Source organism: Balaenoptera ricei, unplaced genomic scaffold (genome assembly GCF_028023285.1).
Source record: "Balaenoptera ricei isolate mBalRic1 unplaced genomic scaffold, mBalRic1.hap2 scaffold_548, whole genome shotgun sequence".
In the NCBI taxonomy this organism is placed as follows: domain Eukaryota; kingdom Metazoa; phylum Chordata; class Mammalia; order Artiodactyla; family Balaenopteridae; genus Balaenoptera; species Balaenoptera ricei.
Genome location: NW_026777733.1, coordinates 1 through 72,089, shown reverse-complemented (window position 1 = coordinate 72,089; position 72,089 = coordinate 1). Strand labels below are relative to the sequence as shown.

At 41.5% G+C, this 72,089-nt stretch overlaps 3 protein-coding genes across 12 annotated transcripts in view; all 3 read right to left on the bottom strand.

Annotated features, from left to right (window-relative positions):
* Nucleotides 1-9,927, bottom strand: part of LOC132358901 (leucine-rich repeat-containing protein 37A-like) — a 44,602-nt gene extending 34,675 nt beyond the window's left edge. For 3 of the 10 annotated variants that reach the window (XM_059912153.1, XM_059912156.1, XM_059912155.1), the window contains exons 1-2: nt 6,128-9,703; nt 3,668-3,739 (exon numbers count right to left, since the gene is read on the bottom strand). In XM_059912153.1, the coding sequence (XP_059768136.1) occupies nt 3,668-3,739; nt 6,128-9,444 (3,389 nt within the window). In that variant the 5' untranslated portion in view covers nt 9,445-9,703. Of the gene's footprint in view, nt 1-3,667; nt 3,740-6,127; nt 9,706-9,835 lie in introns of those variants that run through there. The other 7 variants (XM_059912157.1, XM_059912160.1, XM_059912158.1 and 4 more) reach the window with 6 other exon arrangements.
* Nucleotides 9,862-18,731, bottom strand: LOC132358903 (RAD52 motif-containing protein 1-like). Its single transcript, XM_059912164.1, is given in 8 exon segments — nt 9,862-9,963; nt 11,426-11,511; nt 13,168-13,266; nt 14,249-14,336; nt 14,338-14,403; nt 14,779-14,901; nt 18,047-18,226; nt 18,607-18,731. Coding segments are annotated over 8 exon segments (840 nt in total). The 5' UTR covers nt 18,703-18,731.
* Nucleotides 18,732-25,263: 6,532 nt separating this feature from the next.
* Nucleotides 25,264-71,426, bottom strand: LOC132358904 (leucine-rich repeat-containing protein 37A-like). Its single transcript, XM_059912165.1, is given in 17 exon segments — nt 25,264-25,484; nt 25,587-25,739; nt 25,821-25,875; nt 27,258-27,307; nt 31,706-31,810; nt 32,235-34,045; nt 36,083-36,201; nt 45,377-45,451; nt 45,998-46,069; nt 52,066-52,146; nt 52,778-52,849; nt 56,117-56,188; nt 63,556-63,627; nt 66,017-68,066; nt 68,817-69,114; nt 69,116-70,035; nt 71,294-71,426. Coding segments are annotated over 15 exon segments (5,292 nt in total). The 5' UTR covers nt 69,326-70,035; nt 71,294-71,426; the 3' UTR covers nt 25,264-25,484; nt 25,587-25,589.
* Nucleotides 71,427-72,089: the final 663 nt, after the last annotated feature.

Genomic DNA, 72,089 nt, shown 5'->3' with positions numbered 1-72,089 from the left:
GATGGGGCTGATCCTCCACTCTTTATGGCACTGTCTTCTCTGATTGGCTGATGCCCATACCAGACTGGTTAGAGTTTGAATATCATGGTAGGACAGGGGGTAACCAAACAGTATGTATTTCAAATTAATGGGGTTTCTTTCTGTGAAGTTGTTTGGATGACAGGATAGTAGAAATTTTAAAAATAACAACGGTAAATTCAGCCTAGAAGTAAAGTTTAGACTGAGAATGAGTCAGTCACCAAAAAATTACCCAAAAAGGAGCTTCAAATAAGCAATAACTCAATAACTGAAATAAAATACATTAATCTGTAGAACTCCAAATATTCATTTTGACGGAGGAAAAAAATTTTAAACTATGGGGAATCAGAGTTAAAGCCAGATCTAAAACTTTCTCACACCATGAAAATATCAAAACCAGGCATGAAGTAACATTTAAGAAAGATCCATGTCTAACTTCTGACCAGGGTTCTGGTCTACGGCAATCTTCTGAATTTCACATTCATTCTTTTTTTTTTTTTTTTTTTTTTTTTTTTTTTTTTTTTTTTTACATTCATTCTTGATTCTGTATTATTGACAATTATCCTTCTCTCCACCTCTGTAACTTCTAGGAAATTGAGAGGGCTCAGGGTTTGTTTGTTTGATTGATTTAACTATATATGTAATGCAAACAATAGGCCTTTCTGGAACTGATTTACTCTGCTTCCCCTGCTTTCTTTCTCTCCAAAGTACTTAGCAATGCTTGAAATTATACCTATCTATTTATTATACTTATATACTTATTTTTACATACTTGTAAACCCCCTGAGAACTGGAATACTGGGGCTGTTTCATTCTTGGGCCTGTAACCCTAGCATGTAAAACAGTTCCTGGCATATAGTAGATACTCAAAAAATATTTATTGAATGAATTCAGAAAGTGACAAGTTATCAACTATCAGATACTTTTACTTAAAACAAATTATCCATTTATTGTCACTCATGAGGATAAGTACAGGAAAAGAAATGTCTTTCTTCTCCCCTACATTTGTGACTCAATCTTTTGAGACAAGAATCCTTTGAGAATTTCAGAAAAGCAATGGTTCTTTTCCCTAAAAAACTGCACTTTCTTGAACACACGCAAAAGTGTGCATGCAATTTCGACTTGTGGATCATCCTTTTAGGGCAGAGGTCTGTGAATAGAGAGGACTGAATCCAGAGTGCCAAACTTGGATGGGAAATAAAATTACATCTCAGTTTTCACAAATCTCTAACTAAAATCAGCACTTCCTTCCATTGTGAATGTAGGCAACAAACCACAGTAGATCAACAGTATAGTTAATTTGGTCCCCAATAGAAATCACAGGTCATTTCATATCACGTATATGCTGCAGATACCTCGAAATATCATTTATTCTCATCACTACCCTGGAGTTATAATATTTATTAGACCTACCACTATATCTTGTTATTTAATGTGTTAAGAGAAGCATATTTATTACTGCCTCACTAATTTTAAAAATATTCTGAAAACTATTTCAATATAGTTGGTTTCCTTTGTTTTTCTATATAGTTTGACTTATTATACATTATAAAACATTATCCCAAGAACATAAGCTTCTGTAGCTTGCCAAAGAGGTATACACGGGGGAGCAGGAGGTATAAAGAAATTCTGCTTTGGGGAAACACTGACCTCAAGTTAGGAACCTCTGCTTATAAGGTAGAAACCTCAAGCTGACTTAGAAATCTTCAAACCTTACCAGACTCATGTTATAGTGTATCGCCTCCCAAACACATGCTTTTTAAAAATTAATTTTTTAATTTCAATTTATTTTAAAAAAATATGTCATATAGGGCTTCCCTGGCGGCGCAGTGGTTGAGAATCTGCCTGCTAGTGCAGGGGACACGGGTTCGAGCCCTGGTCTGGGAAGATCCCACATGCCGCAGAGCAACTGGGCCCGTGAGCCACAACTACTGAGCCTGTGCGTCTGGAGCCTGTGCTCCGCAAGAAGAGAGGCCAGGATAGTGGGAGGCCCGCGCACCGCGATGAAGAGTGGCCCCCGCTTGCCGCAACTAGAGAAAAGCCCTCGCACAGAAATGAAGACCCAACACAGCCAAAAATAAATAAATTAAAATAAATTAAAAGAAAAATCACAGTTCGAGTACTTTAAAAAAAAAAAAAAGCAAAAAAAAAAAAAAAAAGTCATATATACTCACAGCTCAAAATTCCAAAAATATGTAGCGCACAATTCAAACTTTTTCTCTTACCTCTGTCCCTCAGTCTACCACCCCCCTCCACTCCCAGAGGAAATTAAGTTATCTATTTCTTGTGCCAAATGACTTTCATTTTTCTTACAAGTTTGGGAAATAAAATCTCCAAGTTAGATACTATCACGGGAAATATAAACTACATATACTATTTACGAAATCTGTAAATTAAAACAAATTGCCTGGTTCTAGCATTTTTTTCCTTACCAATAAGATATCCGACTAAGGGGGCATCTCTTTAAGGGTGGTCATAATACCTGTTTTTAGATTGAATGTTATGTCTTTTATTATTAATTCAGAAGTCATTTATGACTTGTCTATTCAAATTGAACTAAGGATATGACCACAGACTGTCATGAAAAATTACTTTGAATGTTTTTTTCCAAAATCACTTATGGATCTAAACTGACTTTTTCTACAAATCAATAAAAAAAAATAGTAACAGAAAAATGGGCAAAGGACAGACAATTCAGAGATGAAATACAAATGTTCAGTAAACATATAAAGATATTTAAGTTCACAAGTAATACGAAAAATTCAAATTCAGATGGGACCCCTTTTATTCACCCGTCAGATTAGCAAAAAAAAAAAAAAAAAAAAAAAAAGGGAGACTATCCAGTGTTGGTAGGGTGTGGGGAAATGAATGTCATCACAGCAGGATGACTGGAGTATAAGCTGGCACAACTTTTTCGAAGGCAATTAAAATTTTATATCTAAATAGCCTTCACCCCAACAATCCCATTTCTAGATAACTATTCTATAGAAATAAATGACCAGGCTCACAAAAATGCATGTACAAGGATATTCATTGCAGCAATGCAAGTAACAAGACAACTGGACATAATCTAAACATCCTTCAATAGGGGCGTTATTAAACTGTGATACATTCATACTATGGAATACTATGCAGGAGTTTAAATGAATGGGGTAACCCTCTATGTACTGGGAAGGAAAGAAATCTAAGACATATCATGAAATGAAGGAATCAAGTTGCAGGATGTTACTTACGTAAAAAAAGGTAAGAAAAACACACAAACCTATTTTGCTATCTGTAAGTATGTATGTACTCAAACGTATGGAAAAGAGTCTGCAAGGATTAATACTAAACTCAAAGTAGTGGGTGGGGGATTAGGGCACAAGGAGGGTTTTCACTATACCTGTTATTTCATTGTTATCTATTGAGAATATAATCATGTATTACTTGTATAATGGAAAGTAAGTTTAAATTGTCTCTTACTGATTTTAAAGAGGTCCTGCCAAATTTAATTTTTAAAATAAACACAGAATTTCAATCATCAGGTTGCTTTGGGATATGGAAGGGGAAATACCTTTTCTCACAGGTATTGACCTCAAAATTCTGGACCAAGAAGGATCTTACAATGCAGTTAACTTTTTGTATTCATATTTGGGGAGAGTATACTCACAGCTTCTCAGTCCAGCGGTATGCCTTCCATATACTTTCATCAATGTAAGAAATAGAGTTTCCTTGGAAATTTCTGTGAAGAAACACAGTTCATATCCTTGAATAGGTAGGAAAAGAATGTAGAGAATAAGGAAAAGAATCATGGCCACCGTGTGGGGAATATTCAAATGCAGAAAAGACCAGCTTTCTAATTCCCACAGCTTATCAGCTTCCCGGTGTGCACAATTAATAAAAACATACTGTGAGGCCACTGGCACAAACAATGAGGCATCTCCTCAGAACCTGAACTTCCTATCTGTCCAATTTCTTGGATACATAATGCCAATTACTTTTTTTCCAAAATCACTTATGTGTCTAAAATGACTCCTACAAATCAATGAGAAAAATGGCAAACATTTATCAATATCAGCAAATGAATATAAAGAAATCCTATGCTAGGCAACACCAAAGCTTTGGCTCAGTGCCCTCAGAATCTGTCCAGGTGTTAGAAGGATACGGGCAATTAGAAATTAGAGGGACTAATACGAAAATCTCTCTTAAGCATATTGCATAGGGAAAAGCACGAGTTACTGAGCAAGGAGTAAAGTTATTACCTCATTAGGGGAACAAAATGCAAAGGAAAGAGCTCGGAAGGAAGGACACACATCAAAACAGTAACAGGAGTTACCTTATTGGTGGTAGGGAAGGTGGGGTGGAATTTTCACATTTTATCCTATATACTTCTGTGACATTTCTTTTTTTAAACAGTGAGAATGTATCCATGAATTAGACATGTTTAAGAGAAGCTGTTAAACGCCCGAGGTTCAGTTTGAACCACTCACTCAGTGGATGACTTTGAATCTTTAGCTTTAGCTTTGTCCTCTTCCCTCAGCAACAATGTAACTGTTCAGTTTATATGCACATTTTTCACGCGAGTCAGGAATAAGTCAAAACGGATACCTGTCTGCCCATCTGCCTGAGGGACATTTCCACTCAAACAGAGCCTTCTGGTTGCTTTATGCTCACCAATAAAAGATGCCTAAGACTGAACTCATCTCCCTCAAACCGACTCTGCTTGCCAACTGCTGGATTTCCACCTGTTATACCACCATCATTCTGCCCATCAACACATGTGATTTGTCTCTTTCCTGTACTACAATCCCCCAACTCTAGTCAATTACTACATCTTGTCCGTTTTTCCTCTGTAGTACTCTCAGGATTTTCTTTCTACTTCCATCACAACCACTCTAATTTGGCCCCTTCTCACTTTACTCCTAGATTTTGCTAAAGCATTCTATTTGGACTCCCTGAATCAAGCGTTCCTCTCTAGATCGCTCTACATATGAAATCTAAAATCAGCCTCTTGTTTTAATCATTTGTCTCTCTTGCTTGAAAACTTGCATGGCTCCCCATATCTCAGAGCGTAACTTCCAAACCCCCATTGCCGATAGCCAAGGTTTTTCATAATCCTATCTTTCATTGTTGCCTAACCCAATTCTTTACAGCCAGACTAATCTATTAAATTCTGATCATCCCTGCAGTCACACCTTTGCCTAGACTGTACTGTCTATTATTTTTCTGACAAATCACAGCCAATCTTTAAGTCCCAGCTAAAGATTTAGCTTATCCATGCTGCATTCCGTGACCTCCACACCCCTGTGATTACAGGTTCTGGTGAATTACAGCACCTATCTGTATTTCTCTGAATACTTAATTATATATTACCTCCCTTTTAAGGCATATCCCCTTTCTCCCCACTTGTCATTGTCATGTTCTGGAGACAATGCCATAGACTTCTGTGGCTCCCACAGTACTTAGCCCTGGGTTGGGCACAAAATGGGTGCTACATATAGAAAGCCAGGGGACAAAGATGAGTTCTAGATATAACTGAGGGATTGAATAATAATAATAGCTAACACTAAAATATATGCTAGGCACTGATAGAAGACCTTTACCTATATTAACTCATCTAAATCTCCCAATGAGATTGGAGTCATTGGGAGATTTAGGAGTCATAGGAGTCATCCTATGAGAGGATGACTACCATAATCCCCATTTTACAGATGAGGAAATGGAGTCATACAGCTAATAAATGACAGACCTGGGTTCAAACCCAGGTAGTCTGGCTCCGGAATCTCTACTCTTAACCACTTTGTTGTATTACCACCAATGAGATGGGGAGAGGGACATGTCGCTGTAAAGAGGATGGAGTAAAGAGGGGAGAAGAGTAGATGTTAAGGAATTAAAGAATGGGGTAAAAAAATGGAGAAGGAAAAAGTAAGGGCAATTAAAAGTAAAAGACTGGAGGAGAGGGAAAAATAGTAAGAAGGAGAATGAAGACAAGGAATCATTGACAAACAAAAGGTGGAAACAGAAAGTCAGTCAATGTGGGCTGGGGAGATAAGGAGGACCCAGGAAGACCTGAGAAAGGCTGCCATGTCAGGCAGGATGCAGAGAACAAATGAGGAAAGGCGATTCTTACATGATGGTGAAGGTGCCGTTGTAGGCGTTAGGCTCTGGCTCACGCACTCTGTGGAGCTTCTGCTTTGGGCTGAGACCAACACACGACAGTGTCTCATTTTTGCAGGTACAGAGCTCACATATGCTGATGTTTGTGGTGGCATTCTGTTCTGGCTGCTTCTTTTCTGGGGTATATTTTACACCAGGAAGACCAGTGGGTACCGAATACTGAGTCGAAGGAACTGTCTCAGATGGCCTTGGTTGCTGAGATATGTTAACTCCCAGGTCCCCAGGTGGAACTGTGACTTGAGTCAGGTTTGGCTGTGCAAGTGTCACCTCAGGGTGTTTTGGAGGGGGAGCTGTAGTCTGCTGCAGGGCTGTAGAATGTTCAGACTCTGTAGTAGGTTCTGGAGTTGTGGTAAGCCCCTGGTCTAAAGGTTGCACTCTGACACTGGGTGATGTTGGAGGCTCAGTGTGATCCTGATCTGGTGCTGGAACTATTGGGTTCTGATATACTGGAGGCTGAGCTACAAAAACCTCCTTAGGTGGTTCTGGAGGCTGGGTTAAGGTCCCCTGCATGGTTGGAGAAGGTTCATCCTCCTTAGTGGGTTCGGGCCTTATGGTCAGTTCAAGGTCCAAAGGTTGAATTGTGACCTCAGTCAAGGTTGGATGCTGAGCCTGAACATGCTCTGGATTTGGAAATGTCACCTCGGGGTATGTTGGTTGAGTTGGGGCTCCCTGCTGAACTGGAAAAGGTTCAACATTTTCAGTGGGGGTTGGATGCTGATCTGAAACCTCTTGCTGGACTGACAAAGGTTCCAACTGCTCAGGGGACACTGTAGACTGAGCCGAGGTTTCTTGTTGGGGTGGAGAAGTTTCAACCTCATTAGTGAACGCTGGAGTTACGATAAGTGCAAGACCCACAGGTTTAACAGTGACATCGGGCCGCTGCAGAAGCTGAGCTTGATCCTGACCTAGAGGAGAAACTGTTGTCACATGATGCTCTGGAGAGAAAACTACAGTCACATTAGAGAGCTCTGGAGACTGAGTTGGAGAGGATTCAACCTCACCAGGAGACTGTGGATGCTGAGCTCTGGCTTCCTGCTGAGGTGGAGAAGGTACAACCTCAGGAGCCTGTGGATGCTGATCTGGAGTCTCCTGCTGGGTTGTGGCAGGTGTAACTTCTTCTCCAGGATGCTCTGGATACTGAGCTGGGGTCTCCTCTTGTACTGAAGGTTTGTTATGTGGACCGGCTTCTGGAGATTGGGCTGAAGCCTCCTGTTGAACTGGCAAAGGTTCAACCTCCTCAGGTGGCTGTGAAGGCAGCGTGGGGGCCTCATGCTGGGTTGTAGAAAATTCTGCATTAGTAAGGGGCACTGAGGCCTGAGCTGAAGGCTTCTGCTGATTTGGAGAAGGTCCCACCTCTGGCGTGGGTTCTTTTGTTATGGTAAGCTCCACATCTGCAGGTTTGACAGCGACACTGGATAAGTTTGAATGCTCAGCATGATGGTGACTTGGAGGTGAAACTGTCATTTCGAGATGCTCTGGAGGTTGAGCTGGCTGTTCCTGTTGAGTTGGAGAAGGTTCCACCTCCCCTGAAGAAGGCTCTGGAGGCGGAGCTGGTTGCTCCCGCTCACGTGAAGGCTCAACCTCTCCAGGAGGCTCTGGAGGCTTAGCTAAGGTCTCTTGTTGGGTTGGAGAAGATTCTCTCTCCTCAGGATGCTCAAGAGGTGGAGCCAGGGCCTCCTGCTGAGCTGTAGGAAGTTCAGCTTCCGTAGTGGGCTCTGGAGTGATGGTAAGTTCCAAATCCAGAGGTTGAAGTGTAACACTGGGCAAGTTTGAATGAGCGTGACGCTGAACGCCAGGTAGAGATGCTACCTCATCACTCACTGGAATTTGAAGTACATACTCAGTAGGGAACCCTGGAGTCTCAGTTGGGGCCTCTTGATGGAGTAGAGAAGGTTCAACCTCCTCAGGGAGCTCTGGAGGCTGAGATGGGGCCCGCTGCTGGACTGGCGGAGGTTCAACCTCCTCAGGGCTCTCTGGAGGCTGAGATGGCGTCTCCTGCTGGACTGGAGAAGGTTCAACCTCTTTAGTGACCTGTGGAGTTATGGTAAGTGCCAGATCCAGAGGTTTAACAGTGACATGGTACAAATTTGACTGCTGAGCTTCATTTACCCCATGATGTGCTACTGGTTGAACTACAACCTCCTTAAGTGTCTCCAAAGCCTGGGCTAGGGCCTCCTGAGGACTTGAAGTTTCTAGTTCCTCAGGGGCCTCTGAAGGCTGAGATGGAGCCTCCTGCTGAAGTGGAGGTGGCTCTACCTCTTCAGCGGGCTCTGGAGGCTGAGCCCGGGCCTCTGCCTGGGGTGAAAAAGATTCAACCTCCTCAGGGGTCTGTGGATGCTGAGCAGGGGCCTCGTGCTGGGGTAAAGATTCAGCCTCCTCAGTGCGCTCTGGATGACGAGTGTGGGCCTCCTGCTGGGATGGAGAAATTTCAGCTTCCTCAGGGGGCTCTGGAGGTTCATCTGGGCTCCCCAGAAAATCTGTAGGTAGCCTCTCCTCAGGATAAAAGGCATCCATACTGGGATCTAAATAATCACCCTGCAACTGTTGTTCTAGACCCTGAACTTTTTCTTCAAATTGGCCTGTAGTTCCAACAAATTTGGCAAGCCGTTGATGCTGAACTAGATCTTTCTTCAGGTTTGGGGGTGAAACAATAAACTTCACTGGTTTTGAGCTCTTACTACCTACAGGTGGAACAAGAATTTTAAACGATTGGTGACCTTCAGCCTGATCTGGATGTACGTTTTTCCTCTTACTTTTGTGTCGAGAAGGCAGAACCAAGGCCTGATTCTGATTCCAATCCAGCACTGGAACTTCCTCTGGGAGCTTTTGATGTTGGGTTTGCTTGTTATTCCGATCCTGATGTGGAACAGCAAACTGATCTGGCCCTGTAGGCAGCTCTCCAACCGAATCCGTGTCCGGGTATGGAACCTCAGTCTCAGTCAACTCCTGATGAGGCGGGGCCAACATCTGGACTGGAGACGAGGATGTCAAGTAATTAAAGCCCCTGGCTTCTGCCAGGGGTGTAAGGGCATGGGGCAATTTGGGAGGGAGGTCTGAGGTGTATGAAGACCAAGCCTCGGTCAGCCGCGCGGGGTTGGGGGTCACCTGGACGGGGTCCCGGGCCCACTCCGGAGGCTGAACTGCCAGGAGTAAAAGCCACAGTTGTTGGCACGTGAGGAAGAGCCGTGGCAACAAAAGGGGCAGCCGGGACATAACACGCGGCGGCTCCCAGGCGCAGTGACCCAGGCCACTGAGGAGCCGGAGCCACATCCTCCTTCAGAGCCGAACCGAACCGCTATGCCAGCGCCGACGCGAGGGCTCACCGTTAGCAACCGCGCGCCCCTCCCCCGCCTAACGTCCCACCCGTTATTTATGACGTGTTTAGTTCCGCCACCACCATTATTAGGTTCGTGGGGAGATCCAATCCGCGCCACCCGAGTGGGCCTTTTTCCCAGAGTCCCCAGGGCGCAAGCCATTCTTCCCCTTGCAAAAGCAACAATTACCTCCTGCCGGGCCCTCTTCCCAAGCCCTCCCTGCCCTCCCTGGCCCCAAACAAGGAGGCAGGATTTGGGCTGCAGACCCGAGTGGCCCCAAACTCCAGCGGCCCAGGGGTGGCGGGGGGTTGGGAAGGATGCAGAGCTTCCCAAGGAAACCACAGGACCTGGCATTCCGGGAAATTCAAAAGTGCTAGTCCAGTTCTGGCAATGTGAACTCTTCCTCCTCAAAGCTCAAGTCTGAGAGGCATTCTTCCCCCCTTTGGCCACACGGCTGACAAGAAAAGTAGCTGACCTGCAAAATGAGCACCAGTTAGCGTGGCGGGAGGGGAACACACCTTACAGTTATTCTAAAATGTTGCCATTTCCTCCAAACTCTCAGTAGTCACGTCTCATTATTAATTCACCACTCTATTATTAGGGGTTACCACTGAATCAGTGATGACTCCAGAACTTCTGTAGGAGGGGTTTGGGCCAGGTGAGCAATTCATTCTGGGAAAGAGAGTCCAAAACCAAGTGAATGGCCCTTTACATGAGCATGGGAAAACTTCCCCCATCCCACCTTGTCTCAACAGAGCCATTAATCTAGAAAAAACTACAGTGTCACTTTTCAGAGGTCTACCCTGTGTGCACACACGGAGAAGACACTTAGAATGTTGAAGTCAGCATGTTAAGTAATTTCCTTGAAATACTGTTAACTAGCACCCAGTTTACTTTCTTCACAGTCCTTTTCATAATCTATTTAATTTTAGTCCTTTTTAATTGTCTGGTACACCTTTAACACCTAAACTCCAAGAGAGAAGGAGCTTCATCTTATTCCCAGTGCCTAGCACATAATGGATTCTAAATGGAAATGATTCCAAGATTGGCCTCATTTAGGAATGGATCTGTTGTTATAATCAGGTTTCCGAAATCTTTAGTATCAATACGGAATCCTTTCCTCTCACATTTCACAGGAAGTTAGACTTCTTAAAGCCCAAACATGGATATGTTTGAAGTTTCCTTGACTGACTGAAATTGAATTAAATTAATTATTTTGTACAGGAAAAACTTTCAAAACTTTTGCATTTTTCAGAACATAACCACCTTTTCTTTCTCTACTTTCTTCCCTTCAAAACAAACTTTGCAACATTGGGGTGAGTTAAATAATCAGAAATCTAGCCCCAAATTAAGCTCTCAATGACATGAAACACATTTTTTTGCTCCTTTTTAATAAAAATCCTATATGCAGTACATTAATGTTTTCTTTTAGCAATTACACTGACAACTTAATCCCTAATTCGAGGCATCCATATAATTGATTTACAGAAAGGTTCTTCTGCAAAATATTTAACACAAGGTATATATGAGATGCTGAGATCTGGGTAATATACCTTACTTGAAAGGCATGAATAGTTTCTAAACACTGTAGCATAATCACACTTAAGGCCATAGTTACTTTGTTCCCAAATCCCTGCAAATCCCCTCTATTTGAGGGGAGTTCTAAAAGGCCTGTGTCTTCTCCTGTGTCCACAACTGTAGACGTACACTGATGGCCCTCAATCCTGCTCTCCAAACTTCAAGTAAGGGGCCAGAGACAAGGCTCGGGACTTGGAGAAGTCCTAGAAATTCCCGGCCTCAAAAGCAGTTTCAGAGTTTCACATTTTCCGAAGGATGACAGAGCTGAGTAGACATGCCAAAGTCTTCCAAATCCTGCTGGTTGTTTTGAACTATGGCTATACTGGCTGTGTACCCCTTGAGTTTTTATCTCCACATACTTGAATTAAATCCTGTAGTTCCTCTTCGGTTCTAGCATCTATGACCTCTGCACAGGGTCTATATGCCACAGCTATTTTACCACTTTCTGAAATAAAGTTAACAAGGATCAATTCAGAAGTTTTCTTGTTCTAAAACTTCCTGTATACAATGGTAGCACCCAATAATTAGACATTCTTTTGATTTCTAAAAGCAGAAAATAAGAGCACTTTCCTAGAAGTTCCCTCAACTGACACTTCACTTTTTATCATAATTATTTGTGAAAAAATATATAAGAAGTGTCAACTTTGGTTCAAAAACCTTTATGATCTTAGAAATAAGAACTAAGGAGTAATGACACAGGAATTAAAAGCTGTGGAAACAAAAGTGTTCAATCACAATACAATTAAATAGGAAGGCATTAGGTGGGGGTCAAAGTGAGTTGAAACCTGGGATAGATACCACTGGACTATAATAGATACTTCATATTAGAAGCAAGGCAAGTGCCTACTCCTTGGGACCAAAATTCTACCAGATACAATGAACAAAGCTTTGGAGACACAGACGGAGAGAGAGAGCATTTGAACACTCTACTGGCAGAAACTGGCCCATGTACCTTTTGGACAATACAGCTTTCCTCAAGGCAAGCTAGAGCCACCAGGCTTTTTGGTCTAAGGAGTTCTGAGTACACATAAGCAATACCTTTGCATATTAGGGACAAACAACCCAGACATTTAGTTTGGTTCTTAAAGGTTGTTACCCAGAGTTGACAGCTGATGGAGATTCTGCCTGATGACCAGGGAAGTCAAACTTCACTGGAAGGACTGCCCAGGCTGGAAGGCCAACACCAATCCACGGACAACTCTTACAAGCAAATAAGGTCTCTGACAACTTAGCTAGGGTTTCTCAGTCTCTAAGCCTGCAGGGCTGTGAAGCAGGGGAGCAATTCTGTTCCGGGAATCTACTACTCATAAAGTTTCCTTTGGGCACAGCCTGTCACATTCTCACTGCTGTATAACTCGATAGGGAACCCAATCAACGCTATTCAGTAGCATGACCACTTTCCAGGCTCACAAAAACGTAGCCGATTATTATATAAGAATCATATTCACCCAATATATCAGAAATGAAAACTGAAATTAAACTGATTCCAAAACCATAATCTAATAAACTCTTCAACAAGAAAACAACGATAATAATAATAGTCAATATATTTTGTCTGCTTACTATGTTTCAGGCATAGTTCTAAGCTTTTGACATTCATCACCTCATTTCCTCTTACAATATCCCCCATTAGGTGATAAGCTGAATTACTAACCCTATTTGCAGATAAAGAAATTGCAGCTTAGAGATATTAAATACCTTCAAATGTCTCTGGCTAGAAAAACCTAAAATTGCAACAACAACAACAACAACAAAATCTAAGAGACAAAGTTCGGACTCAAACACAGGTGTCCAAGGCTTATAATCACTGCACTATTCTGTATGATAAGCAAGCAATTGAGGAAGAACGGCATCAAACACTTTCTGTATGAACTGAGGCAAGTCATTCTACATCTAAACACTGGGGACAAAAATAGTTGCTGTCGTTTTTCTCATAAATGCCACAAAGAACAAATTTGAGACTGCTGCTGTGAAAGCATCTGGTGAACGAAAGAATATGTAATGTTTTAGATAACCATTATTTTCACCCAATTAACTTTTCAAATAAGTTTCTTTGCTCACTGAAACTGAAGCACTTCAAGGACAGTCAAAAAGGTCTTACCTAAAACCACAATCAGCAGTTTCTGGAATGCATCTGTCATAGCCTTCTGAATAGCAAGCTTCTGGGTTACCTTCCTTTTCATAAGGAATGATAATGACCCTAAATCCAACCAAAACAGATGAATTTAAAATGCCTATCATCTGAATAACTGATTTCTAGGTTATATGTTTAAAACTAAAATTGCATCTGTGATTCTTACATCACTATCTTAGTGATTAAGGGCAGGCACAACACTGGGGTACAGCTGAATGTCTCTGTTGTAGGTATACCCTGGCATGGCACAGTTTCACTGCTCAGATCTATTCTGGAAGTTCCTAAAATACTAACTAGACGGGAAATGCAAACCAAGGACGTGGCACAAATCTCATATGACTCACAGATTTCAAATGGACAAGCTGAGGCTACACTGCTACAGACCCTGCTCTCCTGTGCGTAAAGGGCTGGATTCATACAGTGAGATAGACTTGGTGGTAGTGCAGATGATCTGGCCTCTCCTCAACCATCACCCACTCAGGTGGATGCTGGAGCCTCCTCCACTCCATTCGCTAACAGCCCTGCCTCTGACTTGAAACCCTAAGCCCAAGTGCCATGGATTCTAGGAAAAAACTCAGTATCAATCGGAATCCCCTTTCTAGGGATCTACATTTACTTCTTCCGCTCAGGCCCTTCTATAGGAGGCAAAGGACTGAACATTTACACAAGAGTTTATTTCAATCTTTAGACAATGATTTTGTTGGGATAACTGAAGGCCAGAAGACATCTGTATTTGAAGGACTATTTTAGCACAAAACAAATGATTAACCAAAAACAAAAACAAAAACTAACTGATTTTCCCTCCTCCTAAGCTTCTTGGCAGGCAGTCAGTTCTAAAATTCTAAAGTTTAAGGTGCTGTCAGGGATCGCCTAAGATAAAAACCTATATTGTCAGGCAGAAAAATTCTGCCCAGGGCTTTAGTTGCTTAGAAAAGGTGATGATGTATCTGAAAAGTTGAGTTTCAGAAAGAAAGGAAAAAAGAGCAATCCCACTCCCTCACCTCCCCCCACACACACATACTGGAACACAGACCTTCCTCCAACTTACCCAAAGGTTCCTCAGCCATGCCAACTCCGGGACTCCTGCACTCGTGGGAGGGCAACACCACCTCTGAAGCACAGAAGAACTTCAGGCTATTGCTTCTGAAGTGGTGTCACAATATCTTCATTTTCCCTTTCTTCAAGGTTAGAAAGATCCTGAAGCTGTTAGGATTTTGAATGAAAGGCTAGACTTCCAAATATTCTGTTGTTAGAAATAAAAACTAAACTCCAGCAACCCCAGGTAATAGTTGAGGTATGCTATAGCTTCAAAATCAAGTGAGACTTGCAAATGAATGACTAGATATGGACAACTCTTTTTTATTATCTACCATACAAATACTGGAGAAAATTATGGACACCACCATCCAAGTCATTGAGATTATCACTAATTCTAGGTGGCAGGCCAATGCTCAGATACTTCCGTGTGGAAGCCTCTCACATCTCCTCCCCATAGACCCGTTCTATTCTTCTCTCTAAAGTCTAGGAGTTCAATGTTGAAAGGAGTCTGGTTAGTCAAAGAAAATCTACAGAGTTTACCTTGATGATCCTTTTTGACCACCCATTGAAACCAAAGTAGTAATTTGCCAATTCTTGGCATCTGGAGCTGTTTAGGGCAAGCGTACTATGTTGAACCGCCTTATGTCTGGTGCCGAGACGAACCTGAAGACATAAAAGACCTAAAAATATCACAACCCTACATAGAGACTTACTTTGGATATACCTGAGATTTATCAATACCAATATCATAGTGTGGTTGTGAAGATTAAGTAGGACGTTCTAAGCAATGAGTTCACAGTGAGCCCTAAATAAATGTTATTTATTATTTTTAAGTCAGTACTTTTCTGCATCATTTCCAGGGCCCCTGATTAACCGGAAGGTTCCCTGACCTCTGGTGGTGAAAGTGATGATGAAAGCAAGCAAGGAAGCCCAGCAGAAGCCTGTTATGGGGCTGGGGGTAAGCAAAGGAAGTGAACTGTTTTAGTCGTCTCATCCTGTAGCTCCTGCTTGAGCATATGACCTGAAGAGGAGATAAGATGGACCTGCCACTGAATTAGGACCTTAATCTGTAGCACCCCCTCCCCAAGTTACTAACCCCTGTTAGAAGAGGGAATACGTATACCTCGATGAATGTAAATAAAGCAACCAAAAGAATTAGAGGTTCATCTGCATTAACAAGCTTCTTTGAGAGTGCAATTATTTCCAGTCTTAACTCTCTAAACAACTTACATATTACTGTGGAGTTTTTACATCACTAGTTCTTTCTTAAATGTCTATTTCCATTTTGAACAGGGTGCAGTATATAAATATAGTCATAAACATTCAAATAATACAAATAAAGTCAAAGCATTGTTAAGTCTTTATTGATGTGTTTGTGCATCTTCCTCTGTCACTAGTTTATGAGCTCCTTAAGTGCTTGAAGGAACCATATATTATTCTTCCCTTGTTACCAGAAACAAGCATACATCTTGGCACATAATAGAGGAGGGATGGTCTGTTGACTGAGAGAATGAATGAGTACATAAGAAAATGAAATTACTTTCTCCAACTGAAGCTGCCTGCTGGGAAGGAGAAATGGAGACTAATTTTTAAATGCTGAGTGTCGCAACGTTTAAAACAGGGAGGCTAGGCCCTGTATGGTGAGTCATAATGGAGCTGTCCTGGACAATTAGGAAGCTTCAGAAAGGCTCTGAGCCCCTGGGTAGTAGAGACAGTTGACATCTGGGATAACCTTGCCACAGTTCTTGCTGGCAAACATTTCCCTTCGTGCTACTGAGAAAAACTCAGATACATTAGGCCTTTCCTTCATTTTATTTGAAGATGTTATCCTCTCGTCTGTATTTATAAAAAATACAGGGGAAAATAGATAAGAAGTATATATACCTGCTAATGAATAAAAGAAGACATAATTGGAACTTCCCTGCTGGTGCAGTGGTTAAGACTCCGTGCTCCCAATGCAGGGGGCCCGGGTTCGATCCCTGGTCAGGGAACTAGGTCTCACGTGCATGCTGCAACTAAGAGTTTGCACGCCACAGTTAAGGAGCCTGCGAGCCACAACTAAAGGAGCCTGCCTGCTGCAACTGGGGAGTCCACGTGCCGCAACTGGGGAGCCCTTGAGCCGCAACTAAGGAGCCCGCCTGCTGCAACTAAGACCCGGTGCAACCAAATAAATAAATAAATAAAATTTAAAGAGAACGCATAATTAAAGTAGGTAACAATTTCGGGGGTGTGGGTAGTAAACTAAGGCTCTGCATTAAATAAAGAAATCGAATACGAATGCCCTTTCCTCTCAAGTCTATAGTGACTTGTAGAACATTTTCCTCATTACTCTATCAGCGATGGGCTTTAGGCTGTGACAATCTCAGACCCTAAGCTTATGGAATGGTCTTAATGTCCAATATAAGAAAAGAACTCATTACTCACAACTGATACCAAGTAACTGTTTCATAATCTTTCCAGGACCATCCGTAATATCTGAGGGGTTATGTGAAATGGTCGCAGGGTCCACAAATTAAAGAATGTCTGACACGAAATCATTTCAATCCCAGGGAGTACAGCCAGGATTGAAGAGGGTGTTAAACAGGGTACAGAAGTGGGAGATAGTGTACCTGGAGTCACATCTGAGGAGAGTTCTCAGATTCAATAAAGGTGAAATCAGTGAGTAAAGAAACAGGGGTGAGAATAGGCAGCAAGGTCAGTAGGAAGTAGCCAGAGCAAGAAGCCAATCAGAGAAGACACACAATTATAAAGTGAAAGGTCTGGGAAATCGAAGCCTCACTCACTTATTCAGAGGCATTGAAAAGGTCCTTGAAAAAGGAATGGTGGCTGAATGGAGGCACATAATGAAATGTTAATTCTGGGGAAGTAAAATTGGATGGCATGTTAACATGGAATAAGGTTTCTACAATGCATTAAAGAATATTTTAACCATTTTCTGGAACCTGAAGGGAGTTCTGAATAGGCAGTTTGAGAGTGATGATGATGATGAAGCCTCCTTTATGTTACATCTGACAAAAGTTTGTTAAGCTCGGGACTTCCCTGGTGGCACAGTGGTTAAGAGTCCACCTGCCAATGCAGGGGACACGGGTTCGATCCCTGGTCTGGGAAGATCCCACATGCCGCAGAGCAACTAAGCCCGTGTGCCACAACTACTGAAGCCCGCGTGCCTAGAACCCGTGCTCCGCAACAAGAGAAGCCATCGCGATGAGAAGCCCACGCACCGCAACGAAGAGCAACCCCCGCTCGCCGCAACTAGACAAAGCCGGCGCGCAGCAACAAGACCCAACGCAGCCAAAAATAAATAAATAAATTAATTAATTAGTTTAAAAAACAATTTGTCAACCTCACACATTTAAAATCCACATAAAAGTAGATATAAGGAAGACTCTTGTGAAGATTTCTTAAATTAAGGGGCAGCATAAAATGACATGGGCTTTAACATCAGTTCAGTTTGGGTTTGGCCTCTAGTTTCCACATTTACTGTCATGAACCTTAAGTAAGTCACTTAACCATCCTGAGTTCGAGTTTCTTCATCTAAAAAAAAGAAAGAAAGAACTGGAGAACTGGGGGATCAGTGGAGCAGTGCATCTGAGAGCATTCTGTACACCACAGTGCTGTACAAGCGCTGGCCATTTTTTTTCTTCCCCCCTTGGGATCTTAGTTCCCGGACCAGGGATTGAACCCGGGCCCTCAGCAGTGAAAGTGCAGAGTCCTAACCACTGGACCGCCAGGGAATTCCCGATGGCCTATTAGTTTTAAATTCAGCACTTCATCCCAGTAGAGCGAGGAATTCCACATTTGGACCCACCTTCACTGGAGATGTCTGAAAAAGCTGCTTCTGGTCGCATGCCTTTTGGGCTCTGTGGGCATCCCTTGCTGAATAAACCTCGATGATGGCATAGAACACAGGACCGGCCACTGCTGCGTTTGGGAAGACTCGGACCGAATACAGAAGGCCAAACTGGGAGAAGACTGTGAACAGAGAATGCTGTAGGGTGGGCCCATGCTAAGTAAGTGCAGGAAATTTCATGCCCAGGAAGCCAAACCGCCCGTTCCCTTCTATTCCCCCAGCCCTTTGCCGCAGGCAACTGTGGTGATCCTGCAACTCCAAACACTTCTCATCTCAGCAACAGGTTTCCCTCTGAAATCCTAAGCTTCGAGAAGCATTAGGAGGCAATGCCGGCTGTTGGGAACTATCTCTCAAGAATCTGTGGGGGCGAGCTGACTACTCAGGTCGGCTCTAGAACTAAGATTCCTCTCAGCGGAGACCACAGGCAGATGAGGTGCTGAAGCAGTACCCCGGGGCGCCCAGTTACTGAGGCGCGAGGTGGCTTCCTCCACCCCTCCCTCCGCCGTAGCTCAGCTCACTTGCAAGTCCTCGGCCGTGAGTCCAGAGCTCAGCTCCCACACCAGCAAGGTTTTGTCACCCACGACGGGAACCACAAAAGGTACCAACGCCACCATCCTACCGTTACTGCGCGTGCGCGGTTCGGGGCGCCTGCGCACGCGCGCCTGCGCACGCGCGCCTGCGCACGCGCGCCTGCGCACGCGCGCCTGCGCACGCGCGCCTGCGCACGCGCGCCTGCGCACGCGCGCCTGCGCACGCGCGCCTGCGCACGCGCTGTTTAATACGGAAGCCTGAGGGGGGGAGCCAGTTTGGTGGGAGTGGGACGAGGGCGGTGCTCGGACCTCTCCCTCGCCCCTCCCACTCCGGGCTTGTCTCTGCCTCTAGTTTCCCTTCCGCAGCTCCCGCGCCCAGAAGTCTTGGAGTTTACCGCTTCTATTCAAGTGTATTTTTAGCGTAGAGTCCAAAGTGTGAGTTTACAGGATCGAATGGTGCGGGCATCTAAAGCAGCTGGCTTCTTCTTCAAACTCCCAGAGAAGACTAGAGTACTAAGTAATTAGCGCCAACTATCCACTGAACTTTAAAAATTTAGATTTCCCGACTCGGTGTGAGAAATGACCACCAAAGATGCACTCCTTCGACTTGAGTGTTTTCATGAGTCTTAAATGTGCAAATCAAGGTAGAACTCCTTAAAGCCATCAACAGTCTAGTATGAAACTCTTAAAAAGCTGGTTTCTAGCCCATTTTCCTAAAGTACCCCCAAATCACCGAGCACGTTTCTCCATCCCCACCACGACTTTCTCCACCTTAATATATCAGACCCTTAGCCCCACCCATTACCTACTTCTGAGCTCTTTGACTTCAAAAATTGTTGACTTTGGAGGAATTACTTGGCTCTTGATACTGTTTCAAACCAGTAACTATAGATTTATTATCCACATCATTATCCATTGCATTCATTGTATGTATCCATTTATTCATTGTATCCATTATCTGTGTACGGAGAAGATCCATAATCTTCTCCAGAGCGATTAGGAACACCTCATGAACAATATTTTCAGATTTATCTTCCTTTTTCTAGTACCTAGCACACTCATACTCTATTAGGTACTCAAATATACTTGGGATTAATCCGTTGCGGAGCACGGGCTCTAGGCAAGCGGGCTTCAGTAGTTGCACCACGAGGGCTCAGTAGCTGGGGCTCGCAGACTCTAGAGCACAGGCTCAGTAGCTATGGCACACAGGCTTAGTTGCTCCGCGGCATGTGGGATCTTCCCGGACTAGGGCTCGAACCCATGTCCCCTGCGTTGGCAGGCGGATTCTTAACCACTGCGCCACCAGGGAAGTCTGGAAGGCGGATTCTTTACCACTGGACCATCAGGGAAGTCCCAGGATCAGCCTTTTAAAGATGCATCCCAGAGATGTTTGAGTGTAGAGGTCCACAGACCATATTTTGAGAAATGATATTTCCCTATGGGCACCTTTCCTCTGGCAGCCCTTTTGAATGGAGCTATGTTCTCTCCGATGCTGCACTGCCTGCAGTCTACCCAGCTTTCATTCCAGTGAGAACATTCCAGAGACCAACTAAGGATCAACTCCAGGTGTTTCTCCAGTCACCTCTGGGGCTGCCTGCACGTCACCAGCAACCAGTACCCCACCTGCTGCCCAACTACAGTGACACCTTCCAGATTTGTGATCAGCTAGCTCTCCACCATGTTATTCTATGTGGACACCACCCCCCTTTTACAAAGCCTTGGACAACCATAAGCCTATTTCAAAAAAACGGATTAGGGCTCCAGGACTTCTCCAAGTACAGGTGGTGCCTCCTCACCATACCTGTATACGGACGCATGTTGGATAGTGTTGGTTGGCTCTTGACACCCATTTCTACCCGCTTCTCTGCAGGTGCTCGAAGCCTGGGAAGCATATTTCACAGATCCCCTCGACAGCAGGGTTCTGCCAATAAAATGTACTTGTGTGAAATTTGGAAGGTGGAAAGCAGATGGAAATCATTCTTTCCTCCTCTGCAGCAGACTCCATATTCCCCACCTAGTCACCACCCTTGGGGCTTTGGGGCTGCAATGACCTCATCAGTGGTTTCCCAAAGTTTCCTGACTTCTGAGTGGCAGCAGCAGTTTTGAGTCTATGGAAAGCAGCTGTGGTAAAGTAACCTGAAGGCCAGTGCTACAATGCACCCCCATCCCCAACTTTCACCACCATTAGCCCCCTCAGTGATAAGCACCAACTGTTTGGATATAATCTTTCTTTCTTTCTGGCTTTTTTTTTTTTTTTTTTGGCTTGAAATATCTAGAGTGCTTTCTATTTTCTTGTCTATGCTAGTTTTAAAATATGTCCGCAAATTCTTTGACTCTTCTTTCTTCAAAAGGTGGAGTCTAAGTTCCCTCCTCTTGAATGTGAGCTGGAACGAGTGACTGACTTCTAACCATGCTATGTGGCAGAAGTGGTGCTATGTGCCTTCTGAGGCCGGGCCATAAGAGGAATAACCTCTGTCTCTCTCTCGGACAGCTCCCTCTGGAGGAAGCCAGCCATCATGTAGTGAGGACATTCAATCAAGTAGCAGGTGGACAGACAGGCCCATGCAGGGAGGAAAGGAGGCCTCCCTCTAACAACCAGCACCACCCTGGCAGCCAGGTAAGCCAGTGAACCACCTTGGAAGTGGACCCTCCAGCCTCAGTCCAGCCGTCAGATGACTGCAGCCCTGGCCGATATCTTGAGGACCTCGTGAGAGACCCAGAGCCAGAACTGCCCAAGATATTCCCCTAAAGGCTTGACTCAGAAATTGTGAGGAATAAATGTTTACTGTTCTTTTGAGCCACTATTTTGGTGTGATCGGTTACTTACCACCAGCTACTCAATACACTGTCTGATTCAGGGGTTGAACCAGACAGACTTGAGACCCTCAGTGTATTGAACTGGCATATTAATGAATGATGCCCTCGTCACGGTTGGGGACTTCGGTCCTGGGCTCCAAGTCCTTTCCTCTACCACAATACTTGCCATGCCAACAAGCCACAGATTTTCCTGGGCACGAAATTCCTCAACCCCCTACTGTGCAAATATACAGTAGGGTTTTATTGTTCGGGGGGGGAACTTATAAGCAGAACAATAACAGAGTGCACTCAAACCCCCAAGCTTTCAGAGAAGGGGATTAGACCAGACTTAGCTGGATTGTGTGTCCCATGACCAGAGTTCCCGTAGAGGAGGAGCCAGCCTGGAGTGCGTCACAGTTACAGGGATGGTGAGGCAGGGAAGGTCTATACTACTAACAGTGGCAACTGCTTGGTGACAGAAATGGTCGCAGTAGGAGGGGGAGCCTAGTTTTTCCATTGAGCTCGCTGGTACCTGGTGAGCTAGCTTTTTGCTGAGCTACTGAAAGGGGAAAGGAATGAGTGTCCAGAACTATCCGAATTATTTCTCATCACCTTCTGGATTCCCAGCACCTCACTGATCTCCATTCCCAGGTTACATTTGGACCTGATCATCTGGAATTTGTCATGAAAGATCTTAAAAGTGCAATCTTTCCTTCCCTGAACATAAGCTCTTGTCCTTTCAGTTATTCTCACTCATGTGTATCCAGTGTACATGCTCTTCAGTTGCATCAAAACCTCGGGTCTGGTGCCCCATTTTCTCCCCGTTCCTACTTGGTCTAAACAACCAAGTTGACCTCTTGGCCTCTCTACTTTTAGGCCACCATCAAAGTACTCTTTATAAAACTCAAGCTTGGTCATGTCTCTTCTCTGTTTAAAACATTGTAGTTTGTGCTCTGTTTGGTCAACGCCATGTGCCTTGACCAGGCCCTTTGGGATTGGTTCTCTGCTCGACCGCACAGCCTCACCTACTGCCCTTTCCTCCTTGTGCTTCATGCTTCGGAACACCAGACTGCACACGTTTCAAACCCACCCAAGGTTTCATGCCTCTTGCCTCTGTACTGTCCTCCGTCTAGAATGCCTTTCCTTCATCTCGTCCTCCCAAGAAACTTCTGTTTGGCTTTCTCCTTCTTCCCCTCCTCTAAGCCATCCCTCACATTTACTCCTTTGCAGCCAACCAAGAGCTGAACCACTTCTTGGTACACTGCCATTGTCATGTCAACACACTGTCTTCTATGTATAATATGTCTTCAGGTGTCTGTGCCTCCTCTCAGTCTTAAGGCCCCGCAAGAGCAGGGACTTTGTCCTAATCAACTCTTTCCCCAGCACCAGGCACAGTGTCTGGCATATAATCCAGGCCCAGATCAAGTTCGACCTTTTTCATGGACCCTCCCTAGCTTCCTAACCTTCCCTCCTCTGAATCCTACAGTTTTCTTCTCTGTATCATTTTTGCCCTAATCATATATTGTCTCATTTCATTATCTTTTAAAAAGTGGCTAACTTCTCTGACAGATTTCATCGGAATCAGAATTTGCATTCATTTAGTAGCTGTTGGCCTTGTATCTCCCTCTCCCCTTCTATCTCTCAGGTCTCAGTAAGGAGTTCGGCTCTGAGCTAGTTTGTCCACCATAAGATGGTGACAGAGGCAGCCCCAGGCGGCCATGTTTGGTACCACCTGACCCTGGGCACCCCTCCTGCTTCTGGGCCACAGCCAGGGATGAGTCCCTGATCCAAGGAGAGACGGCTCACTCACAGGCTGGCCGGGTGAAGTCTCTGGCTCTGGCAAAAACACTGCCCAATCTCGGTCAAGCTGGGCCAAGCAGAATCTTACTCTTGGGAATTTTAACTTAGAAATATGGTAGGGTAGCATTTGAGACTAATTAAAAAAATGTGCAAATCTGAGGTAGTATGATGCAAAAAATATTCTCTAAGCCTCATTTATGTACCAACTTTGAAGTAATGGAAATATCCCAAACTAGGAACCTGGAGCTACCTGGAATCCTGGGCCACACTTTGGGAAGCCCAGTAGTACAAGGATCTCTACCCTTGGTTTCTCGTCAGCTCCCTGTCTTTGTGACCACCTCTCTTATTGAAATCAGACCCCCACTCATTACAGAGTTTGAGCGGGCATGGGGACTTTCTGCTCTTGTGACCTAATAGTGTAACCAAAGTGCCTAGTACTGTACCTGGTCCATAGCAGGTGCTCAATAAACAGCAGCTGCCTCCTTCTCCTCATTGTTATCATTGTTATCAACTCTTTGGTGGCAAACACAGCTTATACTTCTCTGCATCCCTGTTGCAGTCTAACAGTTCTGGGCTCCAACCTTAACTCACACTTTTGGACGTGGGGCCTTGGGCCCTTGAGCAGGTTACCTGCATTCTTTAAACCCTGTTTCCTATCTGTCAAACGAGGATAACAAGATATGCTTCCACGGACTGTTGGGCTAAATAAGAGCATAAGACGCCTAACCCAGGGCTTGGCACCAAGCAAGCAAGTGGTAAATGTTAGCTGCTGCTGCTTCCTATTGTTAGTAGTATTAGTCATGCGCCTTAAACACAGTAAATACTTGTTGGCTCACCGAAGTCACCGCCCAGAGAAAAACACTTGTTTTTCATTCTCAGTAAGAACCTTTGGGAGGTGACTTGGGCAGGCACTGAGAGAACAGATGTCTCTCATGCAGCATCAGCAAACTCATAACTCAGAAGAACTGATGGGCCGTTCACTTTGCTTGGAGCCCCACCCAACCGGCAGAACCTGCTGGGCTATCTCCCAGGCCCACTGATCCTCTGGGGGACCGTGTGCTATCACCCCATGGCTTGCACCGTTCTTCACCTCATATGACTAAACCACCAGCACCACCTGTGGTCATTTTGGTAGATTATCAAATCTTGTTCATTCAGAATTTCTTTTACTCATTAATGTATTTAACTCTCACTGACTTAAGAAATGCGATTAGTGACTTTCTTGGCAGGAGTGGAAGAGCCTTTGCACCTTCCACAGGTGGCACTGTCACTATATAATCACTTGGAATCATGCAGCCCTGGGCCTGTGCTGGGGGAGGCAGGAGGTGGGTAGGTTTGGTGCTGGGCTGAGCTGGAGGGAGCCGAGCAGCACACAACTGACCCGCAGTGGGGTCAGGAGAGGCCAGGGCCTGAGGAGGGCCGTCTTGGGCAATGGCTGCTCTCACACATTCTTCTTTCCCCTGTCTTTCTGGCACCTCCCTGCTAGTTATCCAACGGTTGGGATTTTTTTTTAAAGAAAAAAAACAACCCAATGGGAATTTTCCACCAGCTTGAAATGGTGGAGAACCCCCTACCTTGGTACACAGGGTACACATCTGTACATGAGTTTGAGAAGTTGGGAGAAAAGTCAGGCCTTGGCTCCACAGTGGAGGGAGGCCCAGTGATCCAAATATTCTGGCAACCCCAATGACCGTACGAGAGGGGCCAGAAGTAGATGATCCACTATGGGCAGGAGGTCGGGCATGTTGTAAATAACTGGTACTTGATGAACCAGGAGAGAGAGCACCAGAATAAATTGCTATTTGATTTACTCATCTATGCTCCTTGAGGATGGTATGTTTTCCAGTTCCCAGGGACTGATGATACTGGGGAAACAAGGGAGGGAAGCCCCTCTTCATCCTTCTACTCATCCTCCTTTGCCCACGTTTCCTCTTGTGGAAGTACTGGCTACCATGAGGGATTCTAGTTTCAGCTCTGCTTCTTCTTGCAGGCCCCTGTTATTGGTATATAAATATTCAACTATTTACATTTTAATTGCTTACCACCTGGTTAGACTTGGTTATGAATTTATACACTTTAATATAAGAAAAAGAAGTATTTTACAAGCAATGCTGAGAAGCCGATATTAAAAAACAAAATTTGCAGGTGGCTTGAGGCAGAACAGGGTTCACTCTGTGGCTGTCTCGTGTGCGGTCTCACTTTCCTCACCCGCCTCTTCATCAATCCAATATGCAGCCAGAAGCTTCTCTGCTGGGGCTTTGATGACTTCCCTGGGGTAAGAAGAATAATGCCAAGACTTTTACTTTTGAAAGGAACAATGATAGTTTTCATTATTTCCTCATTTTAGATGAGAATTTTAAATTGTCCCCTACCATTTACGGTACATCCTTATAGAAGTACATCTCATCCTCATCAGAAGACTCCCTGTCGTGTAGCTTTTGTGCCATGTTTTCCTTGCGTGTGGCGTTGAGAGGCCTATACATATCCCTAAGCCAAAGTGGCCGCCTTCTCCCGAAAAAGCCCTCCTGGAACACAGAAAGGGAAATATTAATTCAGCATCTCCCCTGCTTTCTCTGGCCACAGTACTATGTCCCCTTCAAATTTACCTGACTCTCACTTTCCCCTGAGCTTCTCTGACGCAGCAGAAATCGAAAAAAGCCCCTTGGAGGAAAACACACACAGTTAGTGTTACGTGTCATTTTTCATCTCTCTCACAATGTGTTCTCTCTGGTCTTATTAGGACTAAATGGGTACCTCAGTCCATAATCACAATGAGCAAAATCACCACAGACCCGGGATCTTGAAAATCATTCCATGCATGCTGGCCTTCCAGAAGTTCTCTGTGTCTGTCCAAAATGGCCCCCGCCCCGTGTCTCTGGGGAGACCTTTGCATGTGGCTTAGCATGGAGTATAGGCAGGATTTTCAGCCCCGTTCACCTTTCTTGGCCCTTGGCCAAGTGCCCTCGTGCAGTGAAAACACTGCACAGCGGCGCTGGGCAGAAACACGTTACTCTCTAGATGCGCTTCACACCAGTCCGCTTCGGACTTAGTCGCACATGCAGCATTTGCTGGGGGTGTGGCTGTGGGGAGAAGGTGCTTTTATTTTCCTGGCTGCTCTATCCTATCCTATAAGTTGAATCACACCAAGTAAACACCTGAACCCAACTAGCAAAGTTATCTATAGCTCTCTGACTTTCATACTGCAGGCTGTCACTGAGGTGTCAGTGAATTGTGAAATCAGTTTAAAGGCCATGACCAGCAGGGAAACACGAAATACTCTTTTTGAATACAAATAGAATAGAAAAAAATCAGAGTGCACAATAAGTTTGTTTCAGAAACTACTTATGCCCATATAGTATGTGTATACTGAATTGTGACATAAAACGGAGCTCACAGCCCAAGCACAGTGTGATCAGTAGAGAAGTCCTCAGTGGAAAGGGACACTCTTCTTTTTGATAATCACTAGCAGTGTGACCATGGGGCAAGATACTTTCCCTTTCTCTTTCTCCATTTCCTTATTATAAAAGGAAGAGACAAACTACTGTCTAAAGTTTCTCCCGGTTAAAGTTCTATGAGGTTTGGATAAAGGGAATAGAGTAGGGGCCTGAAAAACAGTAGGGCGAGAAGGGAAGTTTTCTTGCCACTTTACAGAAGGGACTCATATGTGCTACCTTTCGTCAGCTTTGAGTGAGGCCAGCCCCTAAATCCCCAACCATGTGGCCCTCCCTACCCCAGAGCCTCCTAGAAGGCCTCTGGCCTGGCCTGATGCCTAGGAACCAGGCACCAGGCCAGCAGGAACAGGTGCAACCAAAACCTCTCCCCGTCCACCCTCTTTCCTTAAAGGACTAGTGAAAGCAGATGAATCTGTGCCAGTCCTGTTCTAACTCAGCTTGGGCTGGGGAGCTAATTCTGCTGATCAATACATTAGGGTAAACCATTAGGGTAATTAAACATTCTTCCTGCCTTTGGTGAGGAAATTGAAATAGGTGAGTTCTAAGTTCTCCTCTAGTTGTAAAATTCTGCTTTAAAAGACCAATATTTACCTTCTGCTTCTTTTCTTATCTTCCCCTTTTGCAATTCGATGAGAATAAATCTGTTTTGAAAGAAAACATGATCATGATTATCCATTACAACTATTTCCAAATCCTTATTCATTCCTTTTTACTTTAAGTCTTATCTACCCAGTGAGATGATAACTTTTTGAAGGAAAGGAATTCTACCCTGTTTAATAATCCTTTGCCTCTTCCACAGTACCTAACTTAGGGTCTTGCATGCAGCTGGCGATATATTTTATTGACTGTTTTAGATAACGTTCAACAGATCGTTCCTAATAAAAACTCTTAGAAGTAGGAAAAGAAAATAAAAGTATCTAGCAGAAACCTAAGCCTTGTTTTAAAGTCAACAACAAGAGTAGGATGCCCATCATTACTGCTACTATCGATCAATGTGGAGGAGGTCTTAATCAGTACGAAAAGAAAAACGAAGTCTTGGAAAGGAAGAGACAAACACATTTGCATATGAAATGAGGGACCTAAAAAGACCAAAAGAATCAACCGAAATTTTATTGGAAGTAACATGAGTAAGATGGCTACATACAAAATCAAGAGATCAACATATAAGCCTCAACAGCTTTCCCATATAACACAAATAATCACTAAAAAACAGAAGAAACATCCCGTTCACTATATCAATAAAAATGCATAAAGTACCTAGGAATAAACTTAACCAAAAATTTGTAAGACCTATGTGATGAAAATATTAAAACTTTTCTGAAGGACATTAAGAAGAAGTACTACATGGCATGAGATACCATCCTCCTAGAATGTTGTAAAGAGGTCAATTCTCATCAAATTAACCTACAAATTCAATGCAATCCATTTATATCCAAAATAATTTTTAAATAAAACCTGGCCAGCCGACATTTGGTAGAGAATATGTGTAAGAATAGTTATGAAATGTATGGAAAAGAAGGTCAAAGAGTAGGACCTTGCCCTACCTGATATAAAATATGTTATAGAGCAACTGGAATTAAGCAGTGTGATATTGGTACTGGTACAGGACAAGATAACTGGATCACAGAATAGAGTCCAGATGAAGATAGTACATGAGACCAGGGAAGAAAGAATAAACCATTCAGTGAAAGATTTGAAAACAATTAGATCTTCATGTGGGGGGGGGGAAACTTAGATCCCCTGCCTCAACCACACTAAAAAACAAATACAACAAATTCTAGACAGATTACAAAAGTACTTGAAGAAAATATTAGAGATTATTTTTACGTCATGAGGTGACAAAGGCCTGGCTAACAAAAGCCACCCCACATGAGCCATGAGGAGAGGACGGGCAGATATGGTGGCAGACTGTCAACACACCTCCTACTCTGCACAGCCCTTGCCCCCCTTTCCCCTGGACTGTTTGTCTTCTTCTTGTTGACTTATAAAACTCTTGGGAGTTCCCTGGTGGTCCAGTGGTTAGGGCTTGGCGCTTTCACTGCTGTGGCCCGAGGTTCAATCCCTGGTCAGGGAACTAAGATCCCGCAAGCTGCACAGCACGGCCAAACCCCGCCACCCCCAAACAAACAAACAAACAAAAAACTCTTTATAGTAAAGAAATACTGGTTTTCATTGAATTTCAGTGTTTCGAATCTTTCCAGTGTTTTTGTCTCTAAGGAGACAAGACAAAAGAGTGAAGTAGGGAGCACAAGCTTTGCAGTCGGGTGAAACTGGCTTCTGCTTTTGGTTTGGCCACTGGGGCCTTACATTGATCCCCTTCATCTATGAAGGAGGGATAGTAATATCAGCCTCACAGAACTGTGGGCATTAAATCAGACAATATATGGAAAACTCTTCATCTTACGCTTGGCATGAATCAGTGCTAAGCTGGTGTCACAGACAAGATGGTGGACTATATCAAAGGCTCTGCTTGTGGCATCAGGCTCTGAAGATTATAAAAATACTGCTTTTATTTCCTTCTAATACCTTTATGTGGTCTTTTTTCACATTTATGGAAATATGTTTATTTAAGATGAAAAAGGGGGATCTGCTATTCTTTACCCCCCAAATAGTTAGGCAGCTAGTCTATCACCATTTATTCATTTTCCCCCACTGTTTGGAATATTAAAACATGACATTTCAGAAGTCTTAAGAACACATGGGTCTGTTGCTGGACTCGATGCTACTTCAAATAAATATTCGGTTGCATGATTCCTCACTGTGGAATTGACATAACGCCTCATCTCTCTTCTGTTGAACACCATTAGTGTCTACCATAGGAAGAACACTGCATGGCCCCTGTCCTCTAAGAGCTTATCATATAAGTGGGGAGAGGAAATAACGGTTAGGACTCCTCGCTTTCGCTGCCTAGGGTACAAATTCAATCCTTACTTGGGGAACTAAGATCCCACAGGCCAAAACAAAACAAAACAAAACAAATGTAAGGTTAAACTCTAGAGAAGTTAGAAACAATAAAAAGGGGACTTTACAGAAATTCTAAAAAAGCAAAAGGCCACATGCCACCTGAAGATGTAGAGGGGACAGTCTGGGCAATGGCCAATGACTAGCAAGCTGACCCCATGCTAGTCCCCAGCCTCCTAGGCTCAGAAATCATACTCTTCCTCACCAAGAGACAACTCGCGTCTTCCTGTTGTGGCAGTCTCACTTTATCAATATCACAGGATTGATCAAAAATCAGAATGCCAAATTATTACTTGACAAGGAGAAATACATCTGTTCTACACACAGGGCATCCGTGTCTACACAATCAGAGAATTACCTTCTGTGGAGACAGGCCTCCGTGGCACACTAAAGCACAATCACACAATCGAAGGCTACTTGGTGACAACAGAATTAGAAAAGGAATCAGGTGAATCCAGAATTTAATGGGAAGGCCTGAGGCAGCTGGATCCATCCATCTCCTCAACAGGCACAGCCTGGCTAGCGGGCCTGACTCTTCAGTTCTGCTGCCTAAGGTGCCATCTCTACTCTCGGGCAATGTGAGGACGGGCGCTGCCCATGTTGGTCTCTCCTCACCTTTTCTATGCTTTCACTACTGACCAACCCTCCTGCAGATAGACACATTTCTCTTTAGAAGTTAGTACATCATGTCAGGTTTTATTCAAGTCTGATAGGCCAGGAAGCCATTGGTCCTTACACATCTCTGCTCAGCGCCATGATGTGCTAACTTTGGTGTTTCTCTCTTGGGGGGCTGCCTTTTAAAAAACTGCTTCCCACTTTTGTGAACTCTGAGGGGAGGGGACTGCTTTGCTATGGCCCCTAAGAAATGGTGACAAACCTCACAGGACTAGGATCAGGAGGGCTGGAGTATGCAGGGAAGGCTTTATGAAGAAAGATATCTGAACTTGAGCTGGCTTTTGAGAGGTTCATAGGACTTCCACAGGCAAAGCAACATCAGGGAATCTTAGACGGGCAAAGGCACAGACAACAGCAGGCACGGACGTGGTGTAACCAGCGTATAGGGAGGAGCTGCTCTGGCTGCAATGGAGGGCTGCCATAGCAAGAGAAAAGGTAAATAAAGCAGGTGGGACTGGTAGGGTAGAATCAAGATTGCCAGCTTATTAAAATCACTCTTTTAATGTTAGCCACTGCCTGTTGGGAAAAGTAATAAACCATTATGTAACTGAACAGAAGATAAACAGGCTAGCTCCAGGAATAGGCTACTATAAATATGACATGCTTTAGGGTAGCCTGCTGCAGGATTTTACTTGCAGTGTTTTAATGGAACCTACCTACACAATTCCTAATACACTGGAGAAGCAAGCTGCTAAGTAAGCCTAAGGAATTGACGAGATCACACTTTGATCTTTTAGGCATGTCCTTTTAGCCCTCCCAGGGTGACTGATAGCTCCATGAGTATGGAGATCGTATGTCTCTCACCACTTCAGCCAACAAGGAAAGAAATAAACAGTAGAATGAGAGTGACTGGTGAGTACATCAAATCAGCATAGTTTTTGAGTTGAAGAAATTTTACTATCATGTCAACTCTGGCCTTCTTATAAACTGAACTTGTCAAAACAGTCCAATGGCTTGTTATCATGGATCCAATTCCAAAGAGATCTCTTGGGAGTGGAGCTCCTTTCAAAATCCTGTGGGGACTTCCCTGGTGGCGCAGTGGTGAAGAATCCGCCTGCCAGTGCAGGGGACACGGGTTCGATCCCTGGTCTGGGAAGGTCCCACATGCTGCGGAGCAACTAAGTCCGTGCGCCACAACTCCTGAGCCCGCGTGCCTAGAGCCCGCACTCCACAACAAGAGAAGCCACCGCAATGAGAAGCCCGCGCACCGCAATGAAGACATAATGTAGCCAAAAGAAAAAAAAGAAAAAGAAAAAAAACTCCTGGGAATATACTTTTCAGTAAAAGAACAAAGTGTATCTCAGTCCTCATGACTAAAGAGAAGAATCAAGTAGTAGTAGGTGGAAAGCTGGCTTTGATTCTCAGTTTGTGGGTTCTGAATCTGAATGAATTATTGTCCTTACCTCAATGAGACAGAGAAGTGTAACCAAAATCGTCACTACTACAGTTACAGATATTGCCAAGATGAGTTTGTTGTCATAGCCATATCCTGGAACTTCTTTTGTGAGCTAAAAAAATAAATAACAATTTTTTACAAACAAGGAGATAGAAGGGATGAAAGCTAACTAGTCTTAAACCTATTCTAAACAATAGCTAACTATTCTTAAACTACTATAAAACCCAATCCTTTCAGGCGAGTAGCTTCTATAAGAACAAGCCAAATTTAATGTTATTAATCTTATCATTAGCATTTTCTTCTACAACTTATTTATCTACAATTTATTTATCTTGCGTTATGTCCTTTTCTCGTCTACCCTAGGAATAGTGGCACACTCTCTCAATGAGTAAAGTGGGAGATCACTGTCTTAGCCAGTGTCATGGCTGAAGATAAGATACAGACTAGGAGCCCGTGGTATTCCTGCTTGGGCACGTCCATGGCATGTCCTAAACTGAGTAAAAGTCCAGGTCCCATGTTTCAGGGGTTCTCCTCACCTCACTTGACTCCTGCTCTTTCTGCTCACTCTGGGCTTCTGTGCTCTCACTGATATAGTTGTCACTTTTCCACTGGCCCGTATCCCATTCCGCTTTGGACACCTTTACTTCCTGCTGCTTGCTGAGAAGCTTCATCAGGAGGCCTGTTCTAGAGATGAGGTTGGCACAGGCCAGCTGCACGTGGGTGTCCGAGCAGTCTATTATCAAAGTCTGGATAACACGAGAAATGAGCCTTCGCACGTCATTGTTGGGGATGAGGGACCGTAGCTGCTGGTTTAGCTGAGTTTCAACTTGATCACCCGGGGATGTGAGCCCTGGGAAAGTGAAGCCTGTGGGCTTAGAGGATAATTCAGTGCCCGTGTTGTGGTGCTCCCACTGTGTTTCGTTGGTGTGTTGAACAGGTGCCATACTGTTGTCTGCAGCAACAGCAGAATGTGCAGTGGAGACATCCTTATGGGTAGTGTTTTCAGGGCCGGTTCCTCCGGGCAGAGTAGAGTTTCCTGAGGAAATAACTTCTTCAGAAACATTTTGTGCAGTATTGTTTTCTGAAGTAGTGTTTTCTGTAGAAGGGTCTGAAAGAGAAAATAATTCTGGAAAAGGATTTTCCTGAGAAGTCACTTCTCTTGAAGGTGAAACAGCTTCTCGCGGAGGGGAATTTATGAGACTCCTCACTACAGAGAACGGCGGGCTTGCAAGCATCATTCTATTGAGTGAACTTTTCTTTCTGAACTTTCGACTCCTTTTGCCTTTGGGTTTTCTCTGGACCCGATGAGTCCTAATTTTATGGAAGATGTATTTTTTCCCAGAATGTGAGATTAGTTCAAAATCCTTAATATTTCTAACTCTAGCCTTGGCATCCTCTAAAACAAGTATAGTGTTGGATAAGTCTTTTGATTTGCTTTTAACCTCAGATGGGGATTTTGGAGGGATGGAGGCAGAAGGCCTGACCTTGAAGTACTGTTTCAGGGTAGAGGAGCCTGCTGCCTTGTGTTCTTTGATAAATGAAGACTCCGCATTGGAGGACTTTCCCACCAGCTTCCTGGGCCTCTGCACCATGAGAAGCTGTTTCAGCTTTCCTGGGGATGGCCTCCTGAGCCTTCTTTCTTCGGCAGTGCTCGCCACAGATGGCTGGGCATTCTGTTTCCTCCTGACGCTCTCATCTCCCACTGCTTGGAGGTGCATTTTCTGTAGGCCCCTTGGGCCCTTGAGGACCCTGTTCACTCTCAGCAGCTTTTCCTCGGTACTCTCAGTCTTTGCTGGGCTGTCTTTCTGTGGTTGGGGAGTTTCCAATTTCTTTAGATAGAGGTAGCGTTTAAACATGGCACTTAAAAGGTTGGAACGCGTACGCGTGGCAGGTTTTTCCTCCTTTTTAACCTCATCAAATTTTTCTTGAGTTTCTGCATCTAACACATTTTCCAGAAAATGGAGTTTCCTCAATTTATTTTTATTAGTTGAATTCTTGCGTACAGGTTTAACAGAAGGGCTCCTTGTATTGTTTTTCAAAAGGCCCAGGAGCATATCTCCATCTTGTGTATTTGAAAAAAGAAGTTGAAGGAATGGTAATAATGTTGATTCCACATCTCCTAGATTTCCCTCTGAGATGTAAGGCAGTATGTAACTTCGTGCACTGATAATATCACTTTCATTTTTAAAGTCCAGCTGCTCATTCATGAAGCCTGACAAGCTGACAGCACTTTTATCTGAGGATGCCCTCTCTGGCTCAATAATCAGCTTGGTGCTGTTGTTCTTCTTCCGGGCTTGTAACACCTTCATCAACGATCCTTCTGCATTCCCAAGAGATGTTTCTTCGTCTGTCAAAAAAGAAGAGACTGTTTTTGATCATTGAAGACTGATGGGACAGATTTTTGTCAGTCCACAGCCAAATGAATTAGGAATCAGTCAACGTCTGAGTGCCACTTAGGAGAAAAAGAAGCCCACACTTAAGCCTATGACTGGCAACAACAAAATGTGAAAAAGATATCTCCTGAAAAAGTGGCTATCTACTCAGAAAATTCTGTAGTGTGAAATATAGTAACTATATTCAGGATTACTCCACTGGTTCCCAGGGGCCAGTACTCAAGAAGAGCCAAGGCTGGAAGACAAATACTCCCCTACTCAGCTGGACTCTCCGCAGATCTACTGTGACTCCTCACATTCACATACCCCATCCTGTCCTGCCTGAGAGGCAGAGGCGTGTGAGGCTTCCTCTCTCCACCTCTTCAGTGTGCTTGAGTTCTTGCTACTGTCACAGATGACCACGACAACAACCGCTGCTAACAGGTCGTCATCTGGACATGTCCTTCTCCACCCACCCACCGAGTCCTTTGCTCAGTCCCTGCTTCCATATACCCCAGCCCCTGTAACAGAAGGCTCTATACAGAAAAAAACACTATATCCGCCCTGGCTCTTTGCTAAAATTTGGGCAGGGATCTGGGCTATAAGTTAAGAGATTTGCCAGACTGTATGCCAATGTGGAACGTTCAACAAATCAGTGGAATAATAAACTTGAGGTCGTAAAATGCAGAAGGGAAAAAGCAACTTCTGTCAGATGGCTACTTTGCTTTCATTTCATTTTCCTTCTAATATTTCCAGCTATACTTGGGGAACCATCCAAAGCTTCTGACTGTGTGAAGGTAATGTGTACCATTGTGTAGCTGGGCTTCTCTTCCAAAAGGATTAAAAGTATTTTTGGTGAGGGTCAAGGAGGAGGGAAGGGTCATGAGAAAGGAGGAGCATGGGCTTGCAGAGAGCCCCAAACTGGGGACAGGAGATCGGGGCACTAGGGTCATAGCACTTACACCTCTGATCTTGTTTTTCCTCACCTGTAAAAGGAGATTAAAAATGCCTTTACTGCCCACTTCTGGGGGAGAAGGGAGTAATATAATTAGTAAAAAAAATTGTTTGGGGGAGTTCCCTGGTGGTCTAGTGGTTAGGACCCGGCACTTTCCCTGCTGTGGCCCGGCTTCAATCCCTGCTTGGGGAACTAAGATCCCACAAGCTGTGTGGCACGGCCAAAAAAATAAATAAAATTGTGTTGAAAAATCAGCAATATTGTCTTTATACAAGTAGCAAAGTGTTATTATTTATGAGGTGCTCTCGATCACTGAAAGAGACCTGTATTCAAGCTACCTGGGCATGATAGCACATTTTGGAAGTCATCAAGTTAGTGCCAATAAATCTAATATACAGAAAAATGGTTGAAAGCCCCTGAGTGTTTTGTGGATAGAAAAGCTTGAGATTCAGAGCAAGTTCAGAGCTGGACAGTCTAAGAATAAACTAGCTCTCCCAGCCATTAGAAGGGCTAGGTAGCAGCTTCTGGTTATGGAACCAGAAACTCTCAGGCTCCAAATAGGACATAAAACAGCATCTCTTGTACTCTGTATAAAATTGCAGAAACAAACAAAATAAACAAAAATATATTTGTATCTGTCCTATAAGACAAAGGGTACTTGAGACCTAATGTATATAAAATCAGTTTACAAACTGTGATGCACTATATGAATAAGTTCTCGTTTGCAGAGAGCACAGCATAGGATATGTGGCCATTAATGTTAATTCCCTTCCCCCTTCCATTCCTTTCTCTTGTTCCTTTATGTATGCGGATCATTTACATTATTAAGCTAACAATGTAACCCAGCCATTATTAGCTTAATAATGTAATCAAGAATCTGATTTTTAGCAAGGGGTACTTCTGAGAAACTTAGGAAGCTGGAGCTCTGAATGAATGAATTAAAATAATACAATTACATCATTAATTTTAAAATTTATCATTGATTAAAAATAAAAATTAAAAAATTAAAAAATTAAATTAAAAATTAAAAATTTATTATCCCGCAATTGAGACTCACCGCAACGTGTGACGTCTGTCAGGCATTCACTGTCACAACGCAGCTTGACTGTCTGACAGACAACCTCAATAGTAGTTTTAAATTGGCAGAGGCAGCAGGCCATACGGCTAGGTAAGATCCTATAAATGGAAACACAGGTAATTAAATTCGTGGTAAAAGAGTTACTTGAGTAGGTAGAAGAGGTAGGCCAAGACCACCACAGACCAGTGCAAAAAGGAGTTCTTGAGGCATATGGGCTGGACAACTGGATAAGGGCTGGTTGGCCAACTGCTGCTCTTGACTGTTGTAAATAAATATAGAGGAGGAGAGAGGTGCCCAACAGAAGGATTAGGATGGCAGTAGGCATGGTATGTCTAGCAAAAAGGGAATAGGGATTAGAATTGGGTGACATTGATCTGTAGTTTAATTCAGAAGTATCTCCTTCCCACCCAAAAGCCTCACTTTGGGTTGAGAGTACACAGGAAGAAGGCAGACTTCTAAGAAGAGTCTGAATAAGACCGCACCTTCTGGAGTCCCTTTCTCAGTTCCTATTTGTGAGTAGTAATATATTACAAATTATTCTAGTAATAAAAAAGCATCATGTGGGCTTCCCTGGTGGCGCAGTGGTTGAGAATCTGCCTGCTAATGCAGGGGACACGGGTTCGAGCCCTGGTCTGGGAAGATCCCACATGCCACGGAGCAACTGGGCCCGTGAGCCACAACTACTGAGCCTGCGCGTCTGGAGCCTGTGCTCCACAACGGTAGAGGCCGCGACAGTGAGAGGCCCGCGCACCGCGATGAAGAGTGGCCCCCGCTTGCCGCAATTAGAGTAAGCCCTTGCACAGAAACGAAGACCCAACACAGCCTAAATAAATAAATAAACTTATAAAAAAAAAAAAAGCATCATGTGGTTAAACAATAACAGAGATCGCATTGGCCAAATCTGGACAAAAGGAACATTCCAAAGAATAACATTATCATTATAATAAGGTATAACATAGTTAATTTTTAAAAAAGCACATGAGTTCATAATGATACTCAAAATGAAAAGTGGGGGAGCTCTTCTTTATAGAATAATGTCAGCTAATAAATGCAAAAGGAATGACAGAATTAGGAAAGTGTCATTTTGCAACTATCAATGTAATAATCGATTCAGACAAGGATTATCACTGATGCACAGTTGGGTGAAGAGTTGTTTGAAAGTAGGATCTTCACTGATCCCAAACTATCACCCCACATATTATTTATCAATTACCAAGGGGAAAAATAACTTTACAATGGAGAGATATGGAAGATACCACCTTAGTCAAGTGATCAAACTTAGCACTGGGCCACCTGAAGCGCTGAAGTATGAAGAATACATCACCTATATAGTATTCTTTCCCAAAATGTTTACTTTGAATCTAATGAGGAAACAGACAAATCCAGATTGTGGGGCAACTTACAAGACAACTGGCTCAGACTCTTCAAAAATGCCAATGTCATAAAAGACCAAAAAAAAAAAAAAAAAAAAAAACGAGGGAAATATTCTAGATTAAAGGAAACAAAGACACGACATGCAATGCCTAATCTTTAATTGGACCCTGTATCAAAACAAAACAGACTTAAAGAATGTTATTGGCTTCTGGCCAAGATGAAGTAACAAGGTCCAAATTTTTTTTTTTTTTTTTTTTTTTTTTAGGGCTTTCTCTAGTTGTGGCAAGCGGGGGCCACTCTTCATTGTGGTGCGTGGGCCTCTCACTATCGCGGCCTCTCTTGTTGCGGAGCACAGGCTCCAGATGTGCAAGCTCAGTAGTTGTGGCTCACGGGCCTAGTTGCTCCGCGGCATGTGGGATCTTCCCAGACCAGGGCTCGAACCTGTGTCCCCTGCATTGGCAGGCAGATTCTCAACCACTGCGCCACCAGGGAAGCCCCAACAAGGTCCAATTTAACCTCCCACCTGAAACAATGAAAATATCAGACAGAACATATGAAACAACAGTTTTCAAGAAACTGGACCTCACGCAATAAAGTTCATTGATCCCCAGAAGATGGGAAATAAATGAAGTGATCCCTATAATTGCCCTAACTTACTTCTCTGAGAGAGTTTCCAGGTCATGGTACAGGGAAGAGAAGTCCAGGCAGAGACTGGTGGACTCCCTGACTGAGGAAATGGAGCTGAGAGTCTGGGAAAACCAAGGTAACTAGAGTTCACAAAGCAGAGTATCAGAGAGAAAAGAAGTGCACAGACAAAGACCTCTGGAGATATGCAGAGGGATCTCTTGAGAATTCAACAAAGTATTGGTCAGTACATTTGTGTGAGGAATTCCTTGATGCCAGGAAAAGAACCACATGAAAGGATTAATAATAAGAATAACTGGATATCACACAGGGTTGTAGGAATAGTACCTGTTCCTACAAGTCAGACTGGAAAACCTCATGATACTCAGAAAGGACTTGTCTCAGTAGGTGCAAATAACGAGCTCCAGACTACAGGCTACTTGGACTCCTACCCAACGAATCTTAAAAGCTAGACCTAAAAGAATAAAATTGTTCTGAGTAACTTAATTTCACCCAAAACAAAGCCCAAGCATTTTACAGGAATATAAATATATATAGCACACAATAAACTAAAACTCACAATATCTGGGATCATATGAAAAATTGCCAAGCATGCAAAGAAGTAGGAAAATGTGACCCATACTGAGGAGAAAAGGCAATCAATCAAAACTAACCCATCATCTATACAGATGTTAGAATTGGCAGAAAAGAACATTTAAAAAGTTATTATACATGAAGAAAAGTTATTATAACTGTATTTCATATGTTAAAAAACCCAGACTAAACCCTGAAAATGTTAAGTACAGGCATGGAAAATGTAAAACAGACTCAAATTGAGCTTCTAGAGATTAAAAACAATGTCTAAATGAAAAAGACATTGAACGAGGTTAATGGCAGATTAGACACTGCAGAAGAAAGGGTCAGTGAACATTAAGGCATAGTAATAGAAACGATCCAAAATGAAACAAAAAGAGTAACAAAACAAAACAACAACGAAAATGAATAGAGCATCAGTGAGTCGTGCAACAACTTCAAGTGGCCTGATACATGTGTACCTAGAGTCCATGAAGGAGAGGAGAAAAATAAAAATTTGAAGAAATAATAGCCAAAATTTTCCCAAAATGGTAAACACTATAAACTCACAAAGTCAAGAAGATCAATGAACTTTAAGCATAAGAAACATGGACAAAACTACACCAAGGCACAAAAAAATAGTCAAATTGCTCAAAACCAGCAATAAAGAGAAAAATTTAAAAGCAGACAGAGGAAAAAACTATACACTACATACAGAGGAACAAAGATAACAATGATAGCAGAATTCTTGTTGGAAACAATGTAAACGAGAACTCAGTGGAATAACATCTTTAAAGTAGTGAATTGAATTCTATCAAACTAGAATTCTATACCCAGATCTGTCAAAACAAAAGCAAAATAAAGACTATCTCAGACATACAAAAGCTGAAAGAATTCATTACTAGCAGACTTTCACTATAAGAAAGGTTAAAAGAAGTATTTTTAAGCAGAAGCAAAATGACACCAGATTGGAATATGGATCTACACAAAAGATTAAGAATACTGGAATTGGGACTTCCCTGGTGGTTCAGTGGTTAAGAATCTGCCTGCCAATGCAGGGGACACAGGTTCGATCCCTGGTCCGGGAAGATCCCACATGCCGCGGAGCAACTAAGCCCGTACGCCACAGCTACTGAGCCTGCACTCTAGAGCCTGTGTGCCACAACTACTGAAGCCCACACACCTAGCGCCTGTGCTCTGCAACGAGAGAAGCCATCCAATGAGAAGCCGGTGCAGCGCAACAAAGAGTAACACCTGCTCGCCACAACTAGAGAAAGCCCACGGGAAGCAACAAAGACCCAACGCAGCAAAAAAATAAATTAAAAAAAAAAACTTAAAAAAAATTTTTAAAGGATTTTAGTCATTCGATATATGTCTCTGAGCACAATGGAATTAAATTAGAAATTAACAAATCCGAAAAATCTCCAGATCTTTGGAAACTAAACAACACACTTCTGAGTAACTTTGTGGTCAAAGAAGAAATCAAAAGGGAAATCAGAAACTATTTTGAACTCACTGAAACTGAAAACATAATATGTCAACATATGGGATATTGCTAACGCTGTACTCAGCTTCCTCAACTTCCACCTTAAACTGGAAAAACGAGAGCAAATTAATCACAGAGTAAGAGAAGAAAGAACACAATAAAGATCAAAGTAGAAATAAATAAAATGCAAAACAGAAAAATACTATAGATATTAAAAGGATAATAAGAGAATATTATAGAATGCTTTATACCAATAAATTCAAGATGAAATGGACAAATTCCTTGAAAGACATACGCTACTAAAGTTTATTCAAGAATAAAGATATTAAAGAAATTGGATGTGCAGTTTAAAACCTTCCAACAAAGAGAGCTTCAAGTCCAGGTGGCTTAACTGAGAAATTCTACCGAACACTTAAGGAATAAAATAATGCCAATTCTACACAAACTCTACCAGAAAGTTGAAGAGAAGGGAATACCTCCCAACCTATTTATAAGGCCAACTTTCACCGTATCAAGATTACACAATGACATTACAAGAAAACTATAGACCAAAATCTCTCATGAACACAGAGGCAAAAACTCTTAACAAAATTTTAGCATATCAAATCCAATAATATATAAAAAGATGATACATCATGACCAAGTGGGGTTTATCTCAAGAAGGAAAGGTTGGTTTAATATTTGAAAATCAATTTACCCAACTTAGTACACTAAAAAAGAAAAATCAGGACGTCTCTGGTGGGGCAGGGGTTAAGAATCTACCTGCCAGTGCAGGGGACATGGGTTTGAGCCCTGGTCGGGGAAGATCCCACATGTCACGGAGCAACTAAGCCCGTGCACCACAACTACTGAGCCTACGCTCTAGAGCCCGTGAGCCACAACTACTGAGCCCATGTGCCACAATTAGTGAAGCCCGTGCACCTAGAGCCCGTGCTCTGCAACAAGAGAAGCCACCACAAGGAGAAGCCTGCATACTGCAACGAAGAGTAGTCCCTGCTCGCCACAGCTAGAGAAAGGCTGCGTGCAGCAATGAAGACCCAATGCAGCCAAAAATAAATAAACAAATTAAGAAAAGAAGAGAAAAATCGCATAATCATTGCAATAGATGCTGGAAAAGAATGAAAAAATCTAACATCCATTCCTGATTACAGAAAAAAACAGCCCTCAGTAGACTAGGAATGGAAGGAGACTTCCTCAACTTGATAAATGACTTCGACAAAAAACCTAACATCATATTTAATGGTGAAGGACAAAGTACTTTCTCTCCAGGATCAGGACAAAGGCAAGGATGTCTGCTCTCATTACTTCTGTTTCACATTGCACTGAAGGTTCTAGCCAGTGCAATAGGGCAACGAAAAGAAAAGAGATATTCAGAATGGAAAGGAAGAAGTAAAACTATCTTTATTTGCAGATAACATGATTATGTAGAAAACCAGATAGAATCTACAAAAATGCTACTGGAACTAACAAATGAGTTTGTCAAGTTTGCAGGGTACAAGATCAACATACAAAAAGATTAATTTATCTCAACAAACAAGCAGAGATCAAAGTTTTAAAATACTACTTATAACAGAATCAAACATATAAAATACTTAGAATAAATCTGACAAAGGATGTAAAAGACTTGCACACGGAAAAGTGCAAAATATTGCTGGGGGGAAATTAAGGAAGACCTAAATAACTGGAGAGATATAATGTATTCATGGATCAGAAGATTCAAGATTGCTAAGACATCAATTCTCCCCAAATTGATTTATAGATCAAAATCCCAGTAGGCTTTTCTATAGAAATTGACAAGCTAATTCTAAAATTCATAGGGAAATAAAATTTAGAATAACTAAAACAACTTTGAAAAAGAACAAAGTTGAAGAACTAACAGTAACTGATTTCAAGGCTTATGAAGCTACACTTTCAAGACATTGTGATAGTAGTGTAAAGATAGACAGAAAGATCAAGGGAACAGAATAGAAAGTTCAGAAGTAGAGAGATGTGGATAACTGACTTTCAGGTTCAAAGGCATTTAAGTGGAGAAACGATCGTCTTTTCAACAAGTGATGTTGGAACAATTGAATATCCAGGTGCAAAAAAAAAAAAAAAAAAATGAACTTCCATCCAAACCATGTACAGAAATGAAGTCAAATTGGTTTAGAGATCTAAATGTAAAACATAGAACTAAAAAACATAAAACTATAAAACTTCTAGAACAAAACAGGTGAAAAATTTTATGACCTTGAGTTAGGCAAGATTTCTTAGATACAACACCAAAAGCATAATCCATAAAAGAAAAAAATAGATAAATCAGACACCATCAAAATTAAGAATTTCTGCCCTGCAAAAGACACTCCTGAGAGAATGAAAAGATGAGTCACAGAATGGGAGAAAATACTTAGCAACTTACATATTGGATAAAGGACTAATTTCCAGAATACATAAAGAACTCTCAAAATTCCAGAAAAGTATAGATAAAAGATTCAGAGATACAGATGCAAAATAAGCATCTGAAAAGATGTTTCACATGATTAATCATTAGGGATGCTACAGTGAGATACAACTACACACCTATTAAACTATCTAAAATTAAAAATACTGAGCATAGCAAGTGTTGGCCGCAACGTGAAGAAAATGCAACTCTCAAACGCTGCTGGTAGAGATGTAAAATGATCAAACCACTATGGAAAATAGGTATTTTTTAAAAACGTAGACATACACTTACCAATGATCCAGCCATTCTACTTGCAGGTATTTACCCAAGGGAAATGGAAGCATACATCCATACAAAGACTTGTACACAAATATTCATAGCAACTTTATCTGTAGTAGACAAAGACTGAAACAACTCAAATGCCCATCAATGGTGAATAGATCAATTGTGGTACATCCATATAATGGAATACTATTCAGCAATAAAGAGAAATGAATTACTGATATATACAACAATATGGATGAAGATTAAAATAATCATGCTGAGTTAGAGGCCAGTTAGAAAAAAGTATACACTGTATGATTCCACTTACATAAAATTCTAGAAAATGCAAACAGAAAGCAGATCAATGGTTGCTTGGCGATTGGGAAGGGCAAGGAACGATGGGAAGGAAGAATTACAAAGAGACATTAAGAAACTTTCTGAGGTGATGGACATTTTGATTTTGATGATGTCTTCGTGGTGTGTATGTATGTGTGTGTGTGAACACAGATTACTGTATGTCAATTATACCTCAAAAAGCTGTTAAAAGAAATGATATTATATGAGAGAGACAATTGGGGAAATTTGAATAGCAACTCTTTATTAGGTAATATTATTGTGTAGGAATTTAATTTCTTCAATACTGTGTGTTAACAGTATTGTAGTTACATAGGGAAATAATTTTTAATATCCAGAGAGGAGGGCATCTAGCTGACAAGAGAGGGATCGCAATTGCGGCAGATGCTGTGGAAGGCTGAGGAAGATGAGGCTAGAGCAGTGACCAACAGATGTGACGGCGTGGTGAAGACAGTCATTTGTCAGCTGACCTGACAAAGACGGTTGGAACAGACTGCTAAACGCAGGGCCCTTTCCGCCTGCTAATCTCATGCAATCCCCTCAGCTAGCCTTGGCATAACAGAAAGTTTCTATTAGCTTGCCATATTGGAGGGGGGATGGCACAATTTAAGGTGCAGTTAGTTGTGTAATAAACTGTCACAATACGGTCCTACAGAAATAGTTTTTTAAACTGCAAGAAAATGAAACTTGACCCTTCCCTCACAACATATATGAAAGTTAACTCAAAATGAATCATAGACCTAAATGTAACTATACAACTTCTGGAAGAAAACAGGAGAAAACCTTTGTGATTTTGGGTCAGACAATGGGGTCTCACACAAAGATTTCTTAGCTAAGACACAAAAAAGCACAAACCATCTAAGAAAAACTGCTAAGGGACTTCCCTGGTGGGTAAGACTCCGAGTTCCCAATGCAGGGGGCCTGGGTTCGATCCCTGGTCAGAGAACTAGATCCCGCATGCATGCCGCAACTAAGAGTTCGCATGCCACAACTAAGAAGCCCATGAGCCGCAACTAAGGAGCCCATCTGCCGCAACTAAGACCCAGCACAACCAAATAAATTAAAGAAATATGAAAACAAATTGCTAAATTAGAGTTCATCAAAAATTTAAAACATCTAGTCTTCAGAGACACTTTCATACAATGAAGATAAGTCACAATCTGGGAGAAGATATTTACTAAACACGTATCTAGGAGAAAGGACTTTTTCCATTGCTTTTCATATAAAGCACTCTTAAAACTCAATATAAATATCCAATTAAAAAACGGATTTGAACAGACACTTCATTTAAAAAGATATTTGCACATGAATAGACACTCAACATCATCAGCTATTACAGAAATGCAAAATGTGGCAAAAACCACGAGACGCAACTACACACCTACTAGAAAGGTTAAACGTTTTTAGAAAACAAATATAAGGATCAGTTGAAGATGTGGAGCAACTGCAACTCTCATAGCCTGCTAGTGGGAAAGCAAAATGGCACAGGCACTTTAGAAAACAGTTTAGCAGTTTCTTAAAAAGTTAAATATGCACTTAGCATATGATGAAGCAATCCCACCCTTAGGTATTTCACCCCAAAGAAATGAAAACATATGCTCGCACAAAACATATGTTCACACACACATGTGAGTGTTTTCAGAGGCTTTGTTCATAATAGCCAAAAAAACTAGAAACAACTCAAATGTTCATCAAATGATGAAGGCGTAAACAAACTGTGTATCCACACAACTAGAATACTACTCAGCAATAAAAAGGAATGAACTACTGACAGGTGCAACAAAACAGATGAATCTCCAAACAGACTGGCTAAGTGAAAGAAGCCAAAAACAAAAGGCTACATACCACATGATTTCATTTATAAGATATTCTGGAAAAGGCAACATTATACGGACAAAAATCAGATTGGTGGTTGCCAGGGGCTGGTAGCGGGAGGAGGATGGATTGACTACAAAGGGACATGAGGGGTCTTTTGGGAGTGCAGAAGTTTTCTTTACCTCAAATGTGGTGGTGGCTACAGAACTATACGTTTGTCAAAACACATCACACTGTATATTTAAAAATAGTGAATTTTGTTAAGTGAAAATTATACATAAATAAACCTGACTTAAGAAAATAATACAACAAACCTAAAAAAACAATTGAGTGAAAACAAATGTAAGAAAAATCAACTTACAGTTTTTCCAATTCAAGGGTCATCATGAGGATGCTTTCAATTGTTGTAAGCGCCACTTGTGTTGTTCCCATGTCTCTGAAGGAGAAGCCCAAACATGCATGATATAAAACCCAAAGACAAAAATTCTAAACTTAAAAAGATACTTAACATGTGATTACTTCAATTCTGGCTTCTTACTTGCCATACATGATAATTCCAAAGAGCTCTTATTGAAGAAATTTAAATGTGCATCATCAAATTAATGGCCTTGGTGCTGAACGGTACAATCATTTTTTATTATCCTAACTTCTCATTTTCAATTGCATCTACCTCTTTTGATCACTCTCTTTAAAAAAAAATAATGTACCCCTTATTCCTTTTTGCTTTCTGGGATAAATAATATTCCTACATGCATCTACATGTTCCATATCTATATGTGTTCTTCAACACTGTTCTCATTCTCTGCTGGCTGTCTTACCCATGTATATTCTTTCTTAATCGTTTTCTTTGCCAATAACTTTTATTTTCAATAACCCAGTCAAAATCTAAATTATGACTTTTTAGCCAAAGTACTCAATCTTTGACGAAAGTACAAAAGAGCAGAAATTATCTCATGAGCCATGAAACTGTTGCAATACTTACAAATATTTTAATGCTGGCAATTTAAAAAGATAAGAATCTTCAACTGTTGTCAAAGGATTATGATTGAGAATTCTGAAAAATGGAATGGAATTTAAATTATCTGCATTTTCAATTACTTCCATGAAAGCTTATATTCATTTTTTTTTTGGTACGGAACGTGAAGGTTTAAAAAAAAAATCATTTTCTGTCTTTACCCATAAATCACCCTTGGCATCTGTAAAACACTCTTTCATTGGGAACTACCCAGGTCTCTAGATGATAAAGTGGAGAAGAGAAACAAACAAACAAACAAACAAATAGAAAAAAAAGTGGCTAGTAAAGACAAAATATGCCAAAGAACTTTTCAGGTTAAAAACCCTAGAAGTGACTATGCTGGTAGGAAGCCCTTGCTCTGTAAAAAAGTACTATTTCTAGTGTCCTCCATAATTCAAGGTGTTTTTCTTTCATCTCTACAAATTTTTTAACATTTCATGATTTAAACTACCCAGTGAAAGACAAAAATAGGGCTAATTCCTTGGTTCTGGAGCCAAAGAAGAAGAGATAAATCCAAGAGGAACTGGTGAAAGCCATACTCCCATCACATAGTCCCATGCGTATTCCTGTATCATAGCCTTTGTTACTGTGTATGTAATCACCTGTTTACTTGTCAGTCTCCTAGATTGCCAGCAACTTGAGAGCAGGGACCACACTTTATTGTCATTATTATTCCTGTGCCTGACACAGTGCCTAATATTTACTAGGTATTTAATAAATGTTTGCTGAATAAATAAATAACATTTTGTTTATATATCAATAAAATAAACAAATTAATTGTGGGGAACAAAATTTTATTCCAAAACGCTGGAATAGATTTTCTTCTTAGTTCTTTCTTTCTTTTTCCTTAGTTCCTTAAAACAAATAAGGGGGGGAAAAAAAACCCAAAAGAAACAGGAAGAAAGAAAAGAATATCTGACTTTAGGTTAACTCTACTCAAGAATTATTAACGTATTTTTGCGAATATTGTAAAATAATTATCAAAACTAATATCTTTTGGGTTGCCACGCATCTGTGATCAGCATTTAACATTTAATCCTCACAGTAACCTTATGTGATAGATATATTACCCCATTGTACAAATGAGGAAACTGAGGCACAGAGAAGTTATATAACTTGTCCTAAGTCATCAAGCTAGTAAGAAGCAGAGCTGGAATTTGAACTCAGTTCTGACTCTAAAGCCTGTGTTTAACCTGAATGAAAAAAAAAGTGGGGGGTGGGGGGGGTTTTTAAAACATCTGTTACTTTAACCGTAATTTTGAGAGCACTAAATATAGAAATACCTTTTCAAACTTCATCTACACATCTGGGAAAGCCTCTATGAGAATTATATTTTCTCTTTTTATTTATTTATTTATTTATTTCTCTTTTTATTTATTTTTTCCTTAATCATCTCCCATGATAAATATTTAATTAGCCTATGGTCATTGAGACTTTAGAGATTTTAAAAGATATTGCAGGAAAATCAGTAAAAATGATGGAGGAAGGACACCTGAAAATTCATCCCTCCATAGAAGCAACAATAACAATAACAACAACAACAACAACAACAAATCTGGCAAAAATGGTCAGAATCAACTTTTTCGGAACTCTGGACATTTAACCAACAGGCTTGCAGCAAATTGGGGAGCAATTTATTCAAGGAAAACAAATTAATTTCTGTGAGAACAATGAGATCTGTGTTGCTTGAACTTGTCCTTGACCTTTGCTCTCCATGCCAGTGGTAGCCTTGAAAAACAGCCCACATCCCTGGTACCAGGAGGAGCAGCATGGACTGGGAGGTCCTTCAAAGCCTCATTCCCAAAGAACTGTCATTGTTTTACATGTCTGGTGGTCCCCTGGAAGACCTCACTTGAAAGGCTTGCCTTTGACCTGACTGAGAGCTGTCTAGTGAGAAAAGCCTCTCCTCAGGTGGCATTTTTGGAAAACATTTTCAAGCAAATATTTTAACATGGCGGTTGCATGAGGCAATGGATAACAGTTCGGGGCAAAAAACAGCCCAACCGGAAAGCTTAAAAAGAAAAGCTGAGGAATGAGATGTCCACAGAGACTTTGAAATGTTCCAATGTATTCCTGGGAAACTGGAAGACCACAAGACATATTCCTGGGAATCTAGGAAAATAACTGTTAGCATTAATAAATGAGTTCAGCAAGGTTGTAGGATATAAGATCAATATTATTTCTACACACCAGCAATGAGTAATCCAAAAATGAAATCATGAAAACAATTCCATGTGTAACAGCATCAAAACAAATAAAATACTTAGGGAAAAACTTAACCAAGTAAGTGCAAGATTCACACTGAAAATTACAAAACTGTTGAAAGAAACTGAGGAAGATCTAAATAAATAGAAAGACATGCTGGATTCATGGACTGGAAGATAATCTGATTAAAATTTCACTACTTCCCAAATCGACCTATGGTTCCACTGCAATTCCTATCAAAATCCCAGCTGACTTCTTTCCAGAAATTGCCAAGCTAATTCTAAAATTCATATGGCAATTCAAGGAAACAGAATAACCAAAACAATGTTGGTAAAGAACAAAGTGGGAGGACTCACACATCCTGGTTTCAAAACTCAGTTCAAAGCGACTGCAATCACAGTGTGCTACTGGAATAAGAACAGACATGTAAATCATTGGAACAGAATTGATAGTATAGAAATAAACCCTCATATTTATGGTCTATTGATTTTCAACAAGGGTGCCAAAACAATTCAATGTGGAAAGAACAGTCTTTCCAAATGATGCTGGGACAACTGTACATCCACACACAAAATAATGAAGCTGGACTCCTGCACGTCACACCATGCAAGAAAATTAACTCCAAATGGATCAACTATCCAAATGTAAGAGCTAAGGCTGTAAAACTCTTAGAAGAAAACACAGGAGTAAGTCTTTATGACCTTGCATTAGACAACAGTTTCTTAGATATGATACCAGAAGCACAAACAACCAAAGGAAAAATAGATGAATTGGATTTTATAAAAATGAAAAAGTTTGTGCTTCAAAGGACACTATCAAGAAAGTGAAAAAACATATAGAATGGGAGAAAGTACTACAGGTGGGAAGAATAAGATGCAGTTGGGAGAAGAAAAGTATAGTAGTTGCTAGGTGTGACAATCTCAAAATTTTGAACTCTTACAAATAAAACAGCCACCCTAAATCACCCCAAAGGACAGACCCAAGTTAGTTTTGGTTTTAGCGTTTATGCCTTTCTAAATCTGAGAAGCTGCCAGGATTCTAGTACACAGCAAAAAGTGACGACAACACCCTGAAGTGTGTAAGCTTTTGTGTGTACATAGCTATCGAAAGGAAACCAATGCTAGTTGACTGGGGGAGCCTTAGAGCGGCTCTGTGACCGCAGCTCAATTTGCCTTCATAGTGTGGCCACACCTACCTCATTGATATTCTCAACAATGGGGTAAATAATTCAATAGGGATAAGGCTTTGATTTTCCTCTTATTTTCTCTTAGTGCTTATGTTCTTGGTACAATATTGATGTACCACAGACAAGCCAGCATGTGAATGTCCTCTGTCTGGTTAAGTTATATAGCCTTTCTACATTGTAGAGCCCTTCAGTTTCTAAAATCATGGAGCTTGTATTGTTAGGACCAGTGAAGTGACTAAAAGAATTTTTAAAAATAAGCCATCAGTCTGGACCTGCATAGGTGAATGAAGGAGAAACACTTTAAAGTCAGAAAAAAAAGTAGACTTAACATTTAGGATTATCAACCACTGCTGGTTTTCCATAATATATTTCATTCCTGATTTTATCTGAAAGAGATACGATTACTACCACCATTCAAAAAGTGGTACTTTATTAATTAATAAGCTCTTAGCTCATTTTTGAGGTCAAAATTTCGGATTTCAAATAGACTACCACACTGCTAACTACTTCACCTGATGTTTGTCAATAACATAGAGGCTTCATTCAAGAAACCTACTGACTTATAATTATCTGAAACCCGGTGATGAATCAAGGTTTTGTGGGGCCTGAACCTCATCTACTTTGGGAAATCCTGTCTAATAAAAACATGCACAGTTATGAATACAAAAATCGCTAGGACCCCTCTCAAGACCTTGGAAGGGACCTATGCAAGTGAGGAGCCCTGAAGCCTAAGCTTCATTGAATTCATGATAAATCCGCCTCAGCTGGGGCCCTTTGCCAAACTTATTTAATGCAGGCAACTTATAAACACCCCAGTAATATGTCATCATAGGTAGTAAAATGACTTAACTCGAGGGCGGCATCTTCCCTTGGTGGCTTGCCTTTGGAAAGAGATGCAATAAAGTCTGTATCTCACCATGGCAAATGTTTCCTGAAGCAAATTAGCTTTGTCTATTAGAAAGACTTAGCCCAAAACAAAGACTTAGTATACTGTGACAATCTTTTGAAAGTAACTGTGAATGAGTTTTAGGAGTACAGTACTAATTTATTTCCAACACCAGATAGTTTTGATTCTTTCACTACCTTTTTCTGTCATTTAAGAGGAACACAAATTCAAAAGGAACAAGTTGGTGCCTCTTCCATTACAAATCTTTTCTAACCGACCACCCATTGTCTACTTCATCACCCCCCTCCTCACCTTGTTACCCTGCTGCACAGATGCTAGAATGGCTCTCATATATGTTTTCCCATCAACATCCATCTTTCTCCTTCCAGGATGAAAGCTTCTTGGGGACAAAGTCCCTGCCCTATGCGTCTTTGTATCCCCAGCACTTGGTACAGTGCTGACACACAGTGGGCATGGCACTCAGTGAATGTTTCTGAAGGAGTTCATTAATTTTTAAACTGGGATTTATTTATTTATTTCCACAAGGTATTTTCCTGTGTTGCCTACATAACTATAGTGAAACTCTGATTCTTATAAGGAACTCTTGGTGTTATAGGATGTTTAGGAAACGAGGTGAGTTTAAGACGTTGTATTGACGCTACTAAAACCTCCTGGTGAAGGGACCTCATGAGCCTGCTCTCCGGTGTGCTGGCAAAAGACAAACTGACCCTCGGTGCTCTCTCCCCAAGGTAGGCATCAGCACACTAACAAGGAAAAGGAAGGAGGCCGCTAAAGATAGGCATCTGCAGGAATTGCTAATCCAGCTCCAGACACAGCCTCAGCACCTGCATTAACCCAAAATGAACTGTGTGAAACTGGATTTCTGAACCACAAGACAGGTAAGAGAGTCTTTTCCAAAGCCAGGTGTAGAAGAGCTCTTTACCTTGAGTCTAAAATCGCCTTCGGGCCATTGAACGTACCCACTCTCATTTCCTTGGGTCATGAGAAATCACAGAATTTTTGAGCTGAAAGGGTGTAAAACCCACACTCCTTACTGAAGACTAGTCAGCAAAGAAAGTATATTGAATTAGGCTACAGCAATGTATTTTCTTTGTATTTCTCACACTACAGCTGAACACAAACAACGTCTTTTTCCACACCTCAAAGCTTCCTATTGGCCACAGATAATTCACTTCAGAGATATATGCTGTTTGAAAAATAATGTTCTGGGTGGCTGGGGAGAGCCCTGTGGTGGGCGTTCAGGAATTCTTTCTGCTTTACCATTTAAAAGAGCTAATAATGGTTGGGGAAGCACCCACACCTTTTGCTCGCTGACGAATTCGGTGCTAAACTTAGCTCTTTGCAGCTCTGTGTTGCATACATTTTAAGCAGTTAGGAACTTTGCACATGAGCAGGAATCAAAGTGAAATTCAAAAGTGGAACTTCATGGACCATTCGCATATTGGAGAGACATCAGTGGGATTCCATGACAATGCTAATTTGAGTGTTTTTGCTTGGTGCCTTTTATTGCCCGTGCCAAAGATCAGTACTATGGAAAGCAGAGCGTTTCATATATATGAGTTAAACAAGTCTCTTGGCCTCTTTGTGCCTTAGTTTCCTCATTTGAAAAAAAAAAAAAAAATGGCTCTCAAGACATACTTTCCAGAATTCATACTGGGCTTACACCCAGCTAACCAATAACTGCATGATGCTTTTACACACAGTTTTTTACACGTATTCATCTTCGATTTCACTTACAACTTGCGTAAAAACTGCATTCCATGCCAGGCCTGAAACGTTCCAAAGCTCAGTTCTGTGAGTAAATTGCAACTAAGATTTCTACAAAAAAAGACACAAGCAAAAGAAGAAGAAAAATATATATTCTTTCAGAACATTTATCCTTTGGCAATAATTCTAATTTATATATGATGAAACATAACAACACTACTCCCTCCATACACTAAAGAAATCTCACTGTGGAAGACATTATGATTTACACTTTCATGATTATATATGTGGTGCATTAGATACAAAATAGTAAATGCTCATTAAATACTTGTGTTAAGTGATCTTTATTTCTCTAGAAAGGCAGCACTATTGACATTTTGGGCTGGATAATTCTTTGCTGTGGGAGGCTCTCCTGTACACTGTTGGATGTTTAGTAGCATCTCTGGCCTCTGTCCACTAGATGCCAGTAGCATGTACAGTTCTGACGAGCAAAAATGTCTCCAGACACTACCAGATGTCACCTGTGTGCAAAATCACCCTGGTTGAGAACCACTGCTCTATAATGATTCACTCTGATCTGTGTAATAATTCTCACACTAATCTTTGCTAGAGACAAAAAGGATTTGCTACAAAATTTTAGTAGTAATTTTAATCATATTTCAAAATGAGTAACAAATTAATTTTATAAAAAATTAAGCTTTACAAAAATTCCAAATATAATGAAGTTATACTTGTAACTTACATAAACTGCACAAAAGGTAGTGGTTCAAATGTACGTCTTTCGATAGACTGTATTTTATTGCAGGATAAATCTCTAGGAAAAGTAAAAGGAAAATATTGCCTCAATTAGCTATTAGATATCTAATTAGTAGGAATAACTAGTAGACTTTAGAATGATAATAATAAATAAGAAGCTTTGGTCTAAACTCCAAACCTTAGGAATTATTACTTGAACCTTCCAGAGCCCCTAACCCTGCCTTCACCTCTCTTAAGAGTCTCACCTTCAGGATCTTCATAAATTAAATATACAACTATGGATCTTGATAGATTTTGGAGGTAATCTTTCCCAAGAGCAGAAGCATTGATTAGATTCCACCTTTCGTGGTCTCACCAAATTCTGGATTATGAGCTCAAAGTTTTTATCTCTATATATCATTATAATTTCCAATATTAAAAGGAATATTCTTATATTTACACACCTCCCAGTATAGTTCTGTTTTTCTAGGTCAATTCATTACCAGAAGAAATAAAAGATACCCTTTCACACAACTTGAAAGGAAGTTACTTCTCTCATTAATATGTAACTTTAATTCAGTATTACACTTTCTATCATATTGACTTTTATTCGAAAATACCTACTCTTGACTATAGCTGACTATCTTATTTCCATTGATTCCAGCTTAGTCTCTCATTTCACCTGGATGGGTATAACTGTCTTCTGACTGGTGTTTCCATCTCTACCCTCTCCCTTTCTAAGCCATCCTCCACGCGATCACCAGATTAACCCTCCGGAAGTGGTTCTCAAATATCAGCATCACTTGTGAACTTATTGAAGATACAAATACTCAGCCCTACTCTGGACCTCTTGAATCAGTAACTATGGGGGTGGAGCCTGTGTTTTCACAAGCCCTCCAAGTGGTCGGTTCTGTTGCAGGCTAAAGCTTGTCCTAAAGCACTGCTGTGGTAACATGGTAGCTTGACATGTTATCCTTGGCTTGGCCTCCAAAGCCCTAGATGATCTGGCTCTAATCTCCTACTCTTCCCACTTGTACTCTACAGGTACTCAGAGTATTTTTCCTGTGTTTTGCCTTTCTCCCACTTTCCTTTTGCAAGCTTATTCTTCCCAAGTTGTCTGTCATTGATACCCAATGGCCCTTCGAGGTCCCGTTTAAACAGCATTGCTCTAGTAACATCTTCCCGGATCCAATTTGAAGTCTTTTTCCCCTCTTTTGTGCTCCAATACCAACTTATAGCTCTCATTGCCCATATTCATTTCTTTCTTTAAATATAGCTATTTTTGCAACCCATGTCCTCTGAGCATAAACTCCTTCAAAGTATGGACTAGATCCTGCTTATGTGCATCGTCTATCATGTTTAAAGCCTACGTGCGGACATAAAGCAAACTCAAATATTTATAAAATCAACAAATAGCTGGGGAGTGGATAGAAGGAGGAAATGACTGTTTTAAAAGAAATGTAGTTTTATTACTTCATGGTGCCTCCACAACCATGTCATTATGGTTTGAGCTTATATGTTTATTTTCCCTGTGAGATCATGAGTTGCTAAAAGGAGTCCTGTCTTACCCATCTTCGTGTTTACAACACTAGGCGTAGTGCTGATTAGCATATTCTTTTTTCGCTTTCTTATTGATTGGCTTTTTTTTTTTTTTAAAGAATGAGAGTACTTACGCTAACCTGAAATAATCAGATGATAAAGTATTACATAGTAGAAGTAATGAAGGGCCTATTCCACTGTGCAGTTATCTTATTTGTTTTTCTCCAAACTGTGTAAGGTTTGGAGCCCAGATGGCAGAGAAGAGACTAATATAAAGGTGATTGCCCCTTAAGGCTTGGAAGGTTTGATCATTAAAAGAACTATTTTTAGGGTCATGTGAGGCTCTTTATACCCACTTCCCTTAAGCCTTTTATATTTGCAAGAAGAATCTATTTGCTAAAGAGGATCATTAATTGGCTTAATAAGGATTAATGACATACACAGCTTTGGATGCCATGGACAAAGGACAAAAACTGAGCTTTTATAGCAAAAAACACAGTTATCTCCTTATCCCTAAATAAAGGAAATACGAGTCGGGCAAGCATTTCCTCTTTGATAAAGAAGCTGGAGAGGGAATTCCCTGGCGGTCCAGGGGTTAGGACTCGGCGCTTCCACTGCTGGGGACCTGGGTTCAATCCCTGGTCAGGGAACTAAGATCCCGCAAGTCGTGTGGCGTGGCCCAAAAAACAAAACAAACAAACAAACAAAAAACAGAAAAAAAAAGGCTGGAGAGATTTTTGTTAGGGGCATTTCTGATATGCTTATTTAGTGTAAACATTTCTAAATATACCACTTAACCATCATCTTAAACATTCTTAATATTGGTATCACAATTCCTGCATCGAAATCCTTAACAACAGTTTGTTCTTTTGGTAACTTAATGTGTTCTTGACAATACTGATTTTTTTTTTCAGATTTTTTTTTTTGTGATGTGGACCATTTTTAAAGTCTTTATTGAATTTGTTACAATATTGCTTCTTTTTTTTTATGTTTTGGTTTTTTGGCCATGAGGCATGTGGGATCTTAGCTCCCTGGCCAGGGATCGAACCCGCACCCCCTGCACTGGAAGGCAAAGTCTTAACCACTAGACCACCAGGGAAGTCCCTTGACAATACTGTTTACATACTTCATCTACTTAAATATTTAATATTTAAATGTTAATTTAATTTAGATTAAATTATCAAAGTTATGAGTTAATGGCATTCATATTAATGTAAGTGTTCTATATTTTCTTGTCCTGTAGGGGACAATTTGAGGTTAACTTTAATTCCTCTCATTTCACTAAACCAACTTTTTCAAACCTTTTCTGTAAAGACCAGATAAGTAAATATTTTAGGCTTTGCAGGCCACATACACTCTCTGTCACATATTTTTCTTCGTGTCTTTTTTTTCCCGTTTACAGCCCTTTAGAAAATCACTTTTAACTTATGGACTGTATAAAAACGGACTGTGGGCCAGATTTGATCCATAGGTCATAAACAAAATATAAATACAGATGGAGAGTATATGAACACTTATGTAACAAGGTTCATATGGGAGTCTATAATTGCTCAGACCTCATTACCACTTTTCCTCTACAACTAAAGTGTATTTTTCTATCTATACCTTGTCTATATAATGAAAAAATTAAAAATGAATAGGAGATATATAGTGCTAGTGATGGGCTGGGACCCTACACAGACTTAAAGAATTGTAGAATTTTATTGCTAGGAGAAACTGAAGAGATTATCTAACTTGAACCCCTTAATTATTTTACAGATAATCTACTTTATAGATAAGAACTCATAAATAAATATGATTAACTTACAAATATCGGAGGGATAGCAAGCCTTCAAAGGAGTCCTTATGTAATTCAGTCAAATAATTTTCACTGAGAATTCTGAAAAATGAAAAGGTTATTTCTGGATCAAACTGCAAAATAACTACAACTATGTACTACATAGGACTAACTCCTATATGTGGAGGAAAGCTGGGTAATGGTGCCACCTAAACAACCTAATTCTTATCTAATTTAGGGATGGTGATTTCTGCTCTGTTTTCATTTAAACCTTCTTTTCACGTCCTCCTTTCTGTCCATCTCTCTCCATCACGCATGTGCACGCGTGCGCACACACACACACACACACCCACACACACCCACGCCCCACCCACTCTTCCCACCAAATCATATAGTTAATGCCTACTCTCTAGATCACGAAGTCTCTGTTAGAACCCAGCTCTGGGTGGCACCAACGTTGCAGAGCTGCCCTTCCCTCCTCTCTTTCCCCAAACCTTATTGGGAAATCCCACACACAGCTGTATCAGGGCAAATGAAGCCATCTGATTTTTTCCCGCATTAAAAATTTTTTGAAAACTAAAATGTGCATAAAATATACATAACTGTTCAATAATTCAATTGAACAACTGTTCAACTGTTTAATAATTACAAAACAGACCCCCACGTAATACCATTCATGTCAGGAAAGAATCCTGCCAGCATCCCAGAAGACCCCGTGTGCCCTTTTCCAATCACAACCCTCTCTCTGACTTCCTAGAGGGAACCACTATCCTGACTTTAATAATAATTTCCTTGCTTTTTAAATGTAGTTTTGCCTTTTCTCTATCAGCCATAAACAACACAGTTTAGTCTTGCTTCTTCTTGGACTTTATATAAGTGGAATCATATTATATGTATTATTTTCCACATTGCTTCTTTCATTCAACATTATTTTGTAAAATTATTTTATTTTTGCCTGTAGTATGTAGTGTTGCATGTCCAACTACATGAGGCTTCTGAGTATTTGAAAGTGGCTAATGTGACTGAGTTGAATTTTTAATTTAATTAATTTCAATTATTTTAAAATTAAAATTTTAAAAACTGGTACTCAATGTAATTATTGGAAAATGTTTATGTTAGCAACAATTTGCATATGTGATACTACATTTTTGACTGTAAATTTTATGAAATCTCAATACCGATCAAGTATTTGTAATAAAATTTAGCAACCAAATTGTGATTTCAAAGAGTTAGTATGGGAAAAAAATATAGATTCTCTCATTAATTTTTAGATTGATTACATGTAGATATGATAACACTTTGGATACTTTTAAATACTTAGTATGAAAAAAACACAGAATATCTTATTAATAATGTATATAATGATTACATGTTAAAATGAAAATATTTTGTAAATAAGGGTTAAGTAAAAGATATTAACATTTATTTCATCCGTTTCATTTTACTTGTGTTTTTAAGTGGCTACCAGAAAATTTAAGATTACTTATGTGGCTTGCGTTATGTTTCTGATGAAGTGTATGACTTCTAAGTATGATTATACCACACTTTATTCATTCTACTGTTGGTGTATACTGAGATTTTTCTAGTTTTGATTTATTAAAAACAATACTGCTGGGCTTCCCTGGTGGCGCAGTGGCTGGGAGTCTGCCTGCCAATGCAGGGGACGCGGGTTCGAGCCCTGGTCTGGGAGGATCCCACATGCCACGGAGCGACTGGGCCCGTGAGCCACAATTGCTGAGCCTGCGCGTCTGGAGCCTGTGCTCCGCAACGAGAGAGGCCGCAATAGTGAGAGGCCCGCGCACCGCGACGAAGAGTGGCCCCCGCTTGCCGCAACTGGAGAAAGCCCTCGCACAGAAACGAAGACCCAACTCAGCCATAAATAAATAAATAAATAAATAAAATTTAAACAAAAACAATACTACTTTGAACATTCTTGTATTTGTATCCTGATACATATTTGCCCGAGTTTGTCTAGGATGTAATAGGGATACAAAATTGTTTCCTAAGAAGTTGTGCTATTTCAAGTTGGCAGATTGAAACATGTCAAGTCTCCACCCCTTCAACTTCCACCAAAATCCCTAAGAATGACATAACTAGAATCCCTAGAAAAGATATAACTTAAGAATCACAACCTTAGCTCAATGTGTGGGAGCAGCTCCACAAATGCTCCCTTACCAGAAACGTCCTGGAGCTACTACAGGGTGATCAGTTGGAATAGTGTGGTAGGAGCAGCCTACAGCACACGTCAACCCCACATCTTTCCCCCTTGATCCAGGCAGCAAAAGGTGTCTTCCTCTAGGCAGGAGCAATTGGTGTTAGAAAGGGGGCAAGGTCTCAGAACCCTGGAAGAAAGGTATGCACTCCCTGACTAGCCACCAGAAGGCACCTTCCACCTCTGCCTTATTCTCAGGGGAACCCATTGGGAGTAATAAGCCCCAACAGCTCATTTCACTTCTCCCCTAAAGCTGGGAAACAAACGCAGTAGAATCTCAACTACAAAGATGAATTACACTCAGGAAGGACCAAACAATGTGAGAAAGCCAACTCCATTAAGGACAGAAAACAAAAACAAACATAAGAGCTTATAGCCAATGAATCAGAGTTAACAAAGCACAAGAGGACCTTAGGATAGCACAATTATTACCCTCAGACAGATGTAAGCAGATAGTGCATCCATTAATCAACTCAAGAATATACAAATGAAAAGTGTTGGCAATAATAAAAAATCTCAGTATATGAGAAGCAGAAATGACAGTTAAAAAATAAATTAGGAAACTGAGAGATCCAGCCCATGACTTCTCCAGAATGCAGAATGAAGGGAGCAGGAACGATTCACAGTCAAGCCTGACGCCTGGGTCTGCCAGAGGAATGTTAAGCCCTTTGCTTCCGCTGGTCTCACGATAAAGACTAGGAACATGCTGAGGGGAGGAGGGGGTGGTGTTTTGCACCTGTTTCTTATAGCTGATAAGCAGGAAGGCACATAGCCAGTATCCCAAGAGTGGAGTGAGGGAGTAGTAGAGAGAGTCAGTACAGAAGAAACTCTATAAGACGTCAGAGGTAGGTTTCTCGTGCCTGGAAGAATCCCCTTCCTTGCAGGCGATATTAACAGTGGTACATCCTTCAGGAGCCTTGGGGATCTGAGCACAGGCTATGTTGCCTTGTGAAACTATTTCCACTGAGTTCTGCATTTAAAACCTTCTGCTTTTCACTCACAGTGTCTCTTGGTCACATATTTATATTAATTCCATCTCATAGCTTAATTCCAGCTCATAAATTAATTCTTTACTCATAGCTTATGAGAATTAAAATATTACTACCTGGAAACTCTGCAACTCAGTTATTAAGGTGGTTCATATTATACAGAATATAGTCACACACATTTTTAAAAGATCACTAAAACAAAAACACAAGAGACTTCAATTCCCACAAAGAACTCTTGGAGCCCTGAGCATGCTTCAAAGACCCTGACCTCAATTTGAAATTCACCATGTTAGAAGGACTCGCAGTGATTGTCAGAATACATGTTAGGGGGAATGGTCAACAGATGGTGCTAAGACTGATTGTTTTCTCACCTCTAAGTAGTGGTTTCACATTTCCATGGAAATGATCCAAAAAGAAAAAAACCAAATCAATATGTCCAACGACATTTATGGTAACCCTTTTCATACCTTCAAAGGTAGGAAAAAACTCTACCTCCCCACATCGCATAACCAAACTGTATGTATATACCATAAATGACATACAAACGTCACAGGAAATGATGGTATACGAAAAAAAGCTACACAAAAGTGGAACTCACATGTACTGATTATAACTTTGAACGCTGACAAGGATTCAGGAAGTACAGCAAAGAGATGGGGCTGATCCTCCACTCTTTATGGCACTGTCTTCTCTGATTGGCTGATGCCCATACCAGACTGGTTAGAGTTTGAATATCATGGTAGGACAGGGGGTAACCAAACAGTATGTATTTCAAATTAATGGGGTTTCTTTCTGTGAAGTTGTTTGGATGACAGGATAGTAGAAATTTTAAAAATAACAACGGTAAATTCAGCCTAGAAGTAAAGTTTAGACTGAGAATGAGTCAGTCACCAAAAAATTACCCAAAAAGGAGCTTCAAATAAGCAATAACTCAATAACTGAAATAAAATACATTAATCTGTAGAACTCCAAATATTCATTTTGACGGAGGAAAAAAATTTTAAACTATGGGGAATCAGAGTTAAAGCCAGATCTAAAACTTTCTCACACCATGAAAATATCAAAACCAGGCATGAAGTAACATTTAAGAAAGATCCATGTCTAACTTCTGACCAGGGTTCTGGTCTACGGCAATCTTCTGAATTTCACATTCATTCTTGATTCTGTATTATTGACAATTATCCTTCTCTCCACCTCTGTAACTTCTAGGAAATTGAGAGGGCTCAGGGTTTGTTTGTTTGATTGATTTAACTATATATGTAATGCAAACAATAGGCCTTTCTGGAACTGATTTACTCTGCTTCCCCTGCTTTCTTTCTCTCCAAAGTACTTAGCAATGCTTGAAATTATACCTATCTATTTATTATACTTATATACTTATTTTTACATACTTGTAAACCCCCTGAGAACTGGAATACTGGGGCTGTTTCATTCTTGGGCCTGTAACCCTAGCATGTAAAACAGTTCCTGGCATATAGTAGATACTCAAAAAATATTTATTGAATGAATTCAGAAAGTGACAAGTTATCAACTATCAGATACTTTTACTTAAAACAAATTATCCATTTATTGTCACTCATGAGGATAAGTACAGGAAAAGAAATGTCTTTCTTCTCCCCTACATTTGTGACTCAATCTTTTGAGACAAGAATCCTTTGAGAATTTCAGAAAAGCAATGGTTCTTTTCCCTAAAAAACTGCACTTTCTTGAACACACGCAAAAGTGTGCATGCAATTTCGACTTGTGGATCATCCTTTTAGGGCAGAGGTCTGTGAATAGAGAGGACTGAATCCAGAGTGCCAAACTTGGATGGGAAATAAAATTACATCTCAGTTTTCACAAATCTCTAACTAAAATCAGCACTTCCTTCCATTGTGAATGTAGGCAACAAACCACAGTAGATCAACAGTATAGTTAATTTGGTCCCCAATAGAAATCACAGGTCATTTCATATCACATATATGCTGCAGATACCTCGAAATATCATTTATTCTCATCACTACCCTGGAGTTATAATATTTATTAGACCTACCACTATATCTTGTTATTTAATGTGTTAAGAGAAGCATATTTATTACTGCCTCACTAATTTTAAAAATATTCTGAAAACTATTTCAATATAGTTGGTTTCCTTTGTTTTTCTATATAGTTTGACTTATTATACATTATAAAACATTATCCCAAGAACATAAGCTTCTGTAGCTTGCCAAAGAGGTATACACGGGGGAGCAGGAGGTATAAAGAAATTCTGCTTTGGGGAAACACTGACCTCAAGTTAGGAACCTCTGCTTATAAGGTAGAAACCTCAAGCTGACTTAGAAATCTTCAAACCTTACCAGACTCATGTTATAGTGTATCGCCTCCCAAACACATGCTTTTTAAAAATTAATTTTTTAATTTCAATTTATTTTAAAAAAATATGTCATATAGGGCTTCCCTGGCGGCGCAGTGGTTGAGAATCTGCCTGCTAGTGCAGGGGACACGGGTTCGAGCCCTGGTCTGGGAAGATCCCACATGCCGCAGAGCAACTGGGCCCGTGAGCCACAACTACTGAGCCTGTGCGTCTGGAGCCTGTGCTCCGCAAGAAGAGAGGCCAGGATAGTGGGAGGCCCGCGCACCGCGATGAAGAGTGGCCCCCGCTTGCCGCAACTAGAGAAAAGCCCTCGCACAGAAATGAAGACCCAACACAGCCAAAAATAAATAAATTAAAATAAATTAAAAGAAAAATCACAGTTCGAGTACTTTAAAAAAAAAAAAAAGCAAAAAAAAAAAAAAAAAGTCATATATACTCACAGCTCAAAATTCCAAAAATATGTAGCGCACAATTCAAACTTTTTCTCTTACCTCTGTCCCTCAGTCTACCACCCCCCTCCACTCCCAGAGGAAATTAAGTTATCTATTTCTTGTGCCAAATGACTTTCATTTTTCTTACAAGTTTGGGAAATAAAATCTCCAAGTTAGATACTATCACGGGAAATATAAACTACATATACTATTTACGAAATCTGTAAATTAAAACAAATTGCCTGGTTCTAGCATTTTTTTCCTTACCAATAAGATATCCGACTAAGGGGGCATCTCTTTAAGGGTGGTCATAATACCTGTTTTTAGATTGAATGTTATGTCTTTTATTATTAATTCAGAAGTCATTTATGACTTGTCTATTCAAATTGAACTAAGGATATGACCACAGACTGTCATGAAAAATTACTTTGAATGTTTTTTTCCAAAATCACTTATGGATCTAAACTGACTTTTTCTACAAATCAATAAAAAAAAATAGTAACAGAAAAATGGGCAAAGGACAGACAATTCAGAGATGAAATACAAATGTTCAGTAAACATATAAAGATATTTAAGTTCACAAGTAATACGAAAAATTCAAATTCAGATGGGACCCCTTTTATTCACCCGTCAGATTAGCAAAAAAAAAAAAAAAAAAAAAAAAAGGGAGACTATCCAGTGTTGGTAGGGTGTGGGGAAATGAATGTCATCACAGCAGGATGACTGGAGTATAAGCTGGCACAACTTTTTCGAAGGCAATTAAAATTTTATATCTAAATAGCCTTCACCCCAACAATCCCATTTCTAGATAACTATTCTATAGAAATAAATGACCAGGCTCACAAAAATGCATGTACAAGGATATTCATTGCAGCAATGCAAGTAACAAGACAACTGGACATAATCTAAACATCCTTCAATAGGGGCGTTATTAAACTGTGATACATTCATACTATGGAATACTATGCAGGAGTTTAAATGAATGGGGTAACCCTCTATGTACTGGGAAGGAAAGAAATCTAAGACATATCATGAAATGAAGGAATCAAGTTGCAGGATGTTACTTACGTAAAAAAAGGTAAGAAAAACACACAAACCTATTTTGCTATCTGTAAGTATGTATGTACTCAAACGTATGGAAAAGAGTCTGCAAGGATTAATACTAAACTCAAAGTAGTGGGTGGGGGATTAGGGCACAAGGAGGGTTTTCACTATACCTGTTATTTCATTGTTATCTATTGAGAATATAATCATGTATTACTTGTATAATGGAAAGTAAGTTTAAATTGTCTCTTACTGATTTTAAAGAGGTCCTGCCAAATTTAATTTTTAAAATAAACACAGAATTTCAATCATCAGGTTGCTTTGGGATATGGAAGGGGAAATACCTTTTCTCACAGGTATTGACCTCAAAATTCTGGACCAAGAAGGATCTTACAATGCAGTTAACTTTTTGTATTCATATTTGGGGAGAGTATACTCACAGCTTCTCAGTCCAGCGGTATGCCTTCCATATACTTTCATCAATGTAAGAAATAGAGTTTCCTTGGAAATTTCTGTGAAGAAACACAGTTCATATCCTTGAATAGGTAGGAAAAGAATGTAGAGAATAAGGAAAAGAATCATGGCCACCGTGTGGGGAATATTCAAATGCAGAAAAGACCAGCTTTCTAATTCCCACAGCTTATCAGCTTCCCGGTGTGCACAATTAATAAAAACATACTGTGAGGCCACTGGCACAAACAATGAGGCATCTCCTCAGAACCTGAACTTCCTATCTGTCCAATTTCTTGGATACATAATGCCAATTACTTTTTTTCCAAAATCACTTATGTGTCTAAAATGACTCCTACAAATCAATGAGAAAAATGGCAAACATTTATCAATACCAGCAAATGAATATAAAGAAATCCTATGCTAGGCAACACCAAAGCTTTGGCTCAGTGCCCTCAGAATCTGTCCAGGTGTTAGAAGGATACGGGCAATTAGAAATTAGAGGGACTAATACGAAAATCTCTCTTAAGCATATTGCATAGGGAAAAGCACGAGTTACTGAGCAAGGAGTAAAGTTATTACCTCATTAGGGGAACAAAATGCAAAGGAAAGAGCTCGGAAGGAAGGACACACATCAAAACAGTAACAGGAGTTACCTTATTGGTGGTAGGGAAGGTGGGGTGGAATTTTCACATTTTATCCTATATACTTCTGTGACATTTCTTTTTTTAAACAGTGAGAATGTATCCATGAATTAGACATGTTTAAGAGAAGCTGTTAAACGCCCGAGGTTCAGTTTGAACCACTCACTCAGTGGATGACTTTGAATCTTTAGCTTTAGCTTTGTCCTCTTCCCTCAGCAACAATGTAACTGTTCAGTTTATATGCACATTTTTCACGCGAGTCAGGAATAAGTCAAAACGGATACCTGTCTGCCCATCTGCCTGAGGGACATTTCCACTCAAACAGAGCCTTCTGGTTGCTTTATGCTCACCAATAAAAGATGCCTAAGACTGAACTCATCTCCCTCAAACCGACTCTGCTTGCCAACTGCTGGATTTCCACCTGTTATACCACCATCATTCTGCCCATCAACACATGTGATTTGTCTCTTTCCTGTACTACAATCCCCCAACTCTAGTCAATTACTACATCTTGTCCGTTTTTCCTCTGTAGTACTCTCAGGATTTTCTTTCTACTTCCATCACAACCACTCTAATTTGGCCCCTTCTCACTTTACTCCTAGATTTTGCTAAAGCATTCTATTTGGACTCCCTGAATCAAGCGTTCCTCTCTAGATCGCTCTACATATGAGATCTAAAATCAGCCTCTTGTTTTAATCATTTGTCTCTCTTGCTTGAAAACTTGCATGGCTCCCCATATCTCAGAGCGTAACTTCCAAACCCCCATTGCCGATAGCCAAGGTTTTTCATAATCCTATCTTTCATTGTTGCCTAACCCAATTCTTTACAGCCAGACTAATCTATTAAATTCTGATCATCCCTGCAGTCACACCTTTGCCTAGACTGTACTGTCTATTATTTTTCTGACAAATCACAGCCAATCTTTAAGTCCCAGCTAAAGATTTAGCTTATCCATGCTGCATTCCGTGACCTCCACACCCCTGTGATTACAGGTTCTGGTGAATTACAGCACCTATCTGTATTTCTCTGAATACTTAATTATATATTACCTCCCTTTTAAGGCATATCCCCTTTCTCCCCACTTGTCATTGTCATGTTCTGGAGACAATGCCATAGACTTCTGTGGCTCCCACAGTACTTAGCCCTGGGTTGGGCACAAAATGGGTGCTACATATAGAAAGCCAGGGGACAAAGATGAGTTCTAGATATAACTGAGGGATTGAATAATAATAATAGCTAACACTAAAATATATGCTAGGCACTGATAGAAGACCTTTACCTATATTAACTCATCTAAATCTCCCAATGAGATTGGAGTCATTGGGAGATTTAGGAGTCATAGGAGTCATCCTATGAGAGGATGACTACCATAATCCCCATTTTACAGATGAGGAAATGGAGTCATACAGCTAATAAATGACAGACCTGGGTTCAAACCCAGGTAGTCTGGCTCCGGAATCTCTACTCTTAACCACTTTGTTGTATTACCACCAATGAGATGGGGAGAGGGACATGTCGCTGTAAAGAGGATGGAGTAAAGAGGGGAGAAGAGTAGATGTTAAGGAATTAAAGAATGGGGTAAAAAAATGGAGAAGGAAAAAGTAAGGGCAATTAAAAGTAAAAGACTGGAGGAGAGGGAAAAATAGTAAGAAGGAGAATGAAGACAAGGAATCATTGACAAACAAAAGGTGGAAACAGAAAGTCAGTCAATGTGGGCTGGGGAGATAAGGAGGACCCAGGAAGACCTGAAGAAAGGCTGCCATGTCAGGCAGGATGCAGAGAACAAATGAGGAAAGGCGATTCTTACATGATGGTGAAGGTGCCGTTGTAGGCGTTAGGCTCTGGCTCACGCACTCTGTGGAGCTTCTGCTTTGGGCTGAGACCAACACACGACAGTGTCTCATTTTTGCAGGTACAGAGCTCACATATGCTGATGTTTGTGGTGGCATTCTGTTCTGGCTGCTTCTTTTCTGGGGTATATTTTACACCAGGAAGACCAGTGGGTACCGAATACTGAGTCGAAGGAACTGTCTCAGATGGCCTTGGTTGCTGAGATATGTTAACTCCCAGGTCCCCAGGTGGAACTGTGACTTGAGTCAGGTTTGGCTGTGCAAGTGTCACCTCAGGGTGTTTTGGAGGGGGAGCTGTAGTCTGCTGCAGGGCTGTAGAATGTTCAGACTCTGTAGTAGGTTCTGGAGTTGTGGTAAGCCCCTGGTCTAAAGGTTGCACTCTGACACTGGGTGATGTTGGAGGCTCAGTGTGATCCTGATCTGGTGCTGGAACTATTGGGTTCTGATATACTGGAGGCTGAGCTACAAAAACCTCCTTAGGTGGTTCTGGAGGCTGGGTTAAGGTCCCCTGCATGGTTGGAGAAGGTTCATCCTCCTTAGTGGGTTCGGGCCTTATGGTCAGTTCAAGGTCCAAAGGTTGAATTGTGACCTCAGTCAAGGTTGGATGCTGAGCCTGAACATGCTCTGGATTTGGAAATGTCACCTCGGGGTATGTTGGTTGAGTTGGGGCTCCCTGCTGAACTGGAAAAGGTTCAACATTTTCAGTGGGGGTTGGATGCTGATCTGAAACCTCTTGCTGGACTGACAAAGGTTCCAACTGCTCAGGGGACACTGTAGACTGAGCCGAGGTTTCTTGTTGGGGTGGAGAAGTTTCAACCTCATTAGTGAACGCTGGAGTTACGATAAGTGCAAGACCCACAGGTTTAACAGTGACATCGGGCCGCTGCAGAAGCTGAGCTTGATCCTGACCTAGAGGAGAAACTGTTGTCACATGATGCTCCGGAGAGAAAACTACAGTCACATTAGAGAGCTCTGGAGACTGAGTTGGAGAGGATTCAACCTCACCAGGAGACTGTGGATGCTGAGCTCTGGCTTCCTGCTGAGGTGGAGAAGGTACAACCTCAGGAGCCTGTGGATGCTGATCTGGAGTCTCCTGCTGGGTTGTGGCAGGTGTAACTTCTTCTCCAGGATGCTCTGGATACTGAGCTGGGGTCTCCTCTTGTACTGAAGGTTTGTTATGTGGACCGGCTTCTGGAGATTGGGCTGAAGCCTCCTGTTGAACTGGCAAAGGTTCAACCTCCTCAGGTGGCTGTGAAGGCAGCGTGGGGGCCTCATGCTGGGTTGTAGAAAATTCTGCATTAGTAAGGGGCACTGAGGCCTGAGCTGAAGGCTTCTGCTGATTTGGAGAAGGTCCCACCTCTGGCGTGGGTTCTTTTGTTATGGTAAGCTCCACATCTGCAGGTTTGACAGCGACACTGGATAAGTTTGAATGCTCAGCATGATGGTGACTTGGAGGTGAAACTGTCATTTCGAGATGCTCTGGAGGTTGAGCTGGCTGTTCCTGTTGAGTTGGAGAAGGTTCCACCTCCCCTGAAGAAGGCTCTGGAGGCGGAGCTGGTTGCTCCCGCTCACGTGAAGGCTCAACCTCTCCAGGAGGCTCTGGAGGCTTAGCTAAGGTCTCTTGTTGGGTTGGAGAAGATTCTCTCTCCTCAGGATGCTCAAGAGGTGGAGCCAGGGCCTCCTGCTGAGCTGTAGGAAGTTCAGCTTCCGTAGTGGGCTCTGGAGTGATGGTAAGTTCCAAATCCAGAGGTTGAAGTGTAACACTGGGCAAGTTTGAATGAGCGTGACGCTGAACGCCAGGTAGAGATGCTACCTCATCACTCACTGGAATTTGAAGTACATACTCAGTAGGGAACCCTGGAGTCTCAGTTGGGGCCTCTTGATGGAGTAGAGAAGGTTCAACCTCCTCAGGGAGCTCTGGAGGCTGAGATGGGGCCCGCTGCTGGACTGGCGGAGGTTCAACCTCCTCAGGGCTCTCTGGAGGCTGAGATGGCGTCTCCTGCTGGACTGGAGAAGGTTCAACCTCTTTAGTGACCTGTGGAGTTATGGTAAGTGCCAGATCCAGAGGTTTAACAGTGACATGGTACAAATTTGACTGCTGAGCTTCATTTACCCCATGATGTGCTACTGGTTGAACTACAACCTCCTTAAGTGTCTCCAAAGCCTGGGCTAGGGCCTCCTGAGGACTTGAAGTTTCTAGTTCCTCAGGGGCCTCTGAAGGCTGAGATGGAGCCTCCTGCTGAAGTGGAGGTGGCTCTACCTCTTCAGCGGGCTCTGGAGGCTGAGCCCGGGCCTCTGCCTGGGGTGAAAAAGATTCAACCTCCTCAGGGGTCTGTGGATGCTGAGCAGGGGCCTCGTGCTGGGGTAAAGATTCAGCCTCCTCAGTGCGCTCTGGATGACGAGTGTGGGCCTCCTGCTGGGATGGAGAAATTTCAGCTTCCTCAGGGGGCTCTGGAGGTTCATCTGGGCTCCCCAGAAAATCTGTAGGTAGCCTCTCCTCAGGATAAAAGGCATCCATACTGGGATCTAAATAATCACCCTGCAACTGTTGTTCTAGACCCTGAACTTTTTCTTCAAATTGGCCTGTAGTTCCAACAAATTTGGCAAGCCGTTGATGCTGAACTAGATCTTTCTTCAGGTTTGGGGGTGAAACAATAAACTTCACTGGTTTTGAGCTCTTACTACCTAGAGGTGGAACTAGTATTTCAAACGATTGGTGACCTTAAGCCTGATCTAGACCTACGTATTTACTCTTACTTTTGTGTCGAGAAGGCAGAACCAAGGCCTGATTCTGATTCCAATCCAGCACTGGAACTTCCTCTGGGAGCTTTTGATGTTGGGTTTGCTTGTTATTCAGATCCTGATGTGGAACAGCAAACTGATCTGGCCCTGTAGGCAGCTCTCCAACCGAATCCGTGTCCGGGTATGGAACCTCAGTCTCAGTCAACTCCTGATGAGGCGGGGCCACCATCTGGACTGGAGATGAGGACGTCAAATAATTAAAGCCCCCGGCTTCTGCCAGGGGTGTAAGGGCATGGGGCAATTTGGGAGGGGGGGTCTGAGGCGTATGAAGACCAAGCCTCGGTCAGCCGCGCGAGGTTGGGTGTCACCTGGACGGGGTCCAGGGCCCACTCCGGAGGCTGAACTGCCAGGACTACTAGCCACAGTTGTTGCCACGTGAGGAAGAGCCGTGGCAACAAAAGGGGCAGCCGGGACATAACACGCGGCGGCTCCCAGGCGCAGTGACCCAGGCCACTGAGCCACATCCTGCGTCCGAGCTGAACTGCTATGCCAGCGCCGACGCGAGGGCTCACGTCAGCAACCGCGCGCCCCTCCCCTGCCTAACGTCCCACCCGTTATTTATGACGTGTTTAGTTCCACCACCACCATTATTAGGTTCGTGGGGAGATCCAATGCGCGCCACCAGAGTGGGCCTTTTTCCCAGAGTCCCCAGGGCGCAAGCCATTCTTCCCCTTGCAAAAGCAACAATTACCTCCTGCCGGGCCCTCTTCCCAAGCCCTCCCTGCCCTCCCTGGCCCCAAACAAGGAGGCGGGATTTGGGCTGCAGACCCGAGTGGCCCCAAACTCCAGCGGCCCAGGGGTGGCGGGGGGTTGGGAAGGATGCAGAGCTTCCCAAGGAAACCACAGGACCTGGCATTCTGGGAAATTCAAAAGTGCTAGTCCAGTTCTGGCAATGTGAACTCTTCCTCCTCAAAGCTCAAGTCTGAGAGGCATTCTTCCCCCCTTTGGCCACACGGCTGACAAGAAAAGTAGCTGACCTGCACAATGAGCACCAGTTAGCGTGGCGGGAGGGGAACACACCTTACAGTTATTCTAAAATGTTGCCATTTCCTCCAAACTCTCAGTATTCACGTCTCATTTTTAATTCACCACTCTATTATTAGCCGTTACCACTGAATCAGTGATGACTCCAGAACTTCTGTAGGAGGGCTTTGGGGCAGGTGAGCAATTCATTCTGGGAAAGAGAGTCCAAAACCAAGTGAACGGCCCTTTACATTAGCATGGGAAAACTTCCCCCATCCCACCTTGTCTCAACAGAGCCATTAATCTAGAAAAAACTACAGTGTCACTTTTCAGAGGTCTACCCTGTGTGCACACACGGAGAAGACACTTAGAATGTTAAAGTCAGCATGTTAAGTAATTTTCTTGAAATACTCTAACTAGCACCCAGTTTACTTTCTTCACAGTCCTTTTCATAATCTATTTAATTTTAGTCCTTTTTAATTGTCTGGTACACCTTTAACACCTAAACCCCAAGAGAGAAGGAGCTTCATCTTATTTCCAGTGCCTAGCACATAATGGTTTCTAAATGGAACTGATTCCAAGATTGGCCTCATTTAGGAATGGATCTGTTGTTATAATCAGGTTTCCGAAATCTTTAGTATCAATACGGAATCCTTTCCTCTCACATTTCACAGGAAGTTAGACTTCTTAAAGCCCAAACATGGATATGTTTGAAGTTTCCTTGACTGATTTAAATTGAATTAAATTAATTATTTTGTACAGGAAAAACTTTCAAAATTTTTACATTTTTCAGAACATAACCACCTTTTCTTTCTCTACTTTCTTCCCTTCAAAACAAACTTTGCAACATTGGGGTGAGTTAAGTAATCAGAAATCTAGCCCCAAATTAAGCTCTCAATGACATGAAACACATTTTTTGCTCCTTTTTAATAAAAATCCTATATGCAGTACATTAATGTTTTCTTTTAGCAATTACATTGACAACTTAATCCCTAATTCGAGGCATCCATATAATTGATTTACAGAAAGGTTCTTCTGCAAAACATTTAACACAAGATATATATGAGATGCTGAGATCTGGGTAATATACCTTACTTGAAAGGCATGAATAGTTTTTAAACACTGTAGCATAATCACACTTAAGGCCATAGTTACTTTGTTCCCAAATCCCTGCAATTCTATTTGAGGGGAGTTCTAAAAGGCCTGTGTCTTCTCCTGTGTCCACAACTGTAGACGTACACTGATGGCCCTCAATCCTGCTCTCCAAACTTCAAATAAGGGGCCAGAGACAAGGCTCGGGACTTGGAGAAGTCCTAGAAATTCCCTGCCTCAAAAGCAGTTTCAGAGTTTCACATTTTCCGAAGGATGACAGAGCTGAGTAGACATGCCAAAGTCTTCCAAATCCTGCTGGTTGTTTTGAATTACAGCTACACTGGCTGTGTACCCCTTGAGTTTTTATCTCCACATACTTGAATTAAATCCTGTAGTTCCTCTTCGGTTCTAGCATCATCTGTGACCTCTGCACAGGGTCTATATGCCACAGCTATTTTACCACTTTCTGAAATAAAGTTAACAAGGATCAATTCAGAAGTTTTCTTGTTCTAAAACTTCCTGTATACAATGGTAGCACCCGATAATTAGACATTCTTTTGATTTCTAAAAGCAGAAAATAAGAGCATTTTCCTAGAAGTTCCCTCATCTGACACTTCAGTTTTTATCATAATTATTTGTGAAAAAATATATAAGAAGTGTCAACTTTGGTTCAAAAACCTTTATGATCTTAGAAATAAGAACCAAGGAATAATGACAAAGGAATGAAAAGCTGTGGAAACAAAAATGTTCAATCACAATACAAGTAAATAGGAAGGCATTAGGTGGGGGTCAAAGTGAGTTGAAACCTGGGATAGATACCACTGGACTATAATAGATACTTCATATTAGAAGCAAGGCAAGTGCCTACTCCTTGGGACCAAAATTCTACCAGATACAATGAACAAAGCTTTGGAGACACAGACGGAGAGAGAGAGCATTTGAACACTCTACTGGCAGAAACTGGCCCATGTGCCTTTTGAACAATACAGCTTTCCTCAAGGCAAGCTAGAGCCACCAGGCTTTTTGGTCCAAGGAGTTTTGAGTACATATAAGGAATACCTTTGCATATTAGGGACAAACAACCCAGACATTTAGTTTGGTTCTTAAAGGTTGTTACCCAGAGTTGACAGCTGATGGAGATTCTGCCTGATGACCAGGGAAGTCAAACTTCAC